Source organism: Centropristis striata, chromosome 21 (genome assembly GCF_030273125.1).
Source record: "Centropristis striata isolate RG_2023a ecotype Rhode Island chromosome 21, C.striata_1.0, whole genome shotgun sequence".
Classification (NCBI taxonomy): Eukaryota; Metazoa; Chordata; class Actinopteri; order Perciformes; family Serranidae; genus Centropristis; species Centropristis striata.
Genome location: NC_081537.1, coordinates 22,932,880 through 23,004,968, shown reverse-complemented (window position 1 = coordinate 23,004,968; position 72,089 = coordinate 22,932,880). Strand labels below are relative to the sequence as shown.

General features: G+C 37.1%; 1 protein-coding gene and 1 long non-coding RNA gene across 2 annotated transcripts; both read left to right on the top strand.

The window, feature by feature from the left end:
- Nucleotides 1-3,630: 3,630 nt before the first annotated feature.
- LOC131959087 (uncharacterized) lies at nucleotides 3,631-11,339 on the top strand. The gene is made up of 3 exons (XR_009389383.1): nucleotides 3,631-3,696; nucleotides 6,563-6,613; nucleotides 11,162-11,339. It is a non-coding gene; the product is annotated as an uncharacterized LOC131959087 (long non-coding RNA).
- A 15,736-nt stretch (nucleotides 11,340-27,075) lies between these two features.
- Nucleotides 27,076-53,179, top strand: dusp3a (dual specificity phosphatase 3a). Its single transcript, XM_059324190.1, has 3 exons — nucleotides 27,076-27,426; nucleotides 38,621-38,853; nucleotides 46,394-53,179. Exons 1-3 carry the CDS (start codon nucleotides 27,239-27,241, stop codon nucleotides 46,621-46,623), a joined length of 651 nt encoding a protein of 216 aa, XP_059180173.1. The 5' UTR covers nucleotides 27,076-27,238; the 3' UTR covers nucleotides 46,624-53,179.
- Nucleotides 53,180-72,089: the final 18,910 nt, after the last annotated feature.

Below are 72,089 nucleotides of genomic sequence, written 5' to 3'. Positions count from 1 at the left end.
CGATGACGGCCACAGTTGAGTCTCCCGTGTTTAATCCCTGGTGTTTGTGATCACGGATCACGGTCGAAACTGTTGCTAAGCGATTAGCATACTTCACCTCTGGAGTCTCATTAATCCCTCTGGGGGATTTTATTTATTTATTTATCTTATTTTAACTTTTATGAATTTTAGTTTTAGTTTCAAGTTGTGGAAGAAGAAGTTTATTAAAAGCTCCTGCTTACATCAAGCATGTAAAGAGTTATAATAAAACATTTCAAAATGCATGTGCAGCTCGGTTAAATAAAAGTCTGTTGGTCCAGTCATATATGTTGTCATTGTAGTTTTCTTAAAATCTCTTCTCGCAATTTAAAAGACATAAATGAGCATGGGGAATTACCTCACTATCATAATGTTCTTAGAAGACTTTTAAAACTTGAAATATTCAACGTTTAAATAGGTGACTTTTTGAAATGGAAAAACTCGACACTCATTCCTCCTCAGGCTCCTCACCTTTCAGATGGCGTACACCACTTCTATTTGGCATCTACTGTTGACCTGATATCTCCCCATAAATAACCGCCTGCACCCCCTGAAAACCCCTAAAATAGATCTACGGTGGGGTTTCAACTCGCTATATTTGGTTCCCCTAAAATCTCACGTGGCCTCTTGAGTCACTGTGTTAAACTTCTTCACCTCTATGTTTAGATTTCTGATATTTCTGATATTTTCTTTTTTCTTAAATTGATTAATCCAGTGTTTTCCCACCCTGCCACCCCGGGGCTACCCCTGATCCCACGCTGGGATTACCCAGAAACCCATCTGGTGTTTTCCAGTTATATACGATCAGTGCCCAGTGGCCTCTGAACACCAGCTCTTTGTTAATCCAACTGTTCCTGCCGTTTAAAAGCAGACAGTTCCTCTGAGCTGCAACCCAGATATCCGCGGCTCAGACGTGCTGCGAGGTGCTATATCAAGATCAGAGCTGTTTATTTGTGTCACCCCGCCAGAGGGCGGATCTAGGAATGTGCTGACTTGGGAATCATGTGGCTCGATTTAATGTCGTGGAATGATTTAGTGTGATGGAGTGAGACATAAATAATCGCTGCTGTTAAAGATGGACCCACATCTGTGAATCCCTGCATGCTGACGACAATCTACGTGTTTAAAAATCACTCCTTATGTGTTACTCAGAACACCACGCTATATTTACTCCTCTGGTTTTCATTTGAGTGTCTGAAAATGTCAAAGGGTTTTCCAGTGGTGGAATGTAACTCAGTACATTTACTCAAGCACTGATATTGAGTATTTCTATTCTATGTAACTTTTTACTCAACTACATTTAGCTGACAGCAGTTCCTTTTTAGGTCGAGATTTGACATAAAAAAAACATGATTAATTTAAAGATATTCGATTTTTTTCATCTTCATAAAATTAAAACACTGCTTACATAAATGCATTAATAATAATAAAAAGCCAGTAATATATTTGGAATATATAAAACAATTTGCATAAAGAGAACTTTTACTTTTGATACTTTAAGAACATTTTGATGCTGAAACTTGTCAAAACATTTGTTTTGAATGCAGGACTTTTACTTGTAGTGGAGTAAATTCACAATTTGGTATTAGTACTTTTACTGCAGTAGAGGATCTGAATACTTCTTCCACCACGTTACTTCAAATAACAATTTAACTTCCGCCTTCGTGTTGTTCATAATTATGACGACCACTGGAGGACGCCACTTACTAGAAATATCTCGAAAATCAACCTCTTTCTGCAAAAAACAACAACAAAAACTGCTTTTTCTCTGCTCATACCAAAGTAAGCAACAAAAATGATAGTTAAAAAATATATATTTATGTGCAAATGAATCGCACAAAAACACTCCTCTGCTTTGTAAAGTTTAATGTATACCAATGCACTTAAGTAAGGGATGTGAAAATTTCTTCCATCACTGGTTACGTTACTTTCACTTCCGCCTTTGTGTCGTTCATAATTACAATGACCACTAGAGGGCACCACTTCCTAAATAAAACGTAAACAGGGGGTTGTATTCTGGCGCACAGTCTCCAAAATGAACGCCTTTCTGCAAAAAAACCTGCAGCTTTTTAACTGTAATACTTGCATTCTGTGTGAAAGTATTCACACAAAAACAAAAGGTAAAAAAAAAAAATATTAGCTCGCAAGCTAATCGCACAAAAATGCCCCTGATTTGTGAAGCTGTAGCTGGCCAAGTTCATGATTGACAGTTAAATGTAAAACAATGCATATCTTATATTTTAAACATCCATTTAGTTAAATTTTAATGTGCAGAGTAACTGAAGATGTCATGTCATGCAGTAAAAAGTGCAGTATTTCATTTATTTATTGCAGCATTATTGACCTTCCTCTGTTGCTGCAGAGTAAAATACTCAATGTTTATTATTAGACAGTGAATGAGTGATTTCGGACACTAACATTCAGGATTAATTGGAACCTTATAAACACACTGAACTACATCTGAGTCAGAGGAAAAGCTGACTCAATCCAGTGAAAGCAGCCTCTTTCCTCTCTGAGGTCGCTCTGTTTCGCCCCACGTGGCGTTTTGTTGACGCAGCGTCCCGCCTGGAAGATCAAGATCACAGATCCACATCAAGAGATGGACCCCCGTGCTGCGGCTCTCTGCTGGATGCAGGGCCAGCTGTAAATGTGCCGGCATTGAGGGTTTTTTCTTCTCTGTCCGGCCTTGTAGAGAGAGGAGGAACACGTGGGAGTGAAGCTGCACGTGAGCCGCGGAGCTCATGTCCAAACAGATCATGTGGACTGATGGTCCTGGTGGGAAGGTTTCTCTCTCTCTCTCTCTCGCTTGTGTTTCATGCATCTGTTTCTTCCTTTTCTCTGGTTTTACTCTGCCTTACATGCCTTTCTGTCCTTTTGAGTGTTTTGGCCTTCACTTGAAGATTCGTCTAAAATTACTCCAAGACATGGAGGAAATATAGTTTCCCTGCAGGTAGAACACTATTTCTCAAATTTGTAGCTTGAAAGTTAATTCTTGATTATCTCAATTTAAGGCCCATTTGCTTTTTATTTATTTTATTTTTTTATTGAATGCACAGACATTCAGCAGGTTCTATAAATTCTGATACAGTCAGCCACTAAAATAATCAAGAAAATAAATCAAATTAAATATGAAAAGGTACATAAATTAAATTAAATAAGGTATCTCAAAAAATACTAAAAATAAAAGTAAAAAAATAAAGTAAATATTATTTATTTATTTTATTTAATTTTTTTATTGAACAAACAGAGATTCAGCAGGTTCACTATTATATATATAAATTCTGATACAGTCAGCCACTAAAATAATCAAGAAGATAAACCAAATGAAATATGAAAAGGTACATAAATTAGATCTAAATAAGTTATCTCAAAAAAACAAAACAAAAATATCATCATCCCATGGACCAATTACTATTTTTTTATTTTTTTATTGAACGTACAGAATGTGGTTTGCAGCCACACCTACACTCCCCCAACACACACACACACACACACACACACACCTGCTCACACTTCCCTCTGCAGTCACCTGACCTCCTGCTCACCTGCATCTCATTACCTCATCAGTCTGTCACTTTATAAACCGGTCCAGTTAAAAGCATTCCCTGCTGCACCATTAAAGTTGCTGCTTTCTTTGTTATTTGTTTTTGGAGCTTCTGGACCTGCACCTGCCTGCCAGTAAGCCAAATACAATACAATAACACACTATAATCTTATAAAACAGAGGGACTTCAATTTTACTGGTAAAGTAATGTATATATGCACATTTACCGACCACTTTATAACCTTGAAAGGTGTTCCTAATAAAATGGCTGCATGGTCTTCATCTGCTTCCGCTGTTGCTTGCTTTCTGCAGACCTTGGTTGTAACAGGTGATTATTTGAGTTCCTGTTGTTTTGGCTGCACATGCACCTCTGTTTGTTTCATATTCTCAAGAAGTTTAGGCATGACGCTTGGCTACACTAATAAAGTTTCTACATGATTTGTTTCATGAAATACGAAGAATCCACTAGTGTCCTCAGTAACAGTATTACTCTTATTTATAAAATATGAAACGTTTCTCTTCTAGCTTTAATTTGAAAGTGTAACCATATGTTGCATGTTTATTTTCCCAGTTTCCTCCTGGAAGTTGGAAAACTTGTTGTTCCTAATTTGACAGTGCCACAGTCTCATATCTATCGAACATCCCTGCACGTCCAAAAGTGACCCTACAGCGTACCTTTTGGATGTCTTGAAACGTCTTGTCTTGTGTTGCGACCTCTGACCTCTAGCATCAACAAGTTTTCAAAGTCACTTAAATCCCCTTTCTTTAACATTCTAAAGCTCACTTTGAACTCCAGCAGCTTGTCTTCATCATGTCTACAGGCCTAAAAGCATTGAGCTGCTGCCATGTGATTGGCTGATTAGAAATTTGCATTAATGAGCAGCTGCACAGGTGTACCTAATAAAGTGGCCAGTGAGTGTTTATAGGCTACACAGTTACATCGTCAGTCTGCATCACTTGAGGTGCTCCAGTACACCCCAGATTGCAGAACAAGTTGGGGAAACATAATAAAAACAAAAATTAATGAAAGACAAGATATCTAATCCTCAAAACATACATTCTGAATTTGATGTGTTCTATTTTTATCGACTTTTTTTAGAATCGGTTGTACAGGCTCCAAATTCTGACTAGACATTTCAGTCTTGGCGAGATGGATCTCGTCTGAGAGGTTGTTAGTTGTGCATGCAACACCAACACTATTTCAGCTAATTGAAACCAGGTGAAAATAAGATTTCAGTATTTTTGCACGCTGTACAATGTGTTCCAGTCAAGAGTGCATCAAAATTTAACACATCTTGTACAAACAGCAGCTCTGAAATGTCAGTCAGCTGCAAAAAGCTGCAGAATCATCATGGTTTCTGACAGAAAATGAGAAATTGTAGAGCCTCTGAGACATAACAGCTCATTATGTGTGTACAGTGAACTGCACGCTGTATTGTGCAGGAGGACCCGGGGATCTTGACGGAGGCTGTGAGGGGGAACCCATGCGGATCAGATCTGGTATTTGGGGCTTGATCTCCCAAATGAGGCGCCCATAGTGAGCTTTTTGTTCGTCTACTCTCTCACAAGCCATCACAGCATTCCTTTTGTTGCCTTTTCTCGTGTTATTTTATCAAAGATTTCACTGTTTGAGGGTCTGGAGTTGGCCAGACTGCCGGACCAGCGCTCCAAACCGGGGCGCTCCAGGAAGGGCATCATGCTCGGATGAAGAGGGTTTTTTTTAGTTTTTATTGAGGCTCAGCAGTTAAATCCTAGTTCACCAGTGGAAAGGAACCATCAGGGGATGTGGTCAGTCAGTGAATTGAGTTTTTCATCAAACCTGGATTGAAATTTGTTGGCTGTAAAATGATTCGGCACAGTTTCTGTTTGCTCATGTTTTTGGCCCGATCTGCTCTCTGTCAGCTGGTTTGAGAGGCTGCTGATTCATTTTTGCTCCCACACTGGATATTTAACAAAAACAGGACTAAAACAAAGTTTCCAATACCTTTTTTATTCACCAATATCATCTCAGTTTTTTCTAAATTTTGAAAGTTCTGAAGAAAAGTTTAGGGTGAAGATTGTGCTGAAACATTTCTCTTGAGTTGACTTTTTTTTTTGACAATTATTAGAGATTTCACTTCTTATATAATGTTACTGTGTTCGATCATGTTTCCTGACCCCCCTGTGACCCCCCACTCAGTCCTCAGCTCTGTTTAATCCTGTTACACAGACCTGAAGCCTCAGTGGGTCACAGATCGCCTTAAGTCGTCTAGACAGCAAGGAAACACCTGCAGACTCACTAATTATGTGTCAAAGAGTCAATCAGCAGAGACGTTTTATACTCTTCTAGTTTACACTGTAAAAGAAATCCAGAAATTTCCTGTATTATTTTACAGGGTTTGCCTTGTGCAAACATTTTTATTTTTATTTTTACAAATATTAACCATAAAATTAATATAATGGGACATTAAAGATTTTTTTTTTTACAGTATTATATAATTGCTTAAATGTCTTGAATGTTTAATTATGGTGAATTCTATGTGAAAAAAATAAATATTACTGAATGTAAAATTCAGGCAACTTTGTTTTTTTTTTACATTAAAACTTTATTTAAAAAAAATCTAATAAAGCTTTATTTAAAAAAAATAAAAAAATCCAAAAATGTCTTTTATTTTTTTTCCACAGGGTTTTCTTTGTTTTTTATTAAGAGTGAATGCCATAAAAAATTAAATGTATATGTATATTTTTGTATATATATATATATAAAATATACAAAAAACATTCATATTATTTATATATATATATATATATATATATATATATATATATATATATTTATTTATATTTAAATTTATTTTTTTTTTTTTTTCTAGGACTAAAAATGCTTAATTAAAAAAATAGATAAAACAGATAATTTTTGAGCAGGTAATCGCTGCAGAATTCCCAGTAAACTGAGTTTAAAGTCTTTTAAAAATTCCACAACATTTTCACAATTTACCATACTTTTTCTTTTCTATTCAGCAGAATAAGACTGGGAGAGAATAAGGAGGTTAGCGGCACCTCTCATCTTCTGTAAGTAAACATCCCAACACAGCAACAACATGTTGTCCAGTTAGATCCTGAGAACTCATCATCATCATTAACTATTTCCAAATGTTTCTACCTTTCATGACCAGTTTCCTCTGTGTGTTGTTGATGAAAGAGCAGAAGATGCTTTTATTTCCCTCATTATTTTTTGCACACATGGTGCAACGTGGTGAAATACAGCACAGGTTACTTTTTGTCGCACTCGATTGAGCGTGCACTTTTTATATATTTATTTAACGATGACACCAGGGTGCACACTGCAAACCATCATCCAGAGAGAGGAGGAGGGGGAGGGGGAGGGGGAGGGTGTGAAGCTTTCTGTTGCCTGAGACTCCCCCGCCTCGCTTCCATCACTATAATAGGAGAGGAGAAGGAGGGAAGTAAATGGGGAAGCCATTGTGTGAATGCTTTTCGGAATATGTCCCATGGCACACATTTAAATCACCCTAAATGGAGCATCCAATGATCTGTAACTGTGCAGAGGAGATTGACTCAAACAGCTTCCGCCGGCCCTCTTTCATTAGCAACTTATTAAACCTGAATGGAAACTCGGAGAGTGCAACAGTAAAAGAAAGAAAAAAGCCCCAGGCGTTGGTTGAATGCGACTAAATACGCTGTCAGTCTGTCAAGGGCAGGCTGCAATTTCAGGCAAATGCTGCGAATCTGGGAACTACAGTGTGGCACTTGCTTTTACTTGGATATAGTATCTATTAAAGGTGGCAGAGGCCACAATTTGCCATTCCATTCATTATTCACCAGCTGTGTTTTATCTGCGCTCACACAGGGATTTAGAGCAGAACAGCTGGGTGGAAACGCTGCAGGAGGTTACCAAATATTTGTGAACAAGAACTCTTGTTTTACAGATTAAAAAGCATAAAAATGTGATTTTCTGCATCACTGTCAGGGGACGGCAGCTCAGAAGGTGAAGCAGGAGGACACAGGGAGTGTGTATCGTGTTACTATCCATGTGTTGCCTGGTGGTCGGTGCACAAAGAGGAGGAGAGGTGAGGTGGTGGGGGGTGACAGGCAGCGGAGGCCAGCAGTGACACACAGTGCATATGCTCTCCTGACAGCTTCAGACACTGCAATGCAGAAACAGAGAGAGAGAGTGGAGGAAGGACACAATTACAGGTGCACGCTGACACAAATAACTCCCATTCTGAGGTCTAAAATTACTATTATTACACATGATTGAGAGGATATGAAGAATGCATTGACAGTTGATTGAATAGTCTATGTACAGGATGATGAGTGATATACAGATTAAGATTAAATAACAACTGAAATTGTTATTTGGTCACATCCAGAGCTAAATATGTCTATTAGACAATCATTTTCTGCAGCTAGTCGCCTCTCAATCCAAACAATTGCAAAAGATGGAGTTTGCATGCGATCCTGGAACATTTCTGTCATTTTGGTCAGCTTCTGTTAGCCAGGGTTCCTTCTTTTTAGTCAAATTCTTCCCTTAAACCAGCCTATTCGGTCATCATCGGACTATAAAAGGCTGTTTATTAGCAGTTATCATCCCATAATTTTGGGCGAGTATTGTCCGACTTTACCTTCTAGCAGTAGGTTGTTATCAGCTCATTCAAGGGGCTGCTCCATTAACCTGTATTGTTGTCCACACCCTCTAATAGTAGTAGCAATATGAACAACGCTAACATGAAAGGGACGTTTAGAGTCCTGAAAGAAAGGGGGTGAAGTAAGCTAGTAAAAAGCATGGAAAGTGGTTCTTAGGCTGCGTGGTAGAGGTGTTAAAGGTCAAACAAACCAAGAGGTTCACCCGGGAGACGGACGTTTATGTGCTGTGTGAAACCAAAAGTAACCTTTGTTATTTGAAGATAAATCACTTAAATTCAGAACATCATGTATGTCACTTACGGTGATGAAATCATGGTAATTAAGACCATAGACCTCATAACTAATTCACTTTTTGCATTTACATTCTTTTATGACGTCTTACCAGGAACTTTTAATCCCTACCCATAGAGAAGTCGTTTTGTAGCCCAAACCGAAGTAAACTGCAACCTTTTTAGTTGCCTTTTCCTAGCAAAACAGAGAGTGAAACAAATGGGCTGATAACAACCTACCGGACCTACTAGAAGGTGGAGTAGGCCTTTACTCAGTTTGATAAACGCCCATTTAATAGTGTTAAAATCCAGTTTGGGTGGCTGAACCTATTTGGACAGATTAATGTTCAAACTGATTAACTGTTTTGTAAACATGAATTTTGTCTTAAATTTAGATTTCACAAACTTGTTGGGTTCTCCATGTTTCTGGTCTTTTTGTGAAGCTGAGCTAACCGTCTACTGTCTACAGCTTTACAACCCTCCTGTTATGTTCATCTCTGGGAACAATAATAATGTTTGTGGGTCAATTTGACCCAGGGCATGTGTAATTATCCAAAAGTGTCAGAAACTAAAAAATCCTGATAAACATTGTTTATATTTATTTAATAACTCTAATACTAACCATCTCAATCAATATTTAGTGCAATGCTGTTCTTCACCTCTCACAGATCAGGTTAAATGAGGATAATTCACTTGTTTTTCATAAAAATGCATATAAAAACTTTTTTATGTACATTGGAAATACCTACATATAAAACACAAGTTTTACATGACATTGATTTAAAAAATGTTTTTTTTATATTTTTGAATGTTTTCTTTTTATGAAAAAATACCTTTAACTATTTTTATTTTTAAACTTTGAAATGGGTCATTTTGACAGGCAACATAACATGAGAGTTAAAAGACAATTTATTTATTTTTTTAAACATTTTTTATTGGTGAGAAACATGAATACACGAACACAGCACTTGATATACAGTTCACCGTTTTTTTTTCACATTTTGGTACCCTTACATCAAAAAACAGTACATTAATAGACAAAAAAATAGATAAAATTAAGAGAAAATAATAAAATAAGATAATAATAATAATAATAATAATAAATTATTGGGGAAAAAAGGCAAATATGACACCACCATATGAAAACATTGCAATACTCTTTAAAGAATGACATCAGTTATCAAACTAGAGTAAGAAAGTAGAGGAAGAATTGGATTTAAAGAGGTAATATATTGAATTGCTTTTAAATGTTTATTGTCGACCGTTCTTATAACCATGTTCATCTGGGCTTTACATCCTGTATTCCTGTATATATATGTTTCTATATTTCACTGTAAATGTACAGTGAGAGAGAAGCTGTGCGTGTTTACAAACACATAAAGCCTCGTGAGAACAGAACAAACCTCTTAATGGATTGGATGTGTCCTCATGGCAGCATTTAACATGATTATCAAGTTATCCTGGGAATGGTTGATCGACAAAAATGAGATTGCGTTGATAATTCTTCTACAAGGAGCTTCTGTTTTGTAAAATCAGATATGATTTCCTGGAAAATAATGTTACATTGCTGCAAAAATATGAGCAAGCTCTGCAGCGGCACGAGAACGGCTAATTAAAAGCAGAAATAGAAATGGACAATGAGCGCTTTTTCACACCAGTGGAAACAAAAAGCAATGTGCAATAATGTGCAATAGAGAAAGAACAGGCGCTGAGCTATTACACTCTGATGAATTATAATTGGTGTAAGCACAGTTTGGTTCAGGGCAAATCCATTTATTAGTAGTTTATAGTCTATGAGCGCACTACTGACTGAATTTAATACATTTTTTGGCCAATAGGAATACAAGTGTGTATCCTGCGAGGCTCACGGCTTATAACTCGCCTCCAGGCAGGAATCAGGGCCGCTCAGGGAGCACGAGTCCGTCTTTCACTCTGCAGGAAGAAACAAACATCAGGCTCATGTTTTTATCCCAGAAGTAGGTTGCTTCCTCTAATCTGCCCGGTAACAGTTATGCAGTGTGCATATGTATGTTACAGCAGTGTGTGTGGGGTTTTGAGAGTGTGCAAGCATGCATAAGTGTGCATGTTTGCATGTGCAGCCAACAGTGAGTGGGCTGAGGGGAATGGAGGAGGAGGAAGAGTGGGAAGAGTAGGAGGAGGCCAGTGGTAAAAGCTTCAACAAAAGCTAAAGATAGCACAGCGCTCGCAGGCACTCGGCGAAGCTTAGATTTCTCTGTCAAGGTTACACACACGCAGCAAGGGCCCGAGAGTGCACGAGAAGCCCTTCTCCAACAGGAAAAGTGAAACAGCTGAGCCGGTGATTTAGCTTTTTATTAAATAAAGTCCCAAATATTGTGCAAAATGCATCACAGCAATGTGCAGATAAAGCCTGAACCAGATTAATATTTCATATAAGACTCACCGATATGTTTGATATTCTGCAGAATGCAAAATCAGTGGAATTTAGCAAGAAAATCACTCAGATATTGATTTGTAAATTGACCAGTGCAGCTTCCAAAAACCCACCAGAATTTAAAACTCCAGCCGTCTTCCTGCAGCTCTCTGACTATTTCTACAGTCACCTGTACGAGTCATTCATTTCAATCATCCAGATCGTGACTGTGATCCCGATGCTGTTATAAAGGGCGAATCCTGTGAGAATCACTGTCCTCTTTCCTTTCAGATTTGTCAGCCTGTAAAGCTCTTTGAGATGACAGACTGTGATTTGGCTGCATTAACATGAACTTGAATTAGCTCAAGCTGTGAGACTTTGGTTGCAGGTAACTGAAGGTTAAACTAATAGCAGCATTTTCTCTCCATCTATGGCTGTGTCCATTAAAGTCAAAGCAAATACTGAAATGTGGCATTGAATAAAATGTGATGTTTCCAACGGCTGGTTTAGAGCAAATAAACAAAGCTGCAGTAATATCTTCTGGTCAACAGGTGGCAGTGTAATGTGTTGCTGTAGGCTAATCCGTCAGTAAACGGGAGAAGAAGAGAGAAAACAACAACAAAAAGAGAAAATGGAGAGAAGTCTTCAGGAATTAGATTCAACTTTTAATAGTTCTTTCATGTCAGAGGAAACAGCTGATCAGTTTGGGAGTTAAATGTTCGCTTACGTCAGAACATATTCAGAAAAAGTGTTTCCATCTCCTGTTCAGAGCATTAACTACTTTTAGAAAAGGACAACAATCACCTCAAGCTAGATTTTATGTGCATGTCCAAAAGTTTTATTAGTTTTTTATGTTTTATTGCATCTATTATCTATGTCTTTTTGACTCTTTTCATAAATGTATCTCTCTTGTTTGTGTTGTTTTGCAGTGTATACAGTTGTTACCAAAGCTGGAATAGCAACTTTTTTTGCAGGATTTTTTCCACCATTGAATCAGGCTTTGACCATCTGAGGGTCTGAGGGAACCTACAACTTTCTTGCATTTTTTTGCACAACAGCTAATAGAAACGCCTTTTCTCTGAGATAACGTGACTGGCCAAAGCCTGAAAACAGAACCAAAAAGAAGTGCAGGAGTGTCATTTTCTTTCAGACAACTAATTTACTAGATGTTAAAAGGTTATTGGGGAATATTCTCCCCAAAATGCGAAAAAGAAACTGCCTAGCACATCTTAAATTTATCCTTTCATTTGATCTATGAATTCTAACACAACGTTCTCTTTTTCATCTTGTCACAAATTAATGTGCAGTTCCAGTTTTAAACACATGGTTATCATTGTGAACTCAAACAAAAGGACTTGGTTATGTTTGGAAAAAGATCCTGGTAAGGGTTAAAATAAGGTTGTTATGTAAATTAAGTTCTAGTTGTCAGCATAAACAAGTCTGCTAGACTTTTGGTTGGACACAATCAGCGGTCTGCTGGGTCAAAGTCATGCACACGCGGCCTTTCTCACTCCTTATACTAAACTGAATGACTTCCAGGGCCACTTGCTCTGCATGTCTTTTGCTGCGGCATGAAGTGATGTGTGAAAAGTAGAAAATGTGTGGTGATAACACACAAGATGACTGGTTTATCCGTACACTATTTGATGATTACAGGCTTGATGGATGATCAGCATTCCTCCAGAAGATATTTGGAGTTTTGTTGTCCAACATGTCAGTCCGAAATCTTCAGTTGAGTTTAGATCAAGTGACTTTGACTCATCATATCCGTGGAAGTGCCTAAAGTGTTAAGCTCTCCTCATTTATTCAGGATTCCTTTTAATTTGTCACCTGCTTGGATCTTTAACATCTTTCAAATTCATGCAAACCTGAAAGGCGTTTGAGTAAAACTGCATTCCCTCTGTGTAAAAGTGTGTAACATATGTTCGGGAGAATTTAATCCATCACACCATCCCTCCAAAACCCTCTAACCCTCCTTTGATTTATGACGCTGCAGAACAGAACAATATGGCAGACTGCCTGGTTCTTATCAGCCCTGTTGTAGCAATAAATTTCAACTTCACACTAATCTTTGACACAAGATCCTCAGTCATCTCTGTTCGGGACTTCTCAGGATTTAGAGCTTTTGCAACAGTCGATAAGTTTAAAGGTTGCTCAGTATTTCCTTATTCGTCTTATAAGTAGAGAAAGTGTGAGTAGATTCTAATTGACCACATTTGGCTCCCCAGTCTACCAAACGTGAGAATTAAGTACTAAATTAAATAGAAATTACATCATCAGCAGCAGTGACACGCTGATCTACTTCCCTTCAGCCACACGTCAATACGTCTCGCCAGCTCCATCCAGCTCACTAATAGCTCCAAAGAGTCTAAAGATAGAAGTGAACTAATGGACACTGTCCAAAATACTGCACAGCCATGAGCTTAATCACACAGGCTGGTTAAAGCCTCTGAGCAACTCTGTTTAGTGGATTAGTAGCTTCTCTGTGGCAGCAATAACAACTGGGGTAAAATGTTCACATAGCGTGGACGTGGTGTTAAAACCAGCTTACCTCCGACACACTTTTGTCTCATGGCTTCTTAATGCCGGGGTCAGATTATCTGGTATCAACCCGACCCAAAACCAGCGTGGGAAAATTACAGTGTAGGGGATTCTACTGAAGCAGCATTTGCCCCAAGGAAAGGCCCATAAAAGACCCCAATATTACCCAAAGGAGGTGTATGTGAGAACAAAATCGACCCTGCCAGCTCTCTAGTACAATATCCATGAAACATCTGATTAGGGTTGTCAAAAGTATCGATATTCAAGAAAGTATCGATACTAAAACGTTGTATCCGGATACAATACTCATTTTCAAAAGTATCGAGTATCTGAAGCTTGTTATCATAGTTGCAGTTTTTTTTTGCACAACTATTTTTTATTATAAATATTTAACCTGTGGTTCTGTTAATTTTAACATGCTGCAATTTTCTTGTTAATAAAAATATTTCTGTTCAATTTTGGGGTCGTTGTTTTTATCCTTGTGGTATCGAAAATGGTATCAAGTATCAAATATTTTCCTGAGTATCGGTATCGAATTGAAAATTTTAGTATCCTGACAACCCAACATCCGAATGAGCCCACGTGTGATTAGAGCAGGTCACAGTCCAAGAATTTAAAGCAATGATTGACATTATCCCGAGTTCAAATTTTAAAAACAGATCTAGTTTAACCGTCTGAAATCTTGGGCCTTTAAAAAATCTGTTAAAAAATCTTTACCATGCCATCAGTTTTTTTTAACCTCACCTATATGTTCTGATAATTATTTTTTAACTTTTACTTGATAAAAATGTTGAACCCAAGAGAAACAAAAGAAAACATACAATCTGATCTGGAAAATTATATTTCAATACACAGAATTTTAAATGTTGCTAATATGAATAGAGGTTGCAAATATTACTTGTAACAGGTAAAATGAGGATAATCTCTAGTTCTATATTTTTATACTAAATATATTTGACATTATCTCCAGTTTTATTTGGCCGAATATAATCCAAAATCGAAAAATCTGGCATGGAGTTTCAAGCCAGAACTTTAGAGGGAAGCTGATGGCTGAAGGCTCAATGTTGCTTCATTTTTATGTCTTCACGTCATGAAGAAGTAATGTGCTGGTGATTTCATGCACTCCAGAGGGTTTTAAGAAACGTTTAGGACATGATGTCTAAGTAATCCTGTAACCCTCAGGCCAGGACCTTCATATGAAGAAAATCCAGCCCAGTATCCATTGGCATTACATCCTTATTGGACGATTCAACTCAAGATTTCTGTCCAACACCAAAGATCTGTGACGATGCAGAAAATAGTGTTGCCGAAAATAGCAAGACAGAACGTGAGGTGTGCAGTTTGACTTTCACACAGCTGCCCCCTACTGTAATTAAATTAATCATTATAAAGACTGAAAGCATTGGGAAAAAGCTACTTTTTGCTTCAGCTTTTTCGTCTGGGCAAGAAAGAGAACTACCGCATTTATTTTCTTTTACCCGTATTCCAAGATTTTTGCACATAAGTTATTAGTATAATAAGTAATAGTATTTAGGAAAAAGGCACGGTTTGGGTTAAAATATGTGCATTTCTTACATAAATTAACCAACAAGATAACAACGACAGAATAGGTTGTTTGTCAATACCATACATACTGACCCATATGAGGATTTATCAGAACAACCCATATGAGTGTTTTGCGATTCTTGGTACAGAGATAAAAAAAAAGAACAATCACATGCAGTTTAAACTGTAAATAAATGTACGTAAAATGCCGGAAGTGAAGTAGTTACGTAAAAACGTGATGCACGGAGGTTCAGTGATGTTTGAATCAAGTTTTACTTTTGTTTTCACATGAGACACAAACCCTGTTCTCCTGGCTGGAAGTCCGACATTTGTTCGAATCGTTATTGTAACGGCCACTAGAGGGCCACAGAGGACGGTCTGAAACATAAATATATAATATAAATAGGTCATATTTTGACCTATGGGGCCGTTTTTGAGGGTAGATGTTTGGTTTCACATTGGACCCAAACTGTGGCCTCCTGGGTTAAAGTCAAGTGTTTGTTTGACTCGTCCATCTACGCCAACCTTTCAATTTACTGTTAGACTTTATGGTTTGCATGAATTTATCATAATTTTTACCTTGAAGAATTTCATCCAAAATCCAGAGATTAAACTTCTCTTCAGTTGTTTTGATAATCAATTAATTTTCCTTTTTCTCTTTGGTAATTTTTCATTCATTCAAACTTTTATTAAAGCCTCAAATCATTTAAGTGCAATATGCAATGATGTCAAAGTTTTGATTTGTTTGTTTTCACTCTGTGTATGTTTTTGGTTGTTTTGTGTCTATTTTCAGTCAGTTTTCAGTTTTTAATTTAGACAGTCCAAAACCCAAAGATAGGAAAACTTACTATAAATCTGAAAAAAGTCTGTGAATTCATCAAGGTAACACTTTATCAAAAAGAAAAAAGAGACAGAGACTTTAATTTAATTGATTATTATTATTATTATTATTATTATTATTATTATTATTATTATACCTTGATCAAGCTCCTTGATTAATTTACAGACTTTCTTTGGTCTTTTATTTTGAAATTTGCTATATTTTGGTTTTGGACTGTCTAAATAAACAATTCAGAAAAAGGTTGATTTGGGTTTTAGAGACTCTTGATGGCAGTGTGTCTGACTTTTTATAGACTATAAAAGTAGGAGCCCAACAAAAACAATCTTTTACTCTTATAGAGCACCCAATAAATAGAAAATAAACAGTGAGTATGCATTGGTTTGACTTGATTTGTGTTTGTTTGACTCGTCCTCCTCACTACGCAGACTCTGTCGCTCTTTATACTAAGTCTCCTAACTGCTGGAGCTTTTGCTGCTGAGTTTCACATATTGCTGTGGTGTGCAGTTGATACGCCAAAAGCAAAAGAAGAATCCTGATAACACGCAAAATTAATTAAGAAATTGCCCTGTAATTCATAGGCCATTAGGCTGCAAATCCAGACTCACAAATCAATAAATATTATCTTGCAAACATGTAACAAACACATGATCACATGGCGGATGTATTTATTTAAAAAGTATGTCATAAGGTCGAGGATTTACTTGTTCCTATATAACCAGATAATCTGTATAATGTGAAAACAGTCCAGTCATTGTGATATAACATGACCCAACAAGCTTACATAAGAACTGCTGGAAGGATATATTAATTTTATATCATCACGAGTGGTGGATCCGCTGCAGTGTGCTCGGTTTCCTCCAAGTGATTGGTGACCACAGCCCTGTCAGCTCGCCTTGTCTTTATTCCCTCACACTCTTTTCCTAAAGGGTCATTATTTGATTACTGATTACCTGAGACAACACAGGGTGGCTGTGGTTATCTCATTATCACTGCCTGCTGTTGAAATAACATTAAGCCCGATCACGGCCAGACAAAGAGGCCATTGTGAGTGAAACGAGGCTGTAAATCTCATTTCAGAAAAAAAAAAGGGAGAAATCCTTTCCTCAAACAGTCACCCTGCTAATAAGACTGAGGTTTATTTGTGTTGGAGAGCGAGCACAAGTGTTTGTTGTGGAGGGAGAATGTTATCAGTTTTCCCACATGTTAATGGGTTAAGCCCGTTTAATCGCGCTCCAACCTTATTTTAGTGAATTATGGAAGTAGGTTATGAAACTGTAAGTTAGAGGCAGGAGAGGGTTATAAACTACAAGAAAGCTCTAGTCTGTTTTATAGGTTTTATAGGCGTAATATGAAGGACCCTACTAAATAATGCATTCATGTGCCTTGATTTATAATGTTAATAATTAACAGGATTGGAGAGGAATGTGGAAGGAAGAGTAATATGGCTTTGCAGACATTTTGGAAAAGTCTGAAAATAGAGAATTGTAGGAAATATCTTTCATATGAACAAACACACTTTGTTAAATCTAAAAAAGAGAAGATAGGGCAGTTAAACGTCCAGCTGAGTGACTCCTCCAGTGTCTCTGTGGTTTTAATATGAAATAAAACAATGAATGTGCCCCGTAACAGATGTGGAGAAAAACATGTCTGCTTTGTGTCACAGTAAAACAGTTTTTCACATAAAAGAAATAGACTTACGGTGATTTGGCTTGTGGACTGTCATCTTAAAGTTTCAAGACTGCAATTTTGGTCGTTTCCATCTTGTTTTTATTGGAACCTACGTATCCGTAACAGATCGGGGAGCCTGAAGAACGCTCTGTAATCAGCTAGTCTTTCTTAGTGTGCAATTCAAATCTGACATTTGTAAATAAAAAAAAATGTTAAAATTCACAGCTTAACTTCATCGTCTATTTTATCCTAAATGGGACCAAAATTTGAACATCATATTTTTTTGAAGAACACTTGAAACTAGCAGTTGAGACCATAAACTCATTATGGGAATGTTTACTGGGTAATAAATCTTTTCTTGTTGACTTTCAAACAATCTGAGCTCTTATTGCAGCCGGTGGAGTCGCCCCCTGTTGGCCATTAGAAATAAATACTTCCAGCACTCGCGATGTTCTTGTTTCAGATTTTACCTCCAGCATTTATTTAACTTTTTAAATTATCTTTTATAACACTTAACCAGGAACTTTTGGCCCTAACTTTAAAGAAGTAGTTTTGTAGCATAAACATAAAGAAACAGCGTCATTTAAACTAAATCTAACCACTTCATTTTCAGAGACCGGCCATTGAATGTGCTGATAACAACCTACTGGGCCTGACCTCACAGACTTTCTTTGGCATTATAGTAAGTTTGCTATATTTTGGCTTTGGACTGTCTAAAAATAATTTTAAAAAAAGGGTTGATTTGAATGACCACAGAGAGCCAACATTACAACAAACTGATGCAAAATGAAGACAAAGTGACCCAACTTTACAGCACAGAAATGCAAAAGGACTAAAGATAGATGAAAAACAACACCAAGAAAACACAAAATGACCACAGAAAGAACTGAAGTTATTAAAAAATCCCTAAATTACTTGTAAAACAGACACAAAGCAATACAAAATGACTACAAAGGACCCAATTACTACAAAATGACTAAAATAGATGGGGAAAAGGCTAAATTACTACAAGTAGGTGCAACTTGACTATAGTAGATGTAAAAGGGCCACAAAAAGACTACAAAGAGATACAAAATGACCAGAGCTAAATGAGCTAAATGACTAAAATCAGACACAAAACAACTAAAAATAGATGGAAAACAACCAGAAAATGGCCACGAATAGATACAAAATTACTTAAAATAGCAGTAAAAATGACGACAAACAATCACAAAGAAATGCAAAATGACTAAAATTAGATGGAAATGACTACAAGAAGACACAAAACAAACAAATTGATAGAAAATAGATGCAAAATGACTAAAATAGATAATTCCAATTGACCACAGAGATCAGAGAAGTATGACAGAATATGCAAAAAATTACTAAAATGAGACACAAAACAACTACAAAATAGATGGAAAACATCTCGGCTCCTTGATTAATTCACAGACTTTCTTTGGTCTTATCGTAAGTGCTATATTTTGGTTTTGGACTGTCTAAATAAAATGACTCCTTATAGACTATAGAGGCAGGAGCCCAACAAAAATAATCTTTTACTCTTATAGAGCACCCAAAAAATAGAAAATATACAGTGAGTATGCATTGGTTTAGCTTTATTTGTTTTCTGTGTCTGTTGAATTATTTTGAAAAGGTTTCATTTTAAACCAGCTGCATTTATTTTCTCAGTAAACTGCAGGCCTTTTTCATTTTAATTAACCACTGAGGAAATACACAGTCAGACAAAAGGTCGCTCCTTGACCAGGCACCGCTCCGCATTTACAAGCCACATCAGCAGCGAGCAGACTGCCCAGACTGAAAATGACCTTCCCCGGAAAGAAAAACACCCGAGGTCGGGACCTCTTCTCTCATCGGTGAGATTAATGTGGGCACAGAGTGACCACCCAGAAGAGAGCTGGGCCAAAACCATCAGCACACTGCAGCTCACCAGGCAGACAGGCACAAATAAATGCATGTATGCAAACACTGGGAATCATACTGTACCTCTCACACTGTCATTTCAGCTTTTTCTTTTATACTTTAAATTCTTTGCACTATCTAAAGGCATCAGCATTCAGATTACACTCCTCCTGAAGTTTAATCAAGGTGGCCAGTCAGGCAGATGGTTATATCAATCACACTTCACATCGTTGTTTCCCCCTCTCCTATAGAAACTTCTATTGTTATATATCCTCCGACATAAGACAAATAACCTTCTACTGACTGGCTACAAAAGCTACTGGCTGAAGCCGGACCGAGCAGGGGTCACTGTGGATAAAAGGGATTCAGATTGATTGAGACGCAGTGATTCTGGTATGAAAAGAGCTCAGGGCTAAAAGGCACCACGTGCAGATATGCATTACAATAGAGCGAGCATGTAGAGAGGCAGCTTTAAATGATAGAGTACAGCACATGCAGAGACCATCTGGATAATTCAGCAAAAGGCTGCTACTGCTGGCGAGATTTCTTGCTTTTAGAATGAAGAAAAGAGCTTTATTTTACAAGAGCACCAAAAGCTGCTGACATGCGGTGAATGTAGACCTCTGCTGGTGTTTCTGGGACTCTGATGGTGTTATTTTATAGGTGGGATCCTGCCTTAGTCATGGATGGATTATTGAACGTGCCGACTGGGCTCAGGCCCAAGGAGTCAGGGGTCCTGTCTCACAAAATGTCACTGGAATAAAAACACACAAAACGATCACAAAGAGATGCTCAATGATAACAAACATACAGTGACTGAAAATAGACACAGATTGGCCAAAAAATACACAGTGAGAACAAACAATCATTGCAAACTAAAAAAATAAACTTAAATGTTTTTCTGGGCTTTAATAAATGTTTGAATGATTGAAGAATGACCACAGAAACACAAAACAACCACAAAGACATTAACACAAAGTGACCCAACTGTAAAACACAGAAATGCAAAATGACTAAAAGTAGATAGAAAACAACCAGAATGCCACAATGAGATGCCAGGCTGTCATTGTAAATAAGAAGTTGTTCTTAATGACTTGCCTGGTTAAATAAAGGTTAAATAAAGATTGAAAAGACACAAAACAACAACAAAGAGACACAAAATGACCACAGAGACAAATGGATGCAAAATAAGAGAGACCCAATTTTAAAACAGGAACACAAAATGACTAAAATCAGACACAAAAAGACACAAACTGATGGGGAAAAAAAAAATGCAAAATGACTTAAATAGATGGGGGGGAATGCTAAATTACTACAAGTAGGTCCAAAATGACGATATTAGATGTACAACAGAGAATTGCAAAATGATTGAAAATCAGACACAAAACAACAATAATAGATGGAAAGCCAACAGAAAAAGGCCAAACTGATTTAAAATAGCAGTAAAATGAGCACAAATAGACACAAACAGATGCAAAATGACTAAAAGTAGAATGAGTTAAGAACGGTATTAATGCATGGTTTTGGATTGATAATGAAATTAAATGTATCTACCCACTGGATGTGAATGACCAATTGAAAATTCCACATTAAAAATGTATAAGCATGTTTAAAAATCCATTCACATGTTGACGGACTCGTATTCAGTCGGCCCTGCTGGAATATGAAGCTGATAAAGATGCAAACAAAACCAATTTCCCCAGTCAGCGCTGCCTCAGGCTCCCCACGGAGAACCGACAATCATTACTGCTCTTCCTTTATAGATTTTTGGGTGACGAATATAAGGAAGCAAAACAAAATGAATTCCTGAGAATGAGAATGCCCCAAAAATTTGCATTTACAAACATCTAGTAGGAGCAGGGCTTATTATCTCAACACTGCTGGAGAAAATAAATAAATAACTATAATCCATGCAAAAATACTAGCAGAATTTTTGAAAACGAAAACAAAGATTTACAGGTGGGACTCAGATGTTGCTGCTCTAATCACAGACTTCATGCAGGGTTTTTTATTTTAAGATAACAGAGCTAATATCAGATATTAGTCAGAACAGGGTCACTTCTAATCAGATTGGAGCATGCAGTGTCCTGTCACTGATAGCTGATTTGCAGAAGGACTCAGGTGGTGTTTGTCTGATTAACTGTTCCTGCTGCATCATGATGCAGAGTGAGCGAAGGGGAAACTGTCAATAAAAATGCTCCTAAATCAATGTAGGGTCCTGACTTCTCTCAGCCAGATGGGGCTCCGGTGGAAGGCCCCACCTCCCAGTAATCTATCTACTCTGCATTTTTATGTTACATTATTACTGCACGGCCTGCTGCTGTCCATTGTGTCTTTAAACCGGCAATAAAAGAAAGAACTGATTAGGTAGATTGTGATGCAAAATCTCACAGCTGCTAAAAAGAAAAGCAGCATCTAATCAACTGCATTTGAGGATCAAGTAAATGACTACATTCTTCCATCGTTTATAGAGAGCAAATGAAATGACATATTTTTGTAGGACAAGTCAGAAGTTAGCATCACCATTGGGTCTATTGAGATGAGCCAACAAACTAACGTCACAAAGTAACATCACAAAGTAACGTCACAAAGTAACGTCACAAAGTAACGTCACAAAGTAACGTCACAAAGTAACGACACAAAGTGACGACACAAAGTAACGACACAAAGTAACGACACAAAGTAACGTCACAAAGTAACGTCACAAAGTGACGACACAAAGTAACGACACAAAGTGACGACACAAAGTGACGACACAAAGTGACGACACAAAGTAACGACACAAAGTAACGACACAAAGTAACGTAACAAAGTAACGACACAAAGTAACGACACAAAGTAACGTCAAAAAAAAGAAAAAGACATTTTTATGAAACCTTAGTGTGTTTTCAGTTCATGAAAGTTAATTGTCACATTGCGGGGGGTCAAAGTTAGGGTTATTGTTTTCATCTTTCATCATGTTTTCCACAGATTACATTAATAAACAATATATCAGGCTACGGTTTAGCTAGCTTGTCAAATGGCTGGTTAGCTTGTCAGAGAGCATCTGAAGCATCTCTATAGCATAACGTTAGCTTTTTACTGTCAGTTGCATTAACGCTTAAACCATCATATAAGTGGAGTTCATTTGTGATGATTATTTTCTGCAATGATCCAAATTCCCAGAGGAGAATTCTCAATAGACTCCATCGAGATTCTAACTTCACAGTCGGCCGACAAAAATACATCATTTATTCAGAATCTTATTGCAGCCAGTGGAGTCGCCCCCTGCTGGCCATTAGAAATAATACTTCCAGTACTCAGGCTGTTCTTGTTTCTGGTTTCACTTCTGGCATTTATCTTATTCAAAGAGATACGAATCGTAGGAACATAAAATGCAAAACCACAAATGCAACAAATGCAAAACCACAAAAACATGCAAAATGACGAAAAGTATACTGAGTTTTTGAAAGCAAGCACATTGTCAGAGGAGAACTCTCAATAGACCCCATGGAGGTGCTAACTTCCCGGTCGGCCTACAAAATATGTAATTTCATTTGCTCATTTTGATTTATTGAAATATAAATATAAGACTGGAATAATGTACTTCAGGTACTTTTCCTCCTAAAATGGATATTTAACACCTGACTGTGGCTCTTTACTTGAGCTTAAAGCATCTTTTGTGCAGAAAATTAATCAATATCACGTTGTGTTTATTAACCACAAAGAAATGTTGAGTGCAGGCCTTGTTTTACAATGAACACACACACACACACACACACACACACACACACACACACTCTTACACTCAGGTGTGTGCGCAGCGGGGAGCTCAAATTTCCCTTCCAGAAGATCTGTTGTTGCCATGGCATTGCACTGCATCTCCTTACATCGCCATGGAAACACAAAATGATGACTGGCATGGGGCTTCAAGTGAAGCGGGTCAAGAGCATCTGAGTCCAGTCGAGTTGAACCTAAATTTATGTGGAGCACATAAACCTCTCGGTGGGATTTACAGGCCGCCAACAAGCAAACAGCTGAACTGACCCAGGCCAGGATCCATAGGAGGCAATGAGATAAACCACAGAAACATTCAGTATATAAGGAAAGTAAAGCCTTATATAGTCCATTGTCGGGGACATAACCACCCTAAAAATGTTGTACCCATTTATGTGTATGCTATATTAAGGATATGTCCACCGAATTCTGTTGCTATCCACAGCCGTTTTATTTACTTTGTGTCAACTGTAGAACTTCCATGTTCATTGAGCTTGTTTGAAATGAAAAATATCAGGTTTGGGTTAACTACTTTCATACCTAATTATAGGACGCAGTTACGTAGGTGATGTAAGATGCGCCGATTTACCTACTGGGTTCATTTACACGTTAGCTAAAAAAAAGTTGGTTGGGATTACAATGTATCGATACAAAGTAATGAAGCAAAGTAACAATACAAAGTAAGGATACAAAGTAATTATACAAAGTACCTGAACAAAGTAACAATACAAAGTAACGACACAAAGTAATGACGAAAAAGTCACGACGCAAAGTAACTAAACAAAGTAACTGAACAAAGTAGCAATACAAAGTCGAGGCAAAGTCAAGACGCAAAGTAATGAACCAAATTAATGATACAAATTAACGATACAAGGTAGCGACACAAAGTAGCGACACAAAGTGAGGACACAAAGTGAGGACAGAAAGTGAGGACAGAAAGTAATGACGCAGAGTAACGACGCAAAGTAACGGGACAAGGTAATGGTACAAGGCAGCGGTACAAGGTAGCGGTACAAAGTAACAAAACAGAGTAACGACACAGAGCAACGAAACATTATAACAAAACATAGTAAAGCTACAAAGTAAAGCTACAAAGTAACGCTGCAAAGTAACGAAGCAAAGTAACGCTACAAAGTGACGCGACAAAGTGATGCGACAAAGTAACCAAACAAAGTCAGATTACTTTTTGTTGTAACGACATACATAACATGTTACTTTTTCTTATCCAGTAATTAGTTTTCCCACCCATCCTAAACTAACGTTTGTGTGTATGTATGTTTGTATGCATATATATATATATATATATATATATACAAATCACATTGATTCAGTAACACACTTTGTAACCTTCATGGAGCTGATTATTATTTTATTATTATTGTTATTATTTTTGACTAAATTCCTTGAATCAGCAGTAGTCAGCAAACATTCATTCTCATTTTCTTTCTTTTTTTCTCACTGGATGAGCTCATTCTCTTGCGGGCCACTGACTGAATGTTCAGCCACCTGAATTGTTTTAACTCATTAACCTACTTTGTAAACCTCTCACTCACAGAGTTACAGAGTAGAAAAACTTCTTTCCCCCCAAAAGGGGATTTAAGAGCCCCACCTTTGTTGTAAACAAACCTCCATGTGATTATTATTTGTTCACTACTTATTTTGACTATGTGCATTCTTATAATTAGTGTTTACATCACTGCACCTCATAAAATTTCTGTTTCTAATATTTATGTGTATTTCATAGAGATGTGGCTCTACCTTGTGGTTATTGTGAGTATTACAGTAAATAAAACGTGCACAGCAGTGAAACCACATCCAAACCTCAAAATGCCCCCGAATGTGTTAATATTACTGTGAGAAATCAGTTTGGTAAGAAATCCAAGTTCTTAATTGTCATGTACAATCAATCTGTTTTCAGATTTGCAATAATATGACACAAACTTTAACAAGAGCTAAAAATAGTATTTCCAGAACATCACCGGCATGAGGCTGAAGCCTGTTGGAGGCTTGTGCTGACATCTGGTGGTGAGCAGAGGTAATACATCTATCAAATGTGTTCGTGAAGGGTAAAAACAGCTAAATAAATAAATAAATTATAAAGAAAATACTCCAGCAGTAAAACAAACACTAAAGCAAATTACGTTTGTAAAAATGATTGTTTTAACCTTTCTGGCCTTTTACTGACATTTCTGATCTTACCTTTTATGTTACACCTTTGTCACAATAAAAGTTGCAAGTTTTTTATTTTTTTATTTTTACAAATCATACGTGCTTTTATATTTTATATATTTGATTATGTATCTGAATCCATGCTTCTTGTTTATTTTTTTCCTTTTATTTTTTTTAAACTTTTTTCTATTTTTTATATAAAATTTTAAATACATTTTTAAAATTATATATATTATATATATTTTACAAATCATATATGCTTTTCTATTTTATTGTATATTATTTAAAATAATCAGAATCCACAATTCTCTCTTTGAATTCATAATTTTTTTTTATGTTTTCATATTTTATATTACAATTTGTAAAATAGATTTTTGAGTAATTATTAAATTAATCATTTACAGTGTTGTAACATACATATTTACACATATCTCTATTTACTTCAAATGTATCTCTATGTATATTATATATAGGCTATAGTATTTATTTCTATTTGTATATATTTCTATTTACTTACTTATTGTATATTTTTATAGCATGCTTTTTTGAATCCTTAATCTATTTACATACATACTTATTTCTATTTCTTATACAGCAGCAACTAGTTGATTAATAAATTGACCTGAGCATTTCATAGTTCAAGGCAATGAGGACAAACATCTGAGTGTTAAAGTGTAACTTCTGCTCCTATAAAACCTTCACAACAGTTTCCAGAAGAAAGAAAAATATAACCACTTGTTGTAGGCCTAGCGTAGAAAACCATCCAAACTCTCCTTATAGCTTCACAGATTCTCCACAGACAGCTGATCTCAGCGGGGCGGAGACTGGTGATAGGCTGCCTGTGTTGTTATGAAACCCGGCCAGGATGCGAGCTGGGCCCAATTTTAGGATGTTACGAGCAGCACTTGAAGGCAGCACGCCATCCTCTCTGTCACTACTGTCCTCCTCGAGTCCAGCTCCGTCTCCAGAGTGTCTGACCGCCGGTGGGGTGTGTCTGCTGGAGATAGTGGTGGAGAGAGGCAGCTCCGTCAAGTCAGCCACAACCAGACAGAATGAAACCGGAAGTTTAACTATCTCTCTTTAAAATAAAAGCAGTGCAATACCTGCTTCTATCTATCTATCTATCTATCTATCTATCTATCTATCTATCTATCTATCTATCTATCTATCTGTTTGTATATTTTATATTGTTTTACGCATCTATATTTGAGGGGGCAAGACATTTATTTAAGGAGGCTCGGCCCCCTCTTGCCCCAGAGGAGAGCTGGCCTTGAGACATAGTAAAATAAATTACCAAAAAAAAGACACAGAGGACCACAACACATAAACAATGAATCTCGCTTTTTTATTTAAAACTCCCTCCTGCTATACATTGAAAAAAAACCCTGACACAACGTAACGCCACAACGTAACGCCACAACGTAACGCCACAACGCAACGACACAACGTAACGACACAATGTAACGTCTCAATGTAATGACACAGAGTAGCGAAACAAAGGAACAAAACAAAGTAAATAATAAAATAAGTGCATATATCTGAAATGATGCTATAAATAAAACAATAAAATCCAACATACAAACATAGTAAAATAAATAAAAGACATAGTTAAATGTAGTAAAATAAATAGAAGACACAGAGGACCACAACACACAAACAGTGAATCTTGCTTTTTTATTTTTTGCGATTTACTTTGAAAGTGTTTACCGGAACTACCTATAAAAACTCCCTCCTGCTTTACATTGGAAAAAAAAGAAAAGAAAGAAAAACGCTCCCGCCTCACATCATCAGACACCTTGTAGACAAGACCACAGCGCGCGCACGACTCACGTGCGAAGGTAAAAAAAAAAAAAAATGCAGCTGGATAACCGGACGGAGGTCGAGAGTCTGCAGCCGGCTGTTATCTAACATTAGTTTGGGGTTGTGGAAGAAAAAAAAGAAGAAGAGCCATGAAGAAACACCTGAGTCCGACCAAACAGCAGCAGCAGCAGCAGCCACCGGCGGACGGCCCGGCGGCTCCCGGCGGCTCGGTGACCGTCCAACAACTCAACGAGCTGCTGTCTAACGGCAGCGGCTTCTACAGCCTCCCGACACAGCACTTCAACGAGGTCTTCCCCCGAATATACATCGGCAACGCGTGAGTCATTCATCAGTTCAATGTGAAGCTGTTTGACACTGACAGGTAGCACAGGTTGTTTTTTTATAGAATAGAATAGAATAGAATAGAATAGAGTGCCTTTATAGTGTAACCTACAATGAGATTTGAGAGCTGACTCCAAAAAGCAGTGCGATCATAAATACAATATATATAAAATATAAAAAATATACAATATAAACATAAACATACATAGACAAGTAAATGTAAAGAAATATATATACGATATAATGTAAACATATAAGAAAGGGAGGTTAGGTGCACAGTCTTCAATTCAATTTGCCAGAAGCAGATATGATGCTATGCAGTGTTCATAAATATATTGCACGTTGAAGGACAATTTATTGCACAAATTATTGCATATTGCCAAGTATAGTATATTTTGTGTGTGTGTGTGTGTGTGTGTGTGTGATTTTTTTTTTAACGCGCCCCAGACGCGACAATGACAACAGTGTCGCATGTCCGTGCAGGCACGCACGCATCCAGCAGGGCGGGTGTTATTTTGGTGTCTCCACTATCATCATGGAGGAAGCGACAGCCTGTTGTTGTCAACAAATTGTGTTGTTGTCCTCGAAATATATCAGCAGCGGCAGGCAGCGTGCCTCAGCAGACCAGCCAGACAGGTACATCCTGTGCAGGAACATCACAACAATAATAATAATAATAGTAATAATAATAATAATAATAATAATTCCCTATAAAATAATTCACACATGAAGGACAAAGAGTCTGTTTTTACTCAATGAGCCCATCCATCATTAATGCATGTAATCACGTCTTCATCGAGCCACTCCCCATTCAATTCAACTGCAACAACACATCTAAAATAACAAAAAGGGGCTTTTATTTTCATTCATAAACTGCCAAAAACACACAACAGGAGGTCTCCTGGGTTGCAGCAGAACAAAAGGCAGCGTGTGAATGTGAACTTGTGTAATTTAACTCTTTTTAAAGTATTATAATGTCTTTATGACATAAATAAATCAATAAACCTGTTACCTACATTAAGTAACACAATATAATTTGTAAGTAACTCACGTAATAGTAACCATAGACTATATAAAAATATCACTTATAAATAATGTATAATCACTGTGTTTGTGGACTCAAATCAGCACATGTGCAGAACAGATCAGGAGGCTAAATGATGCTACATCATCAGCTAATTAGCACTGGTTAGCAAGGGGCAAATTGTGCCACATAATACTAATATTTAATGTTTTCCCTTTAAATTAAGACCCAAGATTATTAGTGTCACTGCTGTGTAATCACGTCTTCATCGAGCCACTCCCCATTCAATTCAACTGCAACAACACAAAAATAACAAAAAAGGGCCTTTTATTTTTATTCATAAACTGACCAAAAACACCAACAGGCTGTCTCCTGGGTTGCAGCAGATGACAAAGGGGCAGCGTGTGAATGTGAACTTGTGTAATTTAACACTTTTTTCAACAATCGTAACCTCTTTATGACATAAAAAAATCAATAAACGTTTCTCTGAGAATGTGAATAACGATATAATTAGTAACATACGTAATTGTAAACAAGGACTGTAGACTGTATAAAAATATCACTTATGAATAATGAATAATCACTGTGTTTTTGGACTCAAATCAGCACATGTGCAGAACAGATCGGGAGGCTAAATGATGCTACCTCATCAGCTAATTAGCACTGGTTAGCAACGGGCAAAATGTTCCACATAATAATACAAATTTTTAATGTTTTCCCTTTAAATCAATCCCTGATTTAAACATATAGGACAAAGATTATTGGTGTAACTGCCGTGTAATCACATCTTCATCGAGCCGCTCCCCATTCAATTCAACTGCAACAACACATCTAAAATAACAAAAAGGGAGCTTTTGTTTTCATTCATAAACTGCCAAAAACAACAACAACAGGAGGTCTCCTGGGTTGCAGCAGAACAAAGAGGCAGCATGTGAATTTTGTAGTTATGAATGAGGAAGACGGGAAGATCAGTAAATGCGAATCTGATCTCCTGTAATTTAACACATTTAAAAAAAAAGAATTATAACCTCTTTATGAAACAAAAAAGCACTCAAACACATTCATGACACTGTGAGCTTTTAGAGGAAACAAATAATGACGTTTTGAGAACATGAATAACTTGTGCAGTGATGATAAATCTGATATGACATAATTCGTGAAAACTGTATGAAAACAAATAAATCACTCAAACACATTCATGTTTCTATAGAAAACAAATACCGCTGTTTTGAGAACATGAATAACTTTTGCCGAGATGATAAACCTGTTACAGACTAAAATACATTGTTATTTTGCAATCAGTACATGAGTAGAACAAATATCGGTAAGAGCAATAATGCTACATCATCAGCTAACTAGCACTAGCTAGCTAGCTTGGTTAGCGAGAGGTAATAGTAATTCAAAACTAGCATGTGTATGCATGTGTGAGGAGTGTGCGCGATTACGCGCGCGTGTGTGTGTGTGTATCTGTAACGGTAATCACATCAAAGATCAAAGGCAATCAGATCAAAGCAATCAACAGAATTAACTGACACCTGTTCCGCCACAGTGACAGCAGAGGTGGACAGCCTACAATTTCTGGCCTCGAACAGAAAGCTAGCTAGCTAGCCTGGGTAGCAATAGGCAACCATTATTTAAAATAAACATCCAACTCCTTATGCTGCGTTCATGCTATGAGTGACAAAGAAACAGGCTACAGGTAATTTTCAAGTATTTTAACCTCTTTATGACCGTAATAAGTCACTCAAACCCATTCATGCTACTGTGAGTTTTTACAGAATACAAAACTCATCTTTGAGAACATGAATGACTCATGCAGATATGATAAAGCTGTTATCTACGACATGTTTTCATTTGTAAATAACTCTAATAATTGTAAGCTAGGACTGTAGATCGTATACAAATATCGGGCTACGACTTCACTCATGAGTAAGTGAATTTTAATTCTATGTTTTGGCCCTCGCCATATTGTTGTTTTGCAACCAGCACATAAGCAGAACGGATCAGGAGGCCGGGCTGATAATGCTGCGTCATCAGCTAACTAGCACTAGCTAGCTAATTGTTTGAGTTAATCTGCTACTATTTCGATAATTGATTATTTGTTTGAGTTATTTTTCAAACTAAAAATGTCAAATATTACACTGGGTCACTGGAGTCTATCCCAGCTGACATTGGGCGAGAGGCGGGGTAATCCCTGGACAGGTCACCAGACTATCGCAGGGCTGACATACAGACAATCACACTCTCATTCACACCTACGGTTTTAGAGTCACCAATTAAACCTAAGTGCATGTTTTTGGACTGTGGGAGGAAGCTGGAGTACCCGGTGAGAACAACAAGCAACAAACAAGCATTATGTTAGTGTCACCTTGTCCTTTCGATAATCAAGTCCAAAATCAATTATTAGTCAATATACTGTAACATAAAGTGCAATTTGTCACATTTAAGAACCTGGAAACATATAACATGTTTGAAAAGTGACTGAAATGATTAATCAATTATCAAAATAGCTGTAGACTATTAGAAAATTAGAAAATCAGGATCCTTCCCCAAAAACAAATGTCTGCTTTGTCATTTTATTCCAGCACCTGTATTATTATACCTGTATATATAATGCGAGGAAAGCTGCTGAGCACACAAACACATACATACATACAGTTTATGTATGTTTATGTTTTATGTTTATGTAGAGGCTGAACCATAAATCCACAGTTGTTGGTTGACTGGAGGCTATCGGCTTTGTAATGAACATGCCGACTCTTTAGGAATTTACAGCTCTTGTTCCAGTAAAACCAGTTCCTGGAAGGTCCTGCGCAGATGTGTACAGATTGTGGTATTATGAGCCTGCATGACAAAGAGGTAGACAAATACACCGTCATTCGTCAGCGTTTACTGTCTGTACACATACAGTAATTAGCATCATGTTCGGTCAGGATAGATTTCATTCTGAGGGAACAAGTATTTTTATTGACGTGCTCAAAGAGAAATGTGAATAGTCATAGTTGATTAGACCGCAGCATGATGTCATATATTTTAAGTGGATGATGAAGCAGAATAGAAATCCCTCCTATATAGTGTTTAGACACTAGAGAATAAGTTGGGGAGGCCTGTCACAATAACTATTTGTGGCTGGTTGCCGGGCAACCCTACACCTGGGTCTGTATGTGACTGAGTGACTTACATTCTTCAGAGGGGAAGGGCTGTTGTCCTCTCCTTCATACATCGACAGTGCCGACTCCATCCTCTGGTCTGTTTGTTAGCTCCCCCTCACTCAAGATGTGTGGCTTACAGATAGGGTTGCAAAATTTTCCAAGTTGGAAACTTTCCATGGGAATTAACAGAAATTAATAGGAATACATGTGAATTTATGGGAATAAACTGGGAATTTACAAAACTGAAGGATGGCCCTTGACAGGGAACTTAAATATAGTTGGAAAAATATATTCCTTGACTAAAACAACCAGATATAGCAATATTAATTATTGCAGCCTTAGCCTAGATTTTTATCTACAACTGATGCATGATCAGTTTGGGATGTTTTGTGAAATGAAAAAAGGTTTTATATTCTCCAAACTCGACTTAAAAAAAGTTGTTTGTTGCATTAGTATCATAATAAATCAAACATTAATTCTACTGGTCATGTCTTTACACATAAAAGTTAAAAAGATTTTGCAGTGACTGGGTATTTTTAGGAAACATGCAGAAACAGAAACCCCAATACATGGTACACAAGCCACTTATATGATCGAAAATTGAATATTTTTTTATTTATTTATCCTTTATTAACCCAGGAAGGTCCCATTGAGACACAAGCTGTCTTCTACCATAGAGTCCTGGATTAGATGGCAGCACAAACGGGTCAATATTAAATTTAATTTCTCATTTTGGAACACAATACAATACAGATATTAAAAGAGCGTTATACACACTATGGCAACGATATCCATAGAAAATACAGAAAAGATTTAATGTTGTCTGCAGCCTTTCAGGTTTCTTGCAAAAAAACAATCTCAAATTGCACAAATATCAAAATAATTTCCGGTTTCAAGTGTCACATTTGTGGGAACAGCCGGAGAAGAACAGTTACGGGATGTGTAATCTTGAAATACATTTCACTGTGCTGTAATGCAATAAAAAGGCTTTCACAGAGCAGCTCTTAATCTCACTTTTATGGATTCACTGTTGGAGAACGGATTGAGGGATGCCCCTGAGAAACGTGGTGGTGGCTCTGTGCAGCCCATCGTTTGGATCTGGTCGCTGCCAGGGGAGCGGTGGAGGAATACAAGCACATTACTGTACCTCAGTGCTACAACAAAATCAATCTGAATATGCCAATCTGCCCGGGCCAAGTCTCCAAACAGAGTGCTGGCAGCCGTGAGCTCAGCTGATCAGACGGCACTGAAAGAGAGAGACTCTGTCTGATTTCAGATGAAGAAATTATGCTCTTTTGTAATCATGAAAAGCAGCATTTTTCTTTGCTCTCTCTTGTAAATGGCCTTGTGCAGCATTGTGGGGTAATTAGTGCAATATTTTAAAGTATATCAAAGCAGTGGAAAGGGCAGTGTAATGTAATGTGATACTACAAATGGCTCAGGCAGAGCGAGGTGGTATTGATTGTTGATGAAAGCCTGCACCTTGTCCACTGTTTCCACCACTGGGACCCACTAGGCTTTTCTGCTGATGTATCCTGGAAAGTCGTTTACAACTTGAATTGTGCAGCTGGCTGAGATCAAATCAAATCCAGTGATTTACACAGTATATATATAAATATATATTTACATATGCATGTGGTGTAGTGGTTCACACACTTATTCGATCACAGTTCTTGATTTAAATGAGGTAAAGAAGATAGCTTTGTCCTTGAAAATGTTCATTAACGTTTCATATCATGGGATCCCCCCAGGGAATTGTGCCGTGACCTATTTTAGGCTACGATCTATACTTTCAAGCAACAACCAGGGCAAAATTAAATATAGGATTGTATTGGAAAAAGGAGGTTGTGCTTCAACAATGGGAGTCTCAGTGGAGAGCTGAACCCGAAATTCAATGAGGACATCTCAAATTTCCACGTATAAACAGCAAATACTCACATTTTGCTTGTTTATCGGTGTGATTTGATATGTTAATTGTGATCCAAGCCAAATAAACAAATGAGACTATTTGTCTTTTTAAAATTGGATATTGGAGATGTGCTGCCTTTATCAAATGTTTTAAAGATAGGTTTGTTTCTTTGGCATATAGTTCAGTTAATAAAAGGAACCCCCCCCCCCAAATAAACAAATAAATAAATAAATAGTTAAAAACTGTTCTAAATTCAACAAGATCTCCAACCTAAATGACAGAATAGGTCGTTTGTCAATGCCACCCATGGACTCATATGAGCGGTTTGTGGGAGAGTGTTTTAAAAATACGTCATTATACATACACGTACGGTTGATGGTTGTTAAAACAAGGATGCAGCTTTGTTGAATTTATGCTACAAAACCAATTTTCTAGGTTTAGGCCAAAAACTTCCTGGCTAGGTGTTATAAAAGACAGTTTGAACAGTAAATATATGTGTATAAATGCCGGAAGTGACATAGTTACGTAAAAACGTAATGCAGAAGTTCAGTGATGTTTGAATCACATCTTTTACTTTTGTTTTCACATGGGACACAAACCCTGTTGTCCTGGGTGAAAGTCCGGATCTGTTTGACCCGCCCACCTTCCTCCCACCGTCCTGAGTGAAAATTCCATGATTTAAACTCCGCCTCGCCATTCTTAATTACTAGGGCCGCTAGAAGAAAGTCTGAAACCTAAACATGGGTTGTTTGTTGCTGCCTGTACAAAATGGCTTTGGGGTCTATTTTGAGTCGAGACCAGTCCGTTCAAATTATTCCCCCTTATGTACAAACCCGAAATCAAAAAGTTTGGATGTTGTCTGAAACTTAAATAAAACAGAAAGTGATAATTTACTAATTCATTGTGATATACATTCCTGCTGTCTTTTCTGTTTATTTCACCCTAAACGGGACCGTAATAATACAAAATGAACATCATGCTTTAATGAAAAAGACTTGAAACTAACAATTGAGACTTCTCCTCAACTCATGAGGAAAATGTTTAAAAATCTTTCTCATAGACTTCTGCACAACCTGACTCCTTTTTGCATCCAGCAAATCACAATAACTTAATTTACAATAATAATTTTTGGCTGATTGCCGGGCAGCCCTACACATAGGTCTGTGTGTGACTGAGTGACTTACTTTCTTTGGGGGCTGTTGTCCTCTCCTACGTTAGAACAATGTCGACTACGTCTTCTGTTGCCTTAAGTGAACCACAATCAGCACAGACAGCTGTTTAAAATTGCACAAATATTCCACTGTTTATGTGTTTTGACCATATTTAATGCATGTTGGTGGATTATTCAAGGTTCCCTGTCTGTCTCTGAGCTCCTGAGAAGTGGGTTCACTTTCTCATAGACTACTGCACAATCTGACTCCTTTTTGCAACCAGTGGAGTCGCCCCCTACTGGCCATTGCAAAGAATGCAGGTTTAAGGCACTTCACCTCTCAGACCCAGAAGTTGCCACCTCTCAGTGGTTTCTTCTCTGAATCACTGCAAATAATCAATGCAATGCAATGCAGCAAAGAAAGTAAACTCACAATAATGCAAAAGAGTTTTAAAAAATGATGATCTGTGAGCATTGTCAATAACCTCAGCACTTTGATGAGCTAGTAAGTGAAATGTTCCCGTCTCTTAAATGGATTACGAGCATATTCTCCAGAACTCAAACTCCTTCCACTGTAGTCAGCACTATGAAACCACCGTGCGCAGCTCAGGGACACACTTAAGGTGTGGTTTGTTTGCTTTGAGGAACACTTTGGCTCTTTGTGAAGCCGGTCTTTAATAATGGATGTAGTGGGACTGCAGATCCCAGGGTGGAGGAGGCTGGGACAGGCCAGGTAAAGAGGAAGGGAGCAATCGGCTGTGAACTCGCCTGAACCGGACTGTGTGCCTCTGCATCGTGTACGAGTACAGTAAGAGAGGCATATTGTTGCATTGTAAGTGCTCTACAGTGCATGGAAACATTTACCTGCACATATAAATGGCATATTCTGAATAAAAAAAGGGCAATAAGCTGACACACGAGCAGATGGGCTGCTTCATCCCTCCTCAGTGGCCGTAAAGCAAATGGTGGCAGGGAGGATTTTTTTTTTTATTAGTTCTTGCAGAGGAGGAGGCGTTGCAGCCTCGGCCTCCAGGGAGCCGTCCAGGGTCACCCAGCCTCGCTGGAGCTGTCAGGGCGAGCGTGTTACATGAAGATTTATTATTCTCGGGCATGATTAAAAGCAAATATTATGTTTTTATAATAGTTAAAACAACACATTTTTTTGCTGATAACACAATCTATTTTCCAGATTTGTGATCGACTCGCATCTTTCAGGTTTTTTTTAGAGCATTTAAAGGGAAAATATAGGGCTTGGCGATATGACCTTAAATCAAAATCATGATTAATTGAACATTTTACCTCATATAATGATTGTTTTGTCTTCATAGTCCACTGACATGGTCTGTACTATAAATATGCTCGACTGTTGAAGCTGCATATCTTTGGGATTTTTAAAGAAATTAAGGAATTATTACGAACTGAAATCAAAGCGTTGCTTGACATGAAAACATCACATTTTAGTTTTAAAGCAGAAATCAACTTCTCTAAAATAGTAGAAAATAAGAAACTTGCATTTCTTGCAAACGGTTTTTCGTCCTTTGTCCACCAAATTGCATTGGAGAAACGCTGATTTTTAACTTGAAACTACATTTTTTTTAGTGTTTTAACCGGTTTTAATCACTTTGTCCATTTATTTTGGAGAGGAGGAGACCTATGCGGATAATTCTGCTTGCAGTAAAAACCTCCTGAACAATGAACATAGAAGGAATCCCAACCAGACTGAAACTCGTCTTTTGTTTTGATTGCGAGTACTCTAGTGGCAGAAAATGACTTATTGAATGTTTAAAGCACACTTTTTTTCTCATATAATATTATAAAATTTGCATTTTAATGACAGTATTCCCAGTTCTGTGCATTTTCTTAATGACAGAAGTAATTTCTCTTCTATTTTTTAAGTGCATTTAATAGTAAAAGAGGTCACAGGACATGTGTATCTTTTCTTCTGAAGTCATGATTTGTTTGTTGCAGATTTTTGTTATTTTAAAACACAACACTGTTTATATAACACTGTACAGCTAATTAGTGACACTAACTGTTCTGTAAAACTTTAATACTACATGCACAAAAGAGGCATTTTATCTAGAATCAATGGGCAGCGCCTCCGGCCAGGCTGGATCGTAACCGTGGACACAGGCACCGAGCCAGGCTGGCCCAGCAGCCAAAACCCTGTGATGCTTTGTTATGGGTTGTTTGCTCTAATATGCACAGCAGAGCAGGAGGGGAACAGATTTATTGTTTTCTAGTAGAAAAAATGGAGGTGAAGCTCTTTAAACATTTCTTTCTGCATCTTGTGCTGTTTCAAAAATGTCAAAAGATGTCAAATTTGACTTTGTTTCTCTTTCTGCTGCATTCAATGGTCCCATTTACCTCCCAGTTCATTGTGACTTTGTTTCACAGCACCATGCTTTTATCAATAGGATGTGCACAAATGACAGTTTTTTGCTGTCACAATGCCTCGTGAGTGTGTGTGCATCCATTCTAGTAACTGTGGATTTGTGGTTCAGTGGATGTTTGGTAATTTAAACTGTATCATATCCAAACATATAAACAGTTGGTTTTCATTAGCAAAATAATATAATAAAAAACACATTTCAACAGATTTACTTGTAAGTAGAACTTTATCAAGTTTTAATTATTTTATTGAACAACAAAAATACGTATGTTGAGTTCAATATTAGTCATGTGAATGAGGAATAGACTAGATATTTGCATGAAATCTCGTTGTTTTAGTCAAGATTATGCTAAGATATATTTTCCCCAACTAAATTTAAGTTCCCTTTTATGGGAAATTCCCAGTTTATTCCCATAGTTTCCCGTTAATTCCCATGAAAGTTTCCAACTTTAAAAATTCCCAGAATTTTGCAGCCCCGGCTATTAATTGTGGAAAGAAACAGTGAAAACATGCATTATTGTTTATTTTTACTTCACGGCGGTCCTTGGATTACAGGTTACAAAGATTTCTGTGGAAATCCAAATCATGTGGAAACCCAAATCATTTTGTTCTACATGTCAAAAATAAAGCAGTCACGTGGCGAATAATAAAGCAAAGTGCAGCAACTACAAAATAATTTACACGATAAAATGTTTTAAAGTTTGTTAGCAGTCCCAACAATTTCTAGTTGGCAGTTTATGGTTTACTGGCTTTCTATAGTGTCTTTTTTTATCCAAATCAGTCCTAACCTCCAAACTTTCAGACCCCAAACTGTGCGTAACTCATAAAACTACTCCACCCCATGCACATCAGAATGTGTGACCATAAAAAGTTTCTTAACATCAGCCAAACATGAACATTAATCTCCTTATGTTTCTGTGTGATATCACGTCAACTCATTAAGTCCTATACCTGAATTTTCGCCATTTTTTTTGGAGTTGTTGCAAATTTTTTGGATTCTTCTGACACCACATGAATGCTGTGCTGTTTCCTAACTGAAGTGAGAATAACAGTAAAATGTGAATGGATTTCAAAGTGGAGTAACTCGTTTAGAAGGGGTTAATCAAAGCAGTTATGAGTAAATTGGTTGTACTCATTGATTGGGGATAACGTGTGAAAAGACACATTTGAGTCCTGCAGTGCTCTCACAGCAGATACACAGTGTTTGGCTGTTCATCAAGAGTCTCTGTCAGCACAGTGTTCACTAAAACACATGCAGAAGGCTCGTGAAAGAGGCAACCTACATTGTCAAAATATCACTTTAAAATAAATTGTGCTGACACACTGTTTTGCTGTATCTGTCAGGTGTTATTATTAGTGCTGTTATTTGTCTTGGATGTCTTGTTGTGCCACTGTACACTCATCAAAAAAAAAGTTTTATTTCGGCATCAACAGAGGCACTCTAAATTTTTACAACTTTGTTCCAGTGCTGCAGACTTTGTCACAGACATCAGCAACTTGCTAAAGTGATTAAATTAGAGTATCTTTCCTCTCCGATGCTGAATCTCATCTTGTCCCTGCAGGTTCGTGGCCCAGAATGCAATGCGTCTGCAGAAGCTGGGAGTGACGCACGTCCTCAATGTGGCGGAGGGCACCTCCTTCATGCACGTCAACACCAGCGTGGACTTCTACGCCGGCACAGGCATCACGTACCACGGCATCCAGGCCAACGACACGGAGCAGTTCAACCTCAGTGCCTTCTTCGACGAGGGGGCTGATTTCATCGACAAGGCCCTCGCACACAACAACAGCAAAGGTGAGTTTATCTTCAGCTGTGAAGTGTGAAAGGTGGAAATTTGAAAACTCACCTTGAGCCATACTGTAGTATTATAATAATAATAATAATAAAAATAATAATAATAAAATCTTAATTTATTTCAACTTTCAAAATACAGTCATGGTAAAAAATAAAATGTCTTTAATTTCCTGTTCATTTTAACGCCTGGTACAACTAAAAGTACATTTGTTTGGTTCTTAATAATAACCAAAATCATGTGAAAAAAATCATGGAAAATGTCTAGATATCAGCTCTTAAATTAAACTCTCATGGGCTATTTTTGTTGTTATCATTATATTTGTCCAAACAAATGAACCTCTAGTTGAACCAGGCATTAAAATGAACAAGAAATTGAAGAAATAGATAATAATAATAATTTTTTCCATGACTGTACATAAGCAACAACAATTTATAGAGACACGTCAAGTGTTATAAAATGCAGACATTCAGTTAAAACATAAAAACATTAATAATAGAGATGACGATATGATTTTATCCTGATTCTTGAGTCACGATAAGAGATTATTGCGATTTTAAGCATTTTGCGATATGGTGAGTATTGTGATACAATATATTGCGATTTAACAGTTTATCTGCATTTTGTGTCCAAAAAATTTAATTCAGTCAAGAATTGTTTTGTTCAATAAGACAAAATTCTCAGTGTATTCATCTCACTTCAGTCTTTTTATTTCTCCACAATGAGAGTCAAACCCACAGACTGACCAACAAAGTATTCAGTCAAACTGGATGACAACAACTGCAGCATTTTATCAAACAACAAGCTTCACTGCCCTCAATGTTTTTGAATTAAACATAAATAAAGTCTAATTTTGCAGCGTTATTTCAACAACTTCCTTACACGATATCCTGACACACATGATGCCTATAGATTCCTTAAATCTTCTAGTTTCATATGATCTCTAGTATATTCCTAAAAGTGAGCCCACTACAGCCTCCAAAAAATGGCGAAAATACTGACGAATCGATTTAATATTGCCACACAAAATATCGCAATACCATGCTGTATCGAATTTTCTCTAATTAATAAATAGCTTGTCTATTACAATTAGGTCGTGACATAAAAAATAAAGCAGAAAAGGTCCTAATAAAGCTTTTTAATAAAGATTTTCTGTGCATCTTCCAGTCCGATAAACTCCACTGTTGGAGAGCAGACTAATGACGGTGTTGCAGTAATAATATCAGTATCAGTACGAACAAAATGAGCACGAGTCGGATATTGGATATATAATAATGTATAATTTATATAATCATTTTATATATCTTGTTATCGATGTGTGCAAAATGCACCTAAAAACCGGAAGAGATTGAGAGTTTAAGTCTTAACAAAACCGCTCAAAGGTGGAGCGGATCAAAGAGGAACAAAGTAATTTGTCTCCACAAGTTGAGACGAGAAAACAAGATTCAAGGCGTCTTTTAATGATTCAGTGTCAGTGTGAACAGAAGATAATCATGACGGCCCTGAGCGTCTCCGGCTAAATCTGACGCACTCCTGAGTCTTGCTCCAGATTCCTTTATCAGACCATGTTCCACACACACACACCTGTGGCTCCAAATCCACCTCATTTCTTCCTCCAATAGATACATGAAACAGGTGATGTGACTCGTTTGGACTGGATAACAGAACACTTAATTCTCTTAACTTTTACTGACGTTTTTTCTTTTATAGGCTGTAGTGGGCTCAGTTTTAAAGCTACAAGTGGTTTCATATGATCACATGAAATTGGAAAATCTAAGGAATCAATAAGTATCAACTAGCATCCCAACCTTTTTTATACTGCATGCTTTTTCCCCCATGGTTTATTTTGATACGATCCAGTTTAAGGCAGTTTTTCTCATGCTGTATTATTTTCGCCCCCTTATATATGAATATTTGTGCATACTGGGGTCCCAAAACAGTCTGTGAGTTGCATAAATTGCATATCACTGGAAAGCTGAGACTCTTGTGGATTCAACAAACCCAATTTTATTCATGTGTGATGATGTTAGTCCCCACAGTAGCCATTTCCTTGCAATGAGAACATTTCTTGAAATTTGACCTCTCTGTATAAAATGAGCTGCTGTGACCTCTAGGATAATCACAGCCTCATGAAACTTTACAACCACAAACTAGAGACCTAGAGCATCCACAATATGGGTTTCTTTACACACTATATTCACAATAAGAGGGTTTCTCAGCAGCTTAAACAGCATAGTGCTCGATGAAAATACAGAAATCGCTAAAATGTCTAAAGTGAATGGTGTTCTTACCTGTTCCTCAAATTCTTGGTGTCCCGATGTGATATTTTGGAAGGATTTTTATCAATTCTTGAGCAAAAAAACAGGTAAAATCTTTCCCTTAAATATGTGTAACAAATGGTATAAACCCACACAATGCTTCAACAACGTATGAGACATAAATGAGCATGAGAGCAGCTTTCTTATAATCAAATCGTGATTTTCTAAACCCTTATATTGAAGCATTTTCATGGCCAGTAGTTAGGAAAACACAAGCAAATTCAAGCTATTCTTGTGTAATTGTGCAACTTTCAGCTGTCTATATTGTTCCTAATTTTACAGTTGTTATTGTTTAAAGTGTTAATACATTGCTTGTTTCTATTTATTGTTATTTTATTGATGCTTCTATCTATGTTTGCTGCTGTAACACTGGAAATGTCCCCGTTGTTGGGCGACTAATTAAGAAATATCTTATATATATATATATATATATATATATATATATATATATATATATATCTTAATATATCTTGCCCTGCAAGAGAGACAAACATATGAGGGGTTGTATAGGCCATAATTCATTCTTCCTTCTCACATTCGCAATACCTTTTATTGTGAATGTGAGAGGTAAAATTGTGAATTTGAGAGTTTTTTTTAATGTGTGTGAGAGGGAAGAATGAATTATGGCCTATACGGCCCCCATACAAACAGAGAGAAGCAACAAAACAACATAAAAGAAACATTTTCCAGGGGACATTAAATGATGATGTCACACAGCTGGGTTGTGGTTGTTGCTTATGGAGTTATTGAGTAAAAAAACACAGAAAATGTATTATATTTGGTGTGATGTGAAGGCATGATTCAGATATTACTACAGATATCTCCCTCATTATTTTTTATTATTACTATTAAATCAAATTCTTTCTAATTCTCAAATTGATGTTTATTAGGCTGCACATTTCAGATTGTTGAGCTCTTTAAGGCTGCTGTACATCTGATCTATTTATGAGGTCAGCTTTATGTATTTTAACATCTCACAGGTAGGGTTGTCAAAAGTATCGATACTCCAAAAAGTATCGATACTAAAACGTTGTATCCGGATACGATACTCATTTTCAAAAGTGTTGATGAAAAGTGTTATTTTCTCTCTTGAAGTCCCAGAATGAAGCAGAGGAAAGTCGACTCATCAAGCCTGCCTAATATTGTGCACAGCATACAAAATATTGTTCTTTTTTTTTAAGATTATTTTTTTAGGCATTTTTATGCTTTATTGAAAGGACAGAGTGAAAGGGGGTGACAGAGGGGAAGACATGCGGCAAAGGGAGCTCAGGCCGGAATCGAACCCGGCTCCGCCGCAGCAAGGCCTCAGCCTACATGGCAAGCGCTCTACCAGTGTGAGCCACCGGGACGCCCCACAAAATATTGTTCTGATTGTTATTGTTTATTGTATTTATTTATTTTTTGCACTACCTCAGACCTGAAGCTTGTTGTCATAGTTGCAGTTTCTTTTTGCACAACTGTTTTTTATTCTAAATATTTAACCTGTGGTTCTGTTAATTTTTACATGTAGCATTTTTCTTGTTGTTAAAAATATTTCTGTTAAATTTTGGGGTCTTTGTTTTAATCCTTGTGGTATCGAAAATGGTATTGAGTATCGAATATTTTCCTGAGTATCGGTATCGAGTTGAACAACCCTACTCACAGGTATTGTGCAGCATTTTGGAAAGTAAAATATGTCGGCTGAAGGAACAATCGATCCCAGAACGCCTCGGCCCTCTCTGTCTGTCTGTCTGTCTGTCTGTCTGTCTGTCCGTCTCTCTCTCTCTCTCTCTCTCTCTCTCTCTCTCTCTGTCTGTCTGTCTCTCTTTGTCACCATATGTGAGGGATGTGTTTAATCAGTGTGTGAACCCTGTATCTTATAACATGGATTTATTGTCGGCCTTGACACATAAAAGCATCTTCATTTCCAGGCAATTTGGCAAATCTGCACCAAGTCTGAGTGTGAATCAGTAGAAAGGAGCGGCTGTGGAGCAGAGGGAGAGTTTCATCTCGATGCCGCTGCCTCGTGGTGCTGTGGTCTGACTTTGTGCTGTATGCAACGTTATATTTGACATTTTGTGACCCTCTGGCTGCAAGCTCTGAAAGGTCACAGGTCTGGGACTGTAATGAGGGACCACGTTGGTCGATGCTCCGCTCCTACGTGACTCCCAGTAAGAAGCGCTCGTGTTTACAAGCTCACGCTGCACATTTTCATCTAAATAGTGCAAGAAGAAACTATCAGCAAAATCATCAGCACATTAAAGCTGCTGATTAATCAACATTTTTACCCTCTGAACCCAGTTACAGAGCCAGAACCTGTAAAAACAGAAATTATTGTCGTCATTTTAATCCTTGTTCAAGCCTTATCAAACCCTAATATAGTGAAATTTCATTAAAATCACTTTGTTTTACACAATTTTACAAAAATAAACCTTTTGCAACAACCACATCCTGTAAAATCATTAAATTTTGCACTCCTCTGCATTTTGGAGATCTTCATCTTCGTTTAATGCCACCGTCATGTTGGTTTTTTTGGTTAGCATGAGACAATCATTCTTCTAAACGACCCAAAGTTTAGTTTGTTTCAATCAAAAACTGGGGCAGTTAAATCCTTGTTGCAGTTCCTTTGCTCCAATTGTACAATTTTGGTCTTTGAAAAACATGTTTCATTAAAAAAAATCACCAAAATTACACAATTTATCAGAGCCACAAACTGTAAAAACAGACATTATTGTTGGGTTTTTCTAATTCCCAACTGTCATTGAACACATCATGGGTGATGAAGGCTCCTGTGAGGAAAAATAACCAAAATAGTGAGATTTCATTAAAATCACTTTCTTCTTCATGCCTAATTTAAAATCTTACAAAAAATTTACAATTTGCCTCAACCAGGTCCTGTTGTTTATTTAATTATTTATTCTTTATTTTCTCAGTTATCATTCACAGAATCGGTGGACAATCTAACTCATAGTTTGTATAACAATGTTAAATATTATTTAAGAAAGTATCTCATTGGGTAAATTTGCAGAGTGGTGAAAAATCGATGCACAATCCACATTAAAAAGGTCTATTTTCATTAAAAAAGCAAACAAAAAAAATACTGTATCGGCCAATATCGATGAATTTTCCCATTTAAAATCAGTATCGGCCTCCTCTTTAAAAGTATGAAATCTGCTACTTTTTTACTCATAAATTTGTCACTTAAAATCTCATAAATCTGCAACTTTTTTTCTCATAAATCTGCAACATTTTGCCCCAAATATAACCCTCCTCCCTTGGGTCCGTATTTTTATTATTTTTTTCATACTTGGCCCTAATACGCCATCTACAAATATCCCATATTGATCGGGCTCTAGCTTTATTTTATTTATAAGTGTACATTAATTGAAAGCCTTTCAAAAAAAACTTTTTTTTTTACATTTTTAACCATTTTCCAAACTAAAAGAAAGTGTTACTCGGGTCTGAGGTGTTATAGACATTACACTTGTATTTGTGCAGGTCATTACACTTTAAATATTACATTTTTCTCCATGTCAGAGCCGAGTGAGTGAGTAGTGAGTGAGTGATGGAGTGAGGGATGAGTGAAGTCTTTGCGTGTCCAACAAGAGGATACAGGAGAATCAACATTGATCCGTGGCAGGCCGGTGATTAGGTATTGAAGAGGACGTTTCATTGGCAGCAGACTCTGCTGGGTGGAGTACAGAGCAGCAGAGACACAGAGAGGAGGAGGTGATACTACGGAGAGGAGAGAGATGTTGGGAGAGGGACACAGGGAGGTGTCGGGTTTCAAATAAAGTGCAGAATCTGCAGATCTGACCCGAGCTCCCGGCACATCAGCTGCTCCGTGCAGCTCAGATCCCTCACGGGGGTTTCTGGCCTGTCAGTGCTGAGAGTGTAAGCTAGACTGAGATGCATTATACACAACAAACAAGCTGTGATTCATGTAAACAAACAGACATGAAAATGCAGCTCAGACAGCATGCATGTATCCTGCACACACACACACACACACACACACACACACAGTGGCTGTTTTTGCAGGATGAGGGTGCAGTGAAGATGATTGACTTTGCCGAGGCTGCAGCAGAGGTCAGGTCTTGTATTTGCATCTCCTGGCACAGAAGATGCTTCGCTGTGCAACTTTGGCTCACAGCATATGTTCCCCAAACACTCTTCTTTGTTTTTCTTTGTTAATTTGTTTCTTCTCTCTCTTCCCTTGTTTCTCTTCCTCCTTAAAGATTCTCAGAGTAAAAAGCCTCCATGGAGCAGAAATCCTGCATCGTGTTTTTACTTTTCACATCAAACATTTACGTTTTGATATAGTTTTGCGGCCCCTGTTTACCTCAATGCATCAAGAATTTTCTCAGTTTTGGGATTTTTCGTCCACTAAGGAGGCATTTTTCTTCACCCTTAAGGGTGAAATGTTCCTTGAATTGTTCAGCTTTCTGATGGGTCTCATACACCGAATCCCCCTTTTCTTTTTCTGTTCAATGTTTAAATATTGTTAATGACTTGTCTTTAAGACAGATGTGATTATCTCAATGTATAAAATAACCATGAGCTTGTAGGTCTTAGTAGAGAAATGTCTGAAAAAATAATTATCAGATATCATATAGGTGTATTTATACATTTGTATTATTTTATTTTTATTTATTTACTCATTTGATTTGTTTTTTTTTGTTAATTCTGCTGTTTGACATTATTATTATTATTATTATTTTAATTAATATATTAATTGTTTTCCTAATTCTGCTGTTTGACATGGATTTTTTAAAATTTAATGAATGTATTTATTTTTTTGTTAATTCTGCTGTTTGACTTTATTATAATTATTTTTTAAATGTAATTAATACATTTATTTTTTCTTAATTCAGATTTTTGCCATTATTATTATTATTATTATTATTTATTAAATTAATGTATTTAATTTTTTCTTAATCCTGCATTTGACTTATTATTTTTGTTTATTCATTTATTTTATGTTCTTGCTGTATTTCATTTGCTCAATCACATGATTATTTCAAATTTTGTCTTTCTGGTACCTTGTTTCTCTTGATGTATGATGTATGATTTGATATTTTATGTTTGCTTTATGTATGAAAAGACACCAACATGTCATGGTTAACATCTGATTTAAAGTGGTAAACACAGGCAGGATGAAAAGGATTCCAAAGGGTTAAAATGAGTCGTGGTGAGCCTGTTTTTTCGACACCTCATTGTTCTGCTCTGTGTCTGCGTCCTCCAGGGAAAGTGTATGTCCACTGCAGAGAAGGCTACAGCCGCTCCCCCACCATGGTCGTTGCTTACCTCATGCTGCGCCACAAAATGGACGCCCGGCTGGCGGTGGCCACCGTGAGGCACAAGAGAGAGATCGGCCCCAACGACGGCTTCCTCCGCCAACTGTGCCAACTGAACGAGAAGCTGGCGAAGGAGGGCAAGCTGAACGGGGAGGTGGGCAAACTAAAGACCAAATGAAAGTCTCCCTCCGTCTCTTCCCATCATGCCTTTCACAGGGCGTTCAGCTGCTCTCGGACCCCCACCCTGACCAAACCAGCACCCATCTGACACACCAAGGGGTATTCTGAAACACACACACATATACATGCATTTATCTGTGTAGATAATAACACATACACACACACACAGTCTCACACATTTTTAATCTTCAGTTCACGTCTGTCACTGCTGCTCTGCACGGGGGACGCCTGTCTGTCCGCCTGCTCCGACAAAGAGTGTGATCTCAAACCCTTTTTTTAAACACACACACACACGCACACACACACACACAGACGAAAGCAGTACCTTAAAGCATTCCTTCAATCCAAAACAAGTTAAGAAGGTCAAAACTTCGCCCTGATTTTTAAAGATTTTTTCCTTAAATAGAAGATTATAGCACAATCATTCCATAGTTTTCCACTGCCGGGAATGTCAGTGATGTCTCCGCCAACAGGAGTACTCTATAAAATTCCAAATGAACTCTTTATTTAAGATATTTAAAAAGTTGCACATGATGCACATACAAAATAGGTCAGAAAGTGAATGGATGGAGGAAAAAAAATCCCAAACATTCCATGAAAACTAAAAAAAGTTTTTGTTGCCCTCTCAATCCTTAAAAAAATTCTCTTTCGGGGCAGATATTTAATGCACAAACACACAAATGATCCACACTCTACTAGTGCGAGCTGTAGCTCTGTGTAGCATTTCAGTCCTCCGCTCTCCGGCCTCTAGTTTGACCGCGGCTGCGTTTATTTACTTGCCGACAGCAAAGGTCGAACCAATTAAAAATGACGAGCTCCTTGTTGTTTTCGCTGCAGATGTGACGTTTTTTAAGTTTGTCATTGAGCTGAAGCAGTATCTGAGGGCAACACAGGACTGAATATCCTCTTAAAAAAGAGACTTTAAATTAGCTAATTTACTGTATTTCATTTATAAAGTGTCTTCAATACCCTAAACTCAATACTGCATGACAAAAAGTCATTTTACTCAACAACTTATATGATCTGAATGCAAAAAAGAGGTTGAAAACAAAATCTGCTGGCTCAGTTTGTGTGTTGCTCTTTTATCGAGCACTGTAACAAGTTTAAGCCCTCTTTAATTCCTGCAAAGACTGAGCAGATGCACGCCGCATGTCTGCACAGGAGGCCTTTCTCTCAGTCGTCTGACAGAACGGATATAATCGTATTTTAATCAGCCCGTCTGTCTACACAGGCCACGTAACAGCTCGGGAGTTTTTACTTTTATATTTTTACACGTGTGATGCTGAAACAGTTTCTGAACGCTGCCAAAAAACGTGGATGACCTAAAGGCCTCCTGTGTGGACACCAACGACAGCTTTTGTTGCAGCTTAATTCGACTTAAAAGCTGGAGTAGGGAAAAAATGAGCCAGAATTTGAAAGTATAACCGTTTACCTGCAGCTCTCCCAATGTGCAAGTCCTTTTTTTAACCATACCAATCAGGATCTTGATGCTCTGGCAAATTAATGACTGTTATAGTCCAGTTTTCTTTGCAAACTTGTAGACTAGATCCTAACGAAGGATCGAGCTTAATACTTAAACATGAATTTGAATTATCTGCAGCTGTGAGTTAGAAGAAGGCTAAACTATGAGCAACATGCTTCAGCAATATTGGTGCATGTTTTATTAGCGTCAGACTCTCTTTTGGGCGAAGTTTGTCTTCTTTTATTGGGTTTCTTTGCCGTGCAAACAGTTGTTATCAAATGCTGGAATAGCAACTTTTCCTGCAGGGGTTTCAACAATTAAAATCAGGCCTTTACCATCTGAGGAGCGTGCACATGCGTCTCCGTTTGTAAAAGAACCTCCATCTCTTCTGATTCGGATGAACCAAACGGACTTGGGTTGTGAAAGAGACCTAAGATAAAGATCAAAGTCACAAACAGCCAGATCGACTAGCTGATCAACTGAAAAATGAACTATTTTAAACCTTAAAAGAACGGTTTATTGTCTCAGTTTTTGGACTGTTGGACGATTAAATGAAAGCTCCGTCTTTGAGAGAGAAAAGCTGCAACACATAACCAGAAGTTCTTTCTAAAAACAGAAACTTTGAGGTGTTAAAAGCTGATTTACCGCCTTCAAACTTGACCAAATGTTTCTCTATATTCTCTTCACTCAGAGAACCATGGTTACAACGTAACCATCTGATCAATTTCACTCTGATTCGGACGAACCGAACGGACTCGGGTTGTAAAAACGCCCTAAGAGAAAGATCAAAGGCTTGAACGATCGGATCGGCTAGCTGATCAACCAAAAACAACCAGAATCGACATTGCTGATCAACCGAAAAATGAATTATTTTAAACCTTAAAAGAATGGTTTATTTTCTCAGTTTTTGGTCTGTTGGAGGCTCCATCTGTAAGAGAGAGAAAAGCTGCAGCCTGTACCCAAAAGTTCTTTGATTAAACAAAAACTTTGGATTGTTGAAAACTGATTTATCAACATCAAATTAGACCAAATTAGTTTCTCTATAGTTTCTTCACTCAGAGAACCATGGTTACAACATAACCGTACGATCAAGTTCACTCTGATTTGGTGAACCAAACGTACTTGGGTTGTGAACAACAGGATCAACTCGCTGATCAACCGAAAAATTAACAATTTTAAACCTTAAAAGAACAGTTTATTGTCTCAGTATTTGGACTGTTGGAAACTCCGTCTTTGAGAGAGAAAAGCTGCAGCACGTACCCAGAAGTTCTCTAATAAAACAGAAACTTTGGGCTGTCAAAAGCCGATTTACCGCCTTCAAACTAGAGGCCTTTTAGTTCTCACTGTCAGATGCATCATCGGACGAGGATGCCTCCCACTCTTTCAGTAGACAGTTCCAGTTCATCACGCCAGAGAGTTGTCCACTGCCGATTCCCTGACACAGCCATCCGGTCAGTATCCATCAGAGGTCCATACACAACATGTCTCACTCCGCAGTGTGTGTGTCATACAGTAACCTACCATGCCTGACTTTATGCACACACAGGCTCAAATCCAGTTTTTGTTTTTGTATGTATTAAAGCATTGCAATATATGTCAATACCCCCATCAGATATATAGAATGTAACCACATCTAAATATGATTATTCAGGCTGTAGTTGTTACATATAGGCGACCGTAGCTCAACAATACCTTCTGAAAAGTATTTATTACTTGGCATAATACTGTAAACTAAACCTAGTAGAGTGGCGGCGACAGGAGTGTTTTTAAAAACCTGCAACAGGTCACTCCTCGGGAGAAGCTTTGAGAAGTCCCACACATCAGATTCCTCCTGAACGAACGTCAGCATGGGAGAGAGAGAGTGGAAACTAGGTTGTCTCACCTCATTAATGGCACTATTTATTCCTCCTTTGATATATCTGTATACATATGAATATATACATGTATACTGTATATACATATTTAAGTGTTGACATATATGAATGTATGAGCAATGTGTCTATAACGTGTAGGTATCGTCAGTATGTCTTATATATCATGTTCTATTTGTGAAAGCTCCATTCTTTCTTTCTGTTTGTTCCGCGGTTGGTTACATGTGCATTCACGTTTATAGTGACATGCACATGTAATACGTTGTGATGTTTCCGATCACAATGGTGCAAAACTTGCTGAGGGTTTTTTCTGAGGCTACTGAGGCATGTGATCATTGGGTTTACTGATGTTTTGTACAGTTTTTTAGTTATTTTAGTCATAATAAACAGCAAGATGCAGGTGGCAGCGTCAGATGGATACGGATTTATCCTGCACATACATTCATCCACTGCAAAACATTTACAGCTCCTTTATTTCTGGACAGAAGTTGGGAGATTTATTTTAATGAGAATGAATAGATTCTCCTGCAAGCTGCACTTTCTATTTCAATGCATTGTTTTTAGCTGCAGATTTCACCTTCAGTAGGCTGCAGACTACAGTTATATGTTATTCTGACTAGGGAGACAACAGAGAAGAAAAAAAGCAAGTTGTGCACAAGAACAATAAGAAATAATTACAATTCATGTAACAACAAAAAAAATGCAGATACACAAGTCATGCAATCCACAAAAGGATCAAAAAACAATCACATGAATTATGCAAATGAATAAAATAAAATAATTTATTATTATTATTATTATTATTATAATTATTATTATTATTATTAACTAGAAGATGCAGAATAAAGTTGCTTTCTTTGCTATCCGATATTTCACAGAGAGTCCTGTTTCTCATCGTGTGCAGATTTGCTGCCGTAAATTAAATATATTTTGGTTTTTTTGACTGTTTAAACTGTTTCAAGGCGTCACCTTTTGGCTATGGAAAATTACACGTTTTTTTAAGGTTTTATAGACCAAAAAAGCTCATCGAATGGTCAAGAAAATAGTCGTAGGATCATTTAATGATTAAAATTACTATCAAATTAGTTGCTTCTCCTTTCAGTTTTACATATCTTGTTCGAAATCCAGCTAAATGTTTGTGTGTACGATCAATGTAGGGATGCAAAGTAACAGAAATATCTTTAACTGATAGTTGGCTGCCTTAACAAGTGATTATCGGTTAATCATTCATAATTTATGAAGTACATTTTGTCCATTAGAAAAACGTTTTAACCTGCCGTGACTTTGGCTCCACCTAGTGGTGCAACAGCATATTACAGCAAAGCCACACGTCTTCTGTTAATACAATAAATAACAATTAATTCCCAATAATTCCCATAAATCTCCATAATTCCAATTTTTCAATATTTCCAAAATTCCTCAGCTCACTTCCCATGAAAGGAGTTTCTGGAAATTTACTGTTAATTTCCCAACCCCTTTGCAGCCCTAGTGTTTTTACAGCAATGTGATCTCTTACAAACCAATCTTTAGATTAAATACAATTTTCATGCATTGAAATGTAAAGTGCTGTTGCAGCTTCTGGCTCACTGTCGGCCCGGAGGACGAGTCAGAGACGGTAAACATCATAAACATCATCACAGGGAGTCAGAAGTGATGCAAACTGTCTCGTGAACGAGAGGACATGAGTGCAGTTTCCTCTTGTCATCTGATCATCATCATAAAAACTTTAAAATGTTTCTGATCTGCAGAGCCTCACACTTGATTCCTCCGGTGCAGCAGCTCTGAGAGTCTGAGACCATTTTCAAGTCTTAATTTAGCGCATGTGTCACACGGCATTTTACCAAACCACCTCGTCTCCATGAACCCCAAAAACCCAACAGAAAAACAGTGAAAGTTATCGACCAGACTCCAGTGCCCTCAACACCAACACATCAAAGATTGTCTTGTGCCAAGTGACCTACTGTATTGTACAAAAAGCCATTTATTTGTTTAAAAATCGGCTTTTTTTCTCATCTACTGGGGTTTCACTCATACAAATGTGCTCTACACTACTGCCCTCCTTCTGAATTCACAAAAAAAAGCATTTCCTGTTGAGTTTTTACACAAAAATTTGAGAATTATTGGCGGTCCAGGATGAGGGTATGTACTTTATAGCATCAACTGCCTACACCAACCTGCTTATTAATTCAGTTTGTGGCTCCAGAGGTTCAGAGGGTCTGATCAACACTAGCCATGGTAGATGTTTTCTCTCACATTTTGTATTTAAACATGACGAAAACTTGTCTTCCTTTTTCGGGTGAAGCAAAGAAAGTAAAAAGAAAGCGTCTATGATGGCTACACTGCTGGCTCCACACTCTTTTTTATTATGCATCGAGTAACAGAGAAACACTGCCACCTGCTGGTCAAATAATCAACAATAATTTGACACCATGAATAGTTGCAATCCAACCACACGTTTTCTGTCTTTTTCTCTTCTGTAATGTGAACCCCTGTGACTTCCTTTTGTTCCGTTTAACAAAGTACCAGCATCGTTTCGTGGGTTATACTCCAGGTACAGTACTTTATGTATTCTCGAGAATGTCAAATGTGAAATGCCATTGATGTATATTGTTATATATACTGAGTATGTAACACAAACTAAGGCAATTAATTGTGAATTGCTGCATTTTACCGCCTACTATATAGATTGTTTGATATTGGATCTAGTGAGTTGAAATCGACTTCTTTTCTCCTCAAACTTTGGTTGATTTCTTTTTCTTTAGATTTGTCCTGTTTACAAAGGATGTGGGTTTAATTATTAATTGATGATTTTGATTTTTTTTCACAAGGCATATATAAAGAAGGCTAGTTTTTGTACAGTAGGAAATCATGAGAAGTGTGATTGTGACCTACTTCTGTCGACTTAAAGGCACACTATGCAGGAATTATCACTTACTGTTTGTAAACACTGTTTTTTTCACTAAATTTGCATATTTTTGACGCTTTGTCCACTATTTTCGGTTTAGTACAATTAATAACAATAATAATAATAATAATAATAATAATAATAACATTTTTCCTCCCACATTTTGACACAGGATGAATCCAGGTCTCTCATGTGGAGGTTATTTGTATGGACTCTGTCGCTCCTTATACTAATAAACTTCGCTCCTGTAATAATTAGGTTGACGGCCGAACTAAAAATGTTTATATAGCAGCTGGGAAAAAGGCCAAAAATGCCCTTTTTTAACCTCTTTAACCCCTCTAACCCATATCCATGAGGATGATAAGGCCCATTTAATTATGTGATAACATTCAAAGTGGATGGTGTCATTATGTTACCAAAAAAAGGAGACAAATTGCAAAAGTAAAAGATGATTTTAACTTGTTGTTTTTTGATTTGAGATGCAGCTCAGCACTGTGTCAAGTTGTTCAAAAATATCTAATAAAAATAACTTATTTATTTATTTATTTCAACCTATTTAGGTGTTTAAAGGGTTTGTAACATTAATAGGTTGCTATCTGAAGTCCATTTCCATGCAACTATGTCCCATAAGTTGTTGCAGCAATTTTTAGGTTGATACTATTTGTTACACACATTTGGTGCAATGTGGTGCACAATTATGCAATTTTTTACATAAAAAATGCATAAAAAATGTTTAAAAAAACCCTCCTGTTTAACTGATGCTAATCGGTCAAAATCCTTACTGTCCATGAAACAGTTAATTTTTAACATCCCTAAGATAAAATCCTGCATAGCGTACCTTTAAGCTGAGCACAGAACATATTGTTTGTGGATGAGTCACCTTTAATGGCACCTGGACCGGGCAGTAATTGTAATTCATTCAGTGTTTTTGAGAAACCAGGCTGTAGAGGAGGCTTAAATCACTCAGAGAGAGGCCAGGTATTTCTCTTATTTTACATTAAATTGACTTTGTGCGGTCCCATGTGGCGTATCCGGGCCATCTGCACTGAAGAAGCTAAAAACCTGAGACGTTTAAACCCCGAGTGGCTGACAGTCGATATCTGACGTCATGTGGAAACTCATCTGGCTGAACTTATCTCACGATGCAATAAACTGTCCATCTGGTTCTCTCAAACAAACACCACTTACAAATACTGTTTGGCCCAGGTGAAGTGCAGAGCTGCCCTCTTCTTCTTTCTGATAAAAGCAGCAGAGTTTTAGCACAAAGAGCCCACTGCCCGACTCCTCCCAGAGTCCACCACACAGTCTCGTGTTTCTCATTTCTGTTCGGATGGTTCGCGGAGGACTTTGTCGTGATGTTACATTGGCTGTTTTCTGGGTAACTCCACGTATGTTTCTGTCACCGCCACTGACATCTGGACGAACACACAGCACCCCACCCGAAGCCTTACAGTAAAGAGTAAAGATTCTTTGGATTGTTTTTTCAGTTTTGAGTCTCTCACTTCACACGTGGCGGGAAAAGGGACGGCGGCTCCCTTTGCAGGACGAGACATTGTTGAAGTGCACTTGATTTTAAATTGCAATGTTATTTTTCTTACCTTGGAGAAGTCCCTTCTTTCTTATGTTTAAGAAATAAATGGCTGAGGTATTAACATCTGAGCATGAGTCGCCTCTTATTGCAACAACAGATTTCTGGTTTTATTCTGCAAGAACAGATGGAGATCACTACATATTGATACTTTTAAACTTAAACTAAAAACCTTTATAATCTGGCTTTTATGTACTGTGTTATTTATAGCATCTTTTTATGGTTTACACTTTTTTTATTTATTCGTTTTTATCTGTTTTACCTATATTTTATTGTTTTTACACAATTTTTTATTCATTCTAATTCTTGTTTACATGTATTCATAAATATGAATATTAAATTTTCCAATAAAATAAAAAAGGTTAGAAACGTACATAAATTATATATATATATATATATATATATATATATATATATATATATATATATAATTAAGATAAAACTTGTTGTATTTGCTTATTTTAAATGTTAAGATAATTTATATATGTTTTTTAACCTTATATATATATATATATATATTGTTTAGGTAAAACTTGTTTGCTTATTTTGAATGTTGAGATAATTTATGTACGTTTTTTTAAGCTTTTTTTAATCTTAATTGGAAAATTCATAATTATTCATATTTCAATATTTTATTATAGATGATCAAAAGTCAAAAGTTTGGACACATACATTTTATTTTATCATATCAAAATAAAATACATAAAAAATAAGTGAAGGGGCGGGGCTTATGACGGACAGGTGAGGCTCAATCGTGTGCGCATGTGCAGGTCAGGCGGAGGGAAATTCAAGTGGTGCGATGTGATGTATAATTTGAATACAAACTATAAAGTAGTTATATAAAGAGATAAAAGTAAAGTTGAAAACCGGGATTTTGATGAATTAACTCCACAGAGGATCCGGTAGAGGAGCTGAAGTTTAATGTTGGAACCTCGCGGATTGATACTGAAGAGTCAAACACAGAGAAAGGTAAAGTTTTCATTATTTTCTATCTTTTCCAACCTGTCTGAAGCTTTCAACCCCAAACTGATTTATTCCTCAAGACTTAAATCTTTAAAACGGCTCATACATATATAATTGAAGTCTTTAAAACAGGCGAAATAATTAAGAGTAAGTGCGTTTGTGTGGCAATATTTTCAGCGGCGGATTGTTAACGTTTCAATTGTTCTTTTAACTCTTAAAAACACAAACGACCTTTTAAAAGTGTTTTTATAGAAGATAAGAAACTTTAATTAACTCCCGGAGAGAAACTCAGGAGAGGGTCAGCTACAGAACTAAATCATAAATAATTCATATTAAATATAAATAAAGATTAAAAAGTGAAAGAAAGAAAAGGATAAAGTAAACACTGAGCAGAATGAGTGAACCTATGTCTGTGTATATATATATATATATATACATATATATATATATATATATATATATATATTACAGTTTTTTGTAAAACAGTACATTTGAAAATTCATGGTGATTTATTTTGGTAATAACTAATGCTGTTTATATAGTGTATGTACTATATAACTTTGTCCCTCTGGATTTTTTATATTTATATGCTGTGCAGAGGATTGTGGGATTCAAAATGTAACCAAGTGTAGTGGGAGACTTTGGTAGGTTTTGAATCTTGCATTTGAAGTTTTGAGACATACTAAATATTTTCCTGGTGTACTAAATTGTTTGAGGGTGGAATGTTACTAGTACATTAACTCAATTACTGTAAATAAGTACAATTTTGAGCTACTTATTCTTTACTTGAGTATTTCCTTTTTATGTAGCTTTAAAATTCTTATTCACTACATTTTTGAGGCAAATATTATTTTAAATAATTCCACTATATTTAGCTGACGGCTTTAGTTACTTTTCAGGTCGAGATTTAACATAAAAACATGATCAATTTAATATGATTAGACTTTTTTTTAAACCTCATAACAGAAAATGCTGCTTAAAAATGCACAATTAATAATAATAATTTAGAATATATAAAACAATCTGAGTGGGACCATTCTGCAGAACAAGTACTTTTATTTTTGATACTTTAAGTACATTTTCTGATACTTTTTTACTGAATGCAGGACTTTTACTTGTAGTGAAGTAATTTCACAGTGTGGTGTTAATACTTTTACTGCAGTAAGGTATATAAATACTTTTCCTCCACTGATTGTTTGCTGGTTTGAGTACAGGAACACTGTTGCTGTTGCAAAACTTGGACACTAGGTGGAGGCAAATCTCTGTTCAAACACCATTTAAAACACAACCGTGAGAATAAATGCTAAAGAATAGAGCTGCAGCAGAGAGAAAAGCATGAAGTGAGAGGGGCAAATGACATCAAGAGTGGGAACAAAATGACAGAGAGAGAAAAGAGAAAATCCTTCCAAGTCTCCAAGTGTTGATGCAAATACTGTTTTATGTTTCACAAGAGCGGATCGACACACCGGGGACGGACTCGTCGCACAGCAGGATTACTGCCGAGGCTCGAACTCGCTCTACCTTCTGCAGCGCTGCTTCCACGCTGGCTTGCACAAGCAATTATTACAGAGCAGCTGTGTGGGCCCTCAGGGGCCCCGGTAAACCTGGACCTCCTCCTCCTCCTCACTACGGCTGAACCATCACTGCAAAGTTAAGAATTTCAGCAAGAAAGCAGCCATTTATATCACTGCTGAAGCTCAGAAAAAGGCATTTTTCTGTTGCTGAAATGCAAAAAAAGCCATTAGCCTCCATCCATAACTCCACATCCATCTGAGGGAGAAATATGCCAGGTACGGCGTTCACCAGGGAGAGGCGAGGGTCAGGAAGTAGCGGGAGTAAAGTGGAGGGATTATGTGTTGCAGCAGGTTATAGGTCCCACTCTGCAGCTAACTTGAAGGAATCCAGGATGCTTGTTTCCCAAATCTCATCAATAACCGCGCCGGGCTCCGTGTGATGAAGTGCCATTTATTTCAGCTATGTACAAGCGCCGGGTTTCCTTTTGTGTGTGTGTGGTTGAAGCGTAGAAATGTTTAAAGTTGAAGCCGGAATTAAAGCAGACGAGTTCCTGCAGGAAGTCACATTTACTGGAAACTTTAAGGATGGGAAACTTTTTTTAATGCACTGGTAAAAACAGCCAAAATCCAAATTTTAGTATTTTTTTTACAACTGTTGATTTGTGTCTGTAGATTTCTCCCAAGTTCACCAAAAATAAGCGTTGGAAAATAGACACATTTACATATTTGAATAAAACAAAAATGATTTTTCCTATTGCAAGTATTCAACAAGGATGTTTCAGTTCATATTTAATATTTAATTTTACCTGTATGGTTTTCTGAGAAAATGAAGAAAAATTGGGGCAAAAACCCCAAAACTTCTAAAATTTATTAGTGATTCATAGTGTGGGGGGGACAGAAAGAAAGACATTTATTTCTAAGAAACTTGAATTTCTTCTTTCCTCCTCCATTTTAATTTATGATGCAATATCTCAAAAATAAACAACAATAATAAAGAAATGGAATTGTTTTGACTTTGGCTTTAATATGTTACCAAAATAAAAGAAGAATTTTGAACCTGGCTTTCGGATTTGTGTTCTGGAAATACGTGAAAATGATCATATTTTAATAAGATAATGCCTCATTTGCATATCTGAAGATACAATTTCAGAAAACTTGTAAAACAAAACATATTTGTCTTATTTATCACATATTATTAAGGACAATATACTCTTTGGTGTAATCAGATGTATTTTCAGTCACCAAAAATAAAAAATAAAATATTGAGATAAATATTTTTTTACCTGAGAAATTGAATAAAAAAATTGAAGGGAAAAAAACTGATAAAAATTAAAATGATCAGGGATGTTTCATAGTGTCACTCGTATTTAAGCAAAAAAATTGAAGACAAAAAAAATTAAGGAAAAAATACTGGAAAAAAAATTAAAATGTATTTCCAAAAAAACTTGAATAATTTTTTCCGGTTGCCAATTTTTTTATTTTGATGCAATGAATCTAAATAACACTAATAATTATTATTATAATAACAACAACATCAATATAATAATTTGACTGTTTGACTCTAAAATGTCAACAAAATAAAACAAGAAGTTTGAACCTGGCTTTTTATTCAATGCTCAATGCAAAAAATAAAAATTGTCACATTCTTCAATAAGAAAATGTCTAATTTGCATATTCAAACATACAATTAGAAAACCTGTAATACACAAAATAATTGTATTAATATAAGTTAACACAATGGACTTTGTCTCAGGTATCTTTTAGATGTTATTGCATTTAAAATAAATCATCTTCTCTTTAAAGTGAATCATTGTCTGAATAAATCCGGCGGAAGCTTTTTGTTTGAAACTTGTTTATGGGGGAAATGATTCATTGGCATCCAATCAGTTGCAGATATTTTTTGTCTCTAGATGAATTTTTCTCCCATTATCTGACTAAATAAAATTACCAGTTGCCTTTGAAATGTTTTACTGCCCGTTGACTCATTTGTCCCGTTTCCCTGAAGCCCAATGAGTCGATATTTAAACCTCCAGAGTCACTCTCATTGTTCTCCTCTTATCCTGCACATGTTCGGGTTCATCAGACTCCTTAAATATGATTTCAAGTCTTTTTTAAATACACGTCCCTGTAATTCTACACAGCTTCCTCACACACAGCTTTCATCCTTTGTCCTCGACTTTAATGACTTTATAAAATAGAAAGCACATGATGCTCTCTTTAACTTGTCGTCCTAATATCCCACATTCGCAGTCAGAGGATGGAGAGGCGGCGGGGTGAAGAAACGCACATCTGTGGCGCAGCGCTAATTATTAGGAAATATTGAGGAGGGAGGGGGGAGAAAGGAATGGATCCTCAGATCTTCTTCCAAGTGCCTGTGTGCCCGTGGTGGTGCTGCTTGTTTCATCTCTTCTGCTGTTTTACTGCACTTGCTGTGTGTTTATACATCAAACCCACAAGAAGATAAAACTGCCATGAAGATACTTAACAGCTATTTTAAAAAAGAAACGTACATTGTTCCTCATGAAGACTTGATTTGTAGTGATGAATAAGGAGAAACTTGGTATTAAATATGTCTTTTTTTAACATTTTCCACTAGATTACTCAAGTTAAGTCTCATATTTGATGGTTTGATGACAGAGGAGAGGATACGGCGAGTTCTCGCTCAATGCACTTTAATGTGACAGAGTTTAATAAGGTGCAGAGGTGCAGATTCATCTCACATGCACATCAGGTTTCTCAGCAAGTACGACAGAATGCACGACTTTTAAGCTCGAGACAGTCTGCTAGAATCTGCACTTTCCTAATAAGAAGATAAATGCTGCAGATGTGTGAGTAGATTGAGCGCTTTACAGAAACATCCTGACAATATTATTGATACTTTAGATTACTTTTAAAATACTTCTGAATTGTCCTGCTGAGCTCATTTGTCCAGAGAAAAAATATTGGCACTGAACTTTTCTGCAAACTGGTTGATGTGAGCCATTTTCAGCAAGCTTTAGGAATGCCATCAGTACAATGTGATTTAAGCTTTTATACAAAACTTTTGGAGCATTAGTTTCAGAAGTTTCAAGGTTTCCAATTCAAAGACGTGTTTCAATGTCTGTCGACACAAGAAGGTGGTTCAGGTGGTTCAGGTGGTTGGATGGGTCAAACCACAGAGTGTATAAAAACCATTGACTGTATATAAATAATAAACATAGTCACCGTGATGTCACCTGTTGGTTTGTGGACAAAATTAATAGTGACTCCTTTTTTTAATGAAGAAAATGTTCAAATAAACTGTCATTAAGTGAAAATACAGTGTGAAAGAGTCAAAGTTATGAGACCAAACCGGACGAAAAAAAGGACAATGACAAGCAAGTTCACGACTGTTGCCATGGATACGCATTGCTTTTCTTCTCTCCTGATGACGGCTCGCCTTGTTAGTGACCTGTCAATGAAACGTAGCCACGCCCCCAAATCTTAAGATTCTTTATCTTCTATTTTCCTCTCAACGGGGCCTTTTTTAACATCATATTGTCTTGAAGAAGATTTTTTTCTGAGTGACTGAGACCATAGTTTTGTCATGAGAATTTTTTCTGAGGTAATGCAGCCAACATCCATAGCCACACGTTCAAGCCCCCAGACTCCATTAAGAAAAACAGTTATTTTATCTCAAAGAACACAAGAGTTGTTGGTCCACTGCTGCATCGATCTGTGAGTTTGTTTGTGTTATTGTGTCACATTCTGTCTTAAGATCTGAACTAACGTGGCGTCCATTAGGTCGTAAAGGTCACATGGGAAAAGTTTTAGGACAGTTTGACCCCAATGTGAATGTTTAGACATAAAGAATGATGCAAAGCTACAAAATTATATAAAAAAAAACCCAAATAAGCCAAATAAAAAATAAATATTCTATTTTTAAAGACAAAATACCACCAATTCAAATAATAGTGAACTGTAGTTACTCATATTTTAGAATTTTAAATACATAAACATGCTACTTCCCAACTCTTAGTGATGACAGAAATAGAAATAATAGAAAACAGTTGATTGCTGTGAGAAGAACAATATCCTAAACTTCTCCAAAAGCCAAAACATCCTCACAGAGAACTATGTGAGCTGCGGTTTTCACAGTGACATTTAATAGTTTCGAAGTGGGGGGGGGGGGGGGGAGTCTGTGACATTGTTGGAAAGCAGACCTCATTTTCAGCTTTAAAACAGATTTTTGCTGCCACATTATTTTGGAAAAGGGCCTGTACATTATCAACCAGAAGCAGCGCGAGCACGGCGCTCTGAATCAACGACAAACTCTCAAATACCTGCTCATTATAGGCACCGGGCTGTGCACTTGTATTCTTGCTCTTGTGCTGTGTGAGTGATGCATTTTACTAAATCAGCTCCAGCTGCGGCTGCAGCGAGCATCACCTGCTCGGAGTTAACTGCCTCATATTCATAAGTACTCAAACTTTATACTGCAGAGTGCACTTCATTAATACGTTTGTCTTTAAGGCATGCTTTAGATTTTTATTAAGTTTTTTTTTTTTTCCCCACTAGAAAAGCATGTTTGTACAGCTTTTTTTTTAGTTTTTTAGAAGAGGTGACTTGATATCCTGATCATGAGAAATCATAAAAACATAAAAAATACACCTTTTATTAGAGCTGGGGTGGAATATCGATGCAGCATAGTATCGTGATATGTTGCGTGGCGATATATCAATTCATGGCCGCCATGGATCGATATTAAGTCCGTTTTTTCGTCGTTTTTTTTCTTCTGCTGGAGGCCGTAGCGGGCTCACTTTTAGGAAGATACTGGAGATACTGGTATCATATGAAAATTAAAAAAGAGACTAGAGCCAGACTAGTTATTTCCCACTGTTTTCAGTCTTTATGCAAGCTCTAAAATCGTCCTAACAGAACGCTTCATTTACCACCAGCTCTCTGAAGAGGCTAATAATTTCCCGCTCAATACTTGCGGCTGTCAGTACTAGTGTTTGTGAATTTGACTTCTTTTTTCCAATGAGGTTCATCTGCATAGAAAGGGGCCGATTTTGCACCAAATATTCGTATATTACCTCATTTAGTATATTACCACATTTGAATATGTGTAAATAGAACCAGAGCACGAGACACTATATGCTTGGCAGCTAAGTTCAGGGTTACACACTAAAGCACAACATGTTTTATCATCCATTTTTCTCTAAATGTGGCCATAATTTGCTAAATGAACATCATGCTGCATCAAAGAAGACTTAATACTAACGATTGAGACCATAAACTCATTATGAGAAAATTTACTTGGTTAATAAATAAAGTTAAAAGTAGGCTCATTTTCTCAAAAACCTATACAATTGAAACTTATTTTTGCAGCAGTGGAGTCGCCCCCTGCTGGCCATTAGAAAGAATGCAAACTTAAATTAGACTTAATGCAGAAAGTCTATGATTAAACCATCACAGGAAACATGATGGAAATATCTATTTTCAGTCTTTTCTGTAGATGTTTAGACACAAAATGCAGTTAAACAGTTAAATCACAATACTCACCATATCGCAAAATGCCTAAAATTGCAATCGTATCGTGACTCAAGTATTGGGATAAAATGGTATCGGTGGGCCTCTGCTGATTCACACCTCTAACTTTTAAGTATTCTTGCAACACATTCTGTGCAACAACACTCTTGTTTGTGAAAGAAATCCACCCTGTTTATGCAGAAATCTGTCTCTGAAGCGTGCCAGTGAAGGTTTCCTTGCACTGTTCTTTCAGCTGTAGCATGACGGTGATCATATCTGTGAAGAATGCATCCAATTCTGTCCCAGACTTTAGTCATACTCTGTGAGAAAGGTGCAGGAAAAGCAACATTTTGTGCATGAAACAAAAGCTGGACTCACTCACTCACTCAGTCAGGAAGCTGCACAGTGGGTGGGCTTGGAACTGACAGAAAGCTGCAGCACCTTCACGTGACGGGCCGAGGCACGACCTCCTTTAAATACCTCTGCTTTTAATTAGCTTTTATTGGATTAAACACAAGAGTGGTGGATTACTCTCACATGCTTGTTATCTTGTTTTATTAATCTTGTAAAAAAAGATTCAAAGTTGTGAGTGATTCTCATCCAAAAGTAACTCTGAGTTCTCGGCAGCTGAGCCTGTTTGTACTTTCATGCGTAATTAGCACACCTTGCAAAGTATTCTGGGAGATTCTGACGGTCGGGAAGCCGATTTTTCATTCACCGCCCACATATATCACAGCACGCTGCTGCTCATATTTTCACAAGCTGATTTTATTTCTTTGTGAAGGCCTTGTCAGTCGTCACTTGGCACCTGATGCAACACTGGAAAAGCTATAATGTATTTTATAACAACAATACATTACAGCTTCATGACTGAGAGTTCAAGACTTAAATCTGAAATTGGTTTATAGCTCAACATTTTGCCTTTTTTTTGTTGCCTTGGTGCTGAGGGATGGACACCACTCATGTTTGATCATTAAGTAGGCTTTGAATGTGGAACTGTCCAAAATTGAGAAAATACTAGGGTTTTTCATTCTTGATACTAGAATTTCAAACTCGATACTCACCCAAGAAAATACTTAAATATACTTAAATAACATTTTTGATACAACGATGAAAAATGATTTAATATGTAAACATTAGAACAAAACAAACAATGACATCAATGACAATGTAGTGCAAGACAGTAACAAAACTTTAAGGTATGACAATATATATATATATATATATATATATATATATATATATATACACAGTGCAAAAAAACAAAACAAATAGCACTTTAAAAAAATAACACTTTACAGAAAAATAATTGTGTTATCCTGTTAAACACTGTCTATTAACGTTACAGATGGGTAAAACTGATAATGTTTCAAATCCATACTAATTTTCGTATTGATGAGTATCAGAGAATACATTTTTTTTTTTGACAACCCTTACACCTACCAAAACCGCTAAACCACAGACTGTATATAAATGTATATAAATGTATGACAGCTCCTTTAAATGTGAGTGGAGGGACAAAGCTCAAAGTAAATGTTTGATTTTACTCTATAAAACAGGTCTGTGACAGCTCACATAGGGCAGGAGTTTGGCTAAAAAAAACAATATTATGGCTCACTACTGCACGCAGACGCTGGCTCCAAATGATGTCACTAGTGCAAGATGGCAGCAGCCATATTGGGGATATTTTGGCATCACTCATTGTGCACGATAAGCACTTTTACTTTGCTACTTTAAAATATGTTTTGATACCAATATTGTTCTTTATTTGATTAGCTTTACGAATGAGAACATTTTACTTGTAACAAAATATTTTCATACTGTAGCAGTTCTGCTTTTCCTTTAAAAAAACATTGTATATACATAAACAACAGAACAAGGACTTAACAAGTCGACATGTTAGTATTAGGCGTTAGTCATATCGCCTCCTCCTGGCAACAGGCAGTAACATGCGATATTCAGGTTTTACTCTTTACTCTGGGATGTCTTCCTCCGAACCAGTTCACCCGATCCACTTGAATTTTGGCCAGAAAAGCCTCAACACGTTAAGACATCTCTTCAAAGAAAATTGTGGGTTTTCGTTTAACAATGTAGGAGTGGTGGCGTTGCGAATTTCAAAGTCTCGCCAAAGACACGGTCTCCCTACTCTAAGTGCTCTAACTTCAGCGCACATTGTCCGTTTACTCTATGGTGTCCTGCTCTAAGCTGGTTTATCAGATTGACTTCAAAATTTGTCATAAAAGCCTCAAGAATTTGATGATGCAAGATTATGCTCTTTCAGTAAAAGGTGTGGCTCTGGCAGTGCAGCAAATTTTTAGCACTCGCCATGACAGGAAAGTTCTAATTTCAGCTGTAATTTCAGTTTATATTGTCTAATCTTCCCCAAATGTATCATGCATGATGAGAATACAGACCTGAACACAACAATATATTAATGTTGATACATAATCATAGCGCCCCCATTCATATAAATCCTTATAAAAAAGGATGGGTTAAATGCAGGGTTAAATGTAAGAATATTCCCATTGTGGGACTAATAAGGGAATCTTAATCATTATATCATTCTTTCAGTACTACCGGATGGTCCAGGAGCTTATGAGAGAAGAGTCAGGAACAGTTTGATAACCTGATCTGCACTCATCTGGTCAGATTATGGAGGAAAACTGTGACGTCTGGTGCTTTTTTGCTCAGTAAAATGCTTCACTCATTGAAAAACAAAAACCAAAAGTCTCCCCAGTCTGCTGAAATTTGCTCTCTCTCTCTCTCTCTCTCTCTCTCTCTCTCTCTCTCTCTCTCTCTCTCTCTCTCTCTCTCTCTCTCTCTCTCTCTCTCTCTCTCTCTCTCTCTCTCTCTCTCTCTCTCTCTCTCTCTCTCTGTGTTCTTAATCGACAGATTCTATCTTGAGCTGACAGCTTCTTCATGTGAAGCCGCTGAAAGGCACCAGAGACAAGCAGTCGCTCATCTGCTCGGCCTGTGCTACAGTGTTAATTACACTGTGCTTCCATGTCTGCTGCACAGGTTATATTTAGACGTTTTATGGCTTTGCTGACAATATACAGTTTAGATTGAAGGGAAGATCCCGTGTGTGAAGATGATACGAGTGAATTGTTTAGTCAGCAGAATGCTGCAGCAAAGAGAGACACTAACAGTAGAGTCTTATAAACCTGCAACAAGCAAGCGTTTTTGATGTTTTACTCATAAATCATGACATTTATTTGCATATTTCTAATTTCTCATGCAAACTTCCTTTTGTGATGATCATCGTGTTTTCTTAAAGAGTTTAAGCTAAAATGAAGCTAAACCTGGCCCATAAAGACTGAAGGAACCATTCAACATTTCTAGGAAATACAGGAGGAAATTTGGACATTTTTGCTCTTGATCAGTGTTGCCAACTTCATGACTTTATTATTTTTTCAGACCCTGCTACCAAGCAACACTTTTTGCCTTAATAACACCACTCTTATGTCTGTACGCTAAATAAAGAGCCAGCCGGATGGAAAGCAGGGTAATACAGCTAGCCTGGCTCTCTAAATGAAAAACAAATTTCCTACCAACATCAATAAAGCTCACATGAAACGCATGGTATCAAATTAGTGAGTTTTGGACAGAGCAGACTAGTTATTTCCCACTGTTTTCAATCTTTATGCTAGCTCTAAAATCGTCCTTACGAATACGATTCATTTACCACCAGTTCTCTGAAGACGCTAATAATTTCCCTCTTACTGCGTGTGATTGTTAGCGTTGGTGTTTGTGAATTGAATTTTTTTTCTGCAATGAGGCTCATTTGCGTAGAAAGGGGCAGATTACCTCTTCTAAATATGTGGAAATAGAACCGGAGCAGCAAGACTCTTTTTGCTTGCAGCACGGTTCAACATTTGCAGTCGATTTGGGAATTACACGGCTTGTTTTTCCTTTATTTGCACATATTTAGCAGCCGCAAAAAGCCTTGCAATCCTTTTGTGAGTTCAGCCCTCTGCTCTAGTTTTACAGTTGAACATTATGCTCTCGGTATGTTTTTCCGAGTGACAGACAAACTGACAGACATAACATATGGGCCATTTTAGGTTAGGAGGCTGCCATTCATGGAATATAAAGATTTTCATCATCTTTGGTTGCATTATTTTATAAACAGTAGGGTTGTCACAATACTAAAATTTTCAACTCAATACCGATACTCAGGAAAATATTCGATACTCGATACCATTTTCGATACCACCAGGATAAAAACAAAGACCCCAAAATTTAACAGAAATATTTTTATTAACAAGAAAAATGCAACATGTGAAAATTAACAGAACCACAGGTTAAATATTCATAATAAAAACAATAAACAATAAGGCATCATATTTTCGTTGTTGGTCAAACAGACGGTAGAGTCGGCTGTGTGTGTTGCTGTTTGGTTCCAGGTCGACTTTTCTCTGCTTCATTCTGGGACTTCAAGAGAGAAAATAACACTTTTCAGTCACCAACATTTATGTAAACTTATTAACTCTATGCTTTTGTATACTGACACTGTGTCAATTAACGTAATATGGGCATACTACGTGCCTGATTTATTTATTTACGTTGTTTATAGTCATTAACGTGACGTCAGCCTTTAATTGCTAGCTGCGGCTAATGGCTAATAATAACACAGCCAAGTATCGAAACTTTGGATAATGAGTATCGTATCCGGATACAACGTTTTAGTATCGATACTTTTTTGAGCATCGATACTTTTGACAACCCTAATAAACAGTATATTTATATTTATATATTTATTTGCATGGTCAGGAACCAGCCTGAACAGAGGCGGTTTGTTGCTCTAAAAGCATCACTCTGCAGACAGCACACTGGGCTATTGTGTACATGTGTTCCAGACTCTCACACACAGAGATAGCAGGCCACTTTGTGTAGTGAATAATTTGTTGGGTAATTCCTCTCTGGGCTAAGAATAGCACCTGCAGCCGGCTGGCAGGCAGCGTGCTGGTGGTGCGCGGTGTTCTGAGAGGCTCGGGGTGGTCAGCAGGCAGCTTAGTGTGGCCTCTGAGGTCCGGCCCGGCTCCTTCCCACAGTTCCTACTACTTGGCTGCAAGGCTGTTTCGATGGGCGTACTTTCTATTTTGATGGTTCTCTAAAAAGCCCAAAGACAAACAATGGGAATGGCTGGAGTCTAATTTATAACAGCCAGGGTTAAATCTCCTGTTTTCGCGCGTGGAAACCACATAAAAGATCAGAGTGGAAGAAGAATCCCGCTTTGGACTTTAAGGCTTATCGTGTCTTGGCTTCAGCTCAGTCAGTCACCTCCTCGTGACCTTCTGCTCTGCTGAACCGGCTGCCAGCAGACAAACAAATTGTTCTTCCAGTTAGCAGTCAGTTTTTCAGTTTTATCTCCCCTCGTTCTCTTTCTCTCGTGTCCACATTTCTGTTTTAATCTGATGCATAAAAAACAAGGCGTGTTTTTTGCTTTTTGTGCTCTCACACTGTTGTTCAGCTGCACAGTGATAAATTATTTTCATTATACGACAATGCACAGATATGGTTTGGAAAGAATTTTGTGTGTGAGTGTGTACATTATGAGCAGTTGATAAATCAGTTGTCTGAGCTGTTGGAGAGCGAGTTAGCTCTGTACAAAGTGATGCAAAACAGAGCCACTGTCAATAATGAAACACTTTCAAACACGTCCAGGGGTCAATGCACGGCAATTGATCAACATTACAGCACTCTGTGCAGCCATTAATTACTCATGTATGAAGCATGAGTGCATTTAGATGTAAGCAAAAGAAGAATATGCAACAAATGTCTCACTTTAACTTCCTCTGTTGGAGTTTTGTGAGGAAGACGAACGCAGGTTAGGAGAGAAAATACACGCAGTGATTGTTTAATTGTGGAAAAAGCTGCTTCTAAATCAGCCTACTCTCATAAAATATTGTTCTCATGCAATTAAACTGCACTGTCCAATATGTTTCAAATACAAAAGATTTTGTCCAGATTTTAACTTCGTCTTTTTGATTACGAAAGTTTTTATGATAATTCAAGAAAGGGGACTTCCACCAGGAGTGGCACCAAATTTTATAGTTGTTAGAGTTATTTATGTAACAGATTTACTCATTTTAAATCAGATCATCACCTTTAATTAAACCTAACCAAGTAGTTTGATGCCTAAACTTACACAAGCTGCCACCTTTTTTCATGGTTTAACTGTATTTTGTTTCAAAACACGACAACAACCAAGTTTAAAAATGTGACTATAATCCTATATAATAGCTAAAAGCTCAATAATAATTGAGCAGCGTGGTGTCACTGTACACTCCCAGGAAGCAGGTGAAGCAACGGGGCAAAGCTCTGCTGGAGTCTGAGTTAGAGGAGCTTCTGGAGAAAAAGCATTGTTTTGTCGGAATCAGATCCATTGTCGTCATATCTGGGATCTTTTTTTTTTTGCAATGAGGTTCATTTGCATAGAAAGGGGCAGATTTTTGCACCAAAAGTTTGCGTATTACCTCATCTAAATATGTGCAAATTAAACCAGAGCAGCAACACGCTATTTGCTTGGCAGCTTAGTTAGTTTCCCTAATAGGCAAAAGCCTTTCAATCCTATTGTGAGTTCACCCCTTTGTTTTAGTACCTGCACGTTCGACGGCTTGTGCTGCCCGCCCCACAAAACTTGTCTTTAATGCATTACACAGGAGCTTGACTGGCATCAAGAATTACGATATAGAAATAATCAATATTCTTGCTGATGGTCTCTGTTGCTTATGTAGGTGACGTAGAGGCATCAGTATTAGATTGCGACTGTTTCATAACCAAATAAAAGTATAAAACCAAAGAAATTTGAACCAAAGCTTTTAACTGAAGACTGTAAGGCCAGAATACATGTGCTGCTTCATTTTAAAGATAAAATCTTGTCGTTTCTGCAGTTTTGCTTGTTTAGCATGTGGCTAAAACACAAAAGAAACACGATCATTTCAAATAAAACAAACAACAAGCTCTAACCTTGGTTCAACCCCTACACATTACCAATGGGGTTTTAACTTTGCCAATTTTCTAGAAATTGGTTCAAAATTGGTTAAATGTTTATCCCAAACAGTGGCTGTTTGAAATGTTTTATGCCAACAGCAAATTACCTTAAAAAAAAAAAGTTCAAGAGAGAAAACCTGCAGAACATTTGTGAAGTTGTGGAAAAAGCTGCTTCCATGAAGGCCAGCAGGTTTAAAGAGGGAATCCAGCCTGGATTCACACAGACTATAAGTTATAAATGGAGCTAAATATATCCAGATGTGCAGCTACTTGAAATGTAGATATGACACAATCTACATTTCAGATTTCACAAACACTGATAAATATCTGCGTACGATCAGAGATTCTGCAGAAACTTTATCTGCTCTCAGATTCGTTCTGTCACAAGTGATACGCTCTTGTTCTTTTGAAGCCTGATTAGTGCCGAGGAATTGGTCCAATTTGTTCTTAGATACACAGCATATGACAGGTTTTCAAATGGAATAAACCACACTAATGCGTCAGGATACTTATCACTGATCCACATCTGAAGAGAACACGCCAGCAAATATTCAAAATATGCCTGAGTCTAACAGCATATTTGGAGAGAGGCCTGTCTTCCAATACAGAGGGCATGAATATACAGTTTGTGGTTTTGTCTGATAGATTTTATACAGATTGTTGTAAAAACTCTGCGTATCTAGACCTTGCAGTGATTGTCACATGTAGTTTATGAATCATCTTATATTGTGTTTTATGAGGCAGTAAGTGTGTTTCTATCAACCTGTTGTTATGCACAGGTTCAATTTGCTCATAAAAAGCAGAAAATTCAGGAAAAAGTGATGTAGTTGAAGCGTGTGAATTAAAGGTCCACTGAAAAGACTAAAAATGGATATTTACATCATGTTTCTTGTCATAGTTTAATCATAGACTTTGTTTAAGAGATGCACGTAGCCTGCAGGTCCAAAAATGTAAGTCCAAAACCTGCATTCTTTCTAACGGCCAGCAGGGGGCGAGTCCACTGTTGCAAAAAGAAGTTCCATTCTATAGAGGCCTCAAACTCCCAATATTCACATAAAAGTAGTAAATGGAAATATGCATTCACTCACTTTTTTTTTTGCTGATTTTAAGAAAAGATTTGTGCTACTTCTGGATTTACTTCTGGATTTTTATTCCAAATAAATGTAGCCGTTATGTAGCCGTAACAAAGGGTATTGTTTTTAGTTTTTTTTAACAGGATTACCTAATTGTCCTGAAACTTGGTCAATCTTTGTCACAGGGGTGCATACGTAGGGTTGCAAAGGGGTGGACAATTTCCGGTAAATTTCCAGAAACTTTCCTGGGGAATTTTGGAAATATTCAAATCCAACAAACATGACATTTCTACAAATGTATTATTATCAAGTTTTAATTATTTTATTGAACAATCAGTTCTTTCATTGAACAACAAAAACATGAATGTTAAGTTAAATTACTCCTCCCCCCGATCCCACCCATTCAAAAAATAAGTGAAATAACCCCAAACAATCCCCCAAAAATTCCAATTCAAGATGTAAATGAATTGTGCTATGTACATGTAATTGAGGAATAGCGGATATTCGCATGAAATCTGGTTGTTTTAGTGAATATTATGCTAAAATATATTTTGCCCAACCCTCAATTTTGTAAATTCCCGGTTTATTCCTATTAATTCCCATAGAAAGTTTCCAACTTCGAAAATTCCAGAAATTTTGCAAACCCTATGCATATGTGAATTTTTTTTCACTTTTGCCAACATTGTGAGATGAGTGTGAGATGAGTTCTCATGCAGAGAGGGCTGGTCAAAATCTTTTATAAAGTGGGTGAATTATTAAATTATTGTTTGTCAGTCAGGGTCCTGTGGGAGGACCAGAACCATGAAAATGAATCTAAATGCCAACTTTAGACCGTTTTTGATGCTCTGTGCTGTGGACACGTTGTGGTTGGTACAAGAAAAAGTATTTAGTTTCTTCACTAACATATGAATTTGACTTTTTAATATGTGGCAGCAATGTGTCCCCATTTCCTCCACACGTTCCCTCTCACTCACATAATAAAGCATTTACTGTAATCTCTTTTTTTAGGGGTTGATGTGGGGAGCCAGAAAGCTGAACTTGAACCCACTTTGCATAATTGTGGTGGACACATGATGAATAATTCACCCTCTGAAACATGCAGAGTTTCAAACACTGTAACAATATCTCCTTATTTACTCTCTCTGGCCTGTGATTGTTGGAAGAAAGGGAAGTTTGTTTGTAACCTGTGTGATCAAGTAGTTAACAAACTCGTCCGATGAATCACAGGAACAAACGTGGAACACAAGACGCTTTGTTTATGGACCAAAAACATTGTTTTTCTCATTTTTTTTCCATTAAAAAAAACGCAGCCGTGTTGTCCTGCGCACTGCTGAAGGCGTCTTCTTTCAATCTGCGCAGCATCTGATTGTTATTTGTGCCTCATTGTGCTGTTATCATGATAAAAAAAACACTGCTGAGGCCCCGAGGCTCTACACAGAAACCCAGAGAGGTCTAAATTAAGACCGGGGCTGACATCGGTCGCGACGTCGGCGAGAAGGCTGTAATCAGAGCTGGCTTTGTGTAGACAGTGGGACCATCCGTCGCTCACGAAAAGAAATCTGGCACGACCTCAGAGCCCGAACACAATAGGAGGACACGGCT

Excerpts from the sequence above, each read along its gene's own strand:
- dusp3a (XM_059324190.1), top strand. The coding sequence starts at position 27,239 with ATGAAGAAACACCTGAGTCCGACCAAACAGCAGCAGCAGCAGCAGCCA. Across the intron at positions 27,427-38,620 it reads CGAATATACATCGGCAACGC|GTTCGTGGCCCAGAATGCAA; the intron begins GTGAGTCATTCA and ends TTGTCCCTGCAG. Across the intron at positions 38,854-46,393 it reads CGCACACAACAACAGCAAAG|GGAAAGTGTATGTCCACTGC; the intron begins GTGAGTTTATCT and ends TGCGTCCTCCAG.